The following is a 68116-nucleotide window of genomic DNA, read 5'->3' as shown; positions in this document are numbered from 1 at the left end:
CCCCCCCTCCCCTCCCCCTCCCCCCATCTCCCTCCATGCCCTCCTCGATCCTTGCGGACAGTGGCCCTTAGACGCTTCTCTCTTCCTCTCCGGAGGCTGTGGGAAAGCTCTGCTGTGGGTAGAACCGAGCCCCCCGGCCCATTTACATGTTGAACTCCTAACCCCCAGGACCTCAGAATGTGATCTGATTTGGAAATAGGGTCATTACAGATAGAATTAGTTAAGCTGAGATACAGTCAGACCGGGGGGAGGGTGGGCCCCTAATCCAGTGTGGCTGCCGTCCTTATAAAAGGGGGAATTTTAAACACAGACGCGCACAGGGAGAAAGCCTTGTGAAGATGAAGGCGGAGCCTGGGGTGACGCCTCCCCAAGCCGCGGAACAGCCCAGATGGCCAGCAAACCACCCGCAGCTGGGGGAATGGGCAACCCAACCCACTGACACCTGTGAGCCAATAAGCTCCTGTCGTTTAACCTCCACCCTCCCCTCACCCCACCGCCATCTGCGGCATTTGTTATGGCGCCTAGGAAACTGATAGATAGTCCCACTCACATCGGGGCAGAGGAAGAAAGCTCACGTGTCCTCTAGCCCTTTAGGTTGAGGGGTCTAGGTTGAGCTGGTGTGTTTTCCAGGATTCTCTGATTTCCTTATAAATACACATGGTTCTAACTTTGCAAGCTCCCTATTCCATTATTGTTTTAGAGCAGAGAACACAGATACACTATTAATAATCATTATCAAAAGTATGAGCAAATCCCTATTCCAGGATGCCAGGGACTCACAGAGCATATTAAAACGCCGCAGCCCTTATTTTCTGGGACACTGAGTCCAAGGCCAGCATGTTGATAGTACGGTGCCGTTTATTTTAATTTGCTAACCCATGCAAGGAATTATTGAGCACCTACTCTGCGTAGTGTGCTGTGAGATGGTTAGTCATAGCCTTGAAAACCAGCAAAGAGAACGGCGTAAAAGGAAGCTTGACGTACTGTTTTATTTCAGGACCTGCCTGTCTCCCAGGGGGCCCTGGGTAAAGGGCCAGGTGCACGCACAGTGACTAAGCATCGGAGGCGAGAGGTGGCAGAGCCTGCCAGCCATCCCTCTTCCCCACTCCTGGCGCACTCCTCCCACAGCCCTGTGGCTGCGGCCACCTCAGGACACTGCAGGTGGCCCACCTCCGCTGGCTAATGCTGATAAGTCAGGCTGCTCTCCTGCAGCTCGGAAGCCAAAAGAAGAAAAACGCATCTTCTGGCTAAAAGGACGCCCCTCCCTAGGCCCTGTGCCAGCGACAGCGTTCTGGCAGAGCGTGGCCCTGACTGCCACACGCCGGCGAGCACGGCCACCGGGAGTCGGGGACTTCTCGCCACTCCCTCGTCCAAAAGGCAGCTGCTCCAGCAAACCCCGAGTTAAGGCAGGTGGTGGCTGTGCGCCAGCTGGCAGCCCTTATAAGGCAACAGGCAGACGCCACTGCCGCTGCTGTGCCCTCGAGGCCTTCCATTCAAATACGCAGCTTTCCAGGCATCCTCCCGGCCCCTCCCACCGACCTGCAGGCGGCCCCGTGCGCACCTGTGTCCTTGACCGAGGGCGAGGGCGACCGGCCGCCTGGTCAACTCTCTCCCTGCGTCCTCGGCAAGGCCTCGGTTCTCCTGTCCTTTTGGTGAGGACCACCACCTGTGGGATTTTCACTTATCTCTGTGAAGTGAAAAGAAAAAAAAAAAAAGTAAAGCAAGGCGTATTTAAAAGGAAAGCCAAAAGCTTAAGCTCCTCTTGGGAAAGCAGTCTCCTCCTGGGACTGGCTTTGCTGTGCAAAGAAAAGCAAAGGCAAGAACAGGAGCTCCAGGCTGCAGCCGCCCCCTGACGGGCAGGTGGCCGGCTGGGCAGGGCCAGGCCCCCTCTTCACGGGCACCTGGTGACTCTATTAGTCAGGGCCCGAGGGGCGAGCGGGGCAGTGTGGCCACTGTCGCCGCCGCGGGCCCCCGACGCCGGGCTGGAGCCAGCCTCAGGCAGACCGTGGGGTTTCGTTGGACTGACGCGCTGCCTTTCTGAAATGGAGATAATTCCACTTTGCACTTCTGCATCTCTAGAGGCTTAATTAATTGACAGCGATTAAATGCTTTGAAATCAAAAACTGCTAGAACAGATAGCACGTCTCATGAAGAGAGGTCACGGCTCCGGCCTTCCTGCTGAGATGCCGGAATCATAATTCAATACCAGTCACTAGTTCTAGTGTGTGGCCTCGATATTTCTGTCTCTGTGCGCTGCAGGCAGTGGACTGAAAGGGCCTTATACTGCCTGCTCTTTGTCGGATGGATGGACCGTCGTATTCCTCCGTGTTCCCGCTCTAGCTGCCGAGCCCCTGCCCATGCTGGTTCCTGGGCCCGCAGAGCCCTTCCCCACTCTCACACGTCCCTCCCCTTCTCTTGTGGTCTCTCGGGCCCGCCCCTCCAGCCTCAGAGGACACATCTCCCTGGGAAGCCCGCCTGGGCCCCCTGGGCACGCCCGCCACCCCCCTGAGCTGGGCTCTCCCCTCTGGGCTCCCTGTCTCTCACGATCCTGCCTTTGTCCCCTTTTGCTGCTTCTGCAGACGGAGCAGGAACTGTGGCTTGGCTGTCCCTGACAGCTGGCACGGTATTGGCATGTGGTAGGTTCTCAGGGACTCTCTGGTGACTGGAGAACTGAAAAGTGCTGGCGGCGTGACTGATATCAAGAGGTTAATCAAGGAGGGAATAAGCCCCTTTCGTTATTTCATGAGTCTTCAGGGAAACCAAAGCCCACACAGATTTCGGGGAATCCACTTCCAGGTTCTCAACTTCCTGAAACGGATCCATCCATTTCATGATGTATGGAAGTCAAATCGTTATGCTGGACACCTTAAACTTATACAGTGCTGGGTGTCCATTATATCTCAATAAAACTGGAGGGGAAAAAAAAAGAAAACCTTCCTGTCACTCATCCTGAATCGCTCTGGAGTGTCAACATCTCTAGGACACCAAGAAAGGGACAATGCCAGAATGCACTATTCCTGAGGACACCCTGAGGGCGAGGCAAGGAGATCTCTAGACGCTTTGACGGGAGCAGTTCACCTGTACAAGGAACCCAGGCAGCGCCCCATCCCTCTGCCTGCATCCGTCTCCGTATCCCTCTGCCTGCATCCGTCTCTGCCCACCGGCTGCCTCTCTCCAGCTGAGGCCAAGATTCAAACGCAGAACTGAGGTGGTCATCATGGGGACTGATACATCTTCTACCAAATGATGTCTGATTTCGCTGATTGATGTGAGAGCAAAGACTGGCTTTGTCATTTTGGTTTCATGAATTGGATGAACTAAAATCTGCTGCTCCAAGATTTTAATACAATATGTGTTTAAAGCAGGTAGACAATAAAAAATACGCAGGAAAATAAATCTTTTAAAATGATTTAAACATATAATTAAAAATTTGAGCTGTTTACCTAAAAATGTGTGAAGAGATACACACTGTTTCAAAATTGTTTTAGGGGCTAACAGGCAAAGAAGCAAAAAGGTAGGGGCCACTACAGGCGATTCACAGGCGAGGGGCACAAGAGGACAGGAGGACCCCAGACTCCAGAGGCGGGAAAACCCTAGAATCCAGAGGAGGGTGGACCTCCAGCCTCCAGAGATGGAAGGACCTCAGACTTAGGAAAGAGAAGAGAGAAGTAAAACGCAGGGCAGAATCCACATCCTTGTCTTTTTCAGCATCTAATAGTGACTCATGGCCTCCCACATTCTAGAAGCTTCCTCCATCTTCAAGACAAGCTGAAGAGCATCTTCTCTCCTGAACTCCCACCTCCCTTTGATAAGGACTCGATTCCGTCAGGTGCTCCTGGATGACGCAGGGTAATCTCCCCATCTCAAGATCCTTAACGTAGCTATATCTGTCAAGTTCATTTTGCCGTGTAAGCTAACATATTCACAGCCTCTGAGGATGAGAACGCGGACATTTGGGGGGGACCACCATTCAGCCTAATACGTGGGGCGTGTTGTATATGTCGAGTGCCGGGCGAAAAGAAACAAAACAGGCTCAGGGTGCTGTGGCCGGATGGGAGTGGGTTTGCTCTTTATATGGGGGAGTCAGGGACACCCTCACAGTAAGGTGACTTTTGAGCACAGACTTTACCTGCCTCGGTATTCCTGTGGCGGTCCTGGCAAAAATATTCATCTTCCAAGAACGAGTTCAAGCTCCCCTCCGGTGGAAAACCTGGTGCCGTCCACCGCCTCCCCTGATGAGCTGGTGTGGCCAAGCGAGTTTCCACACGTCCCACTGGGGTAATGCTTGGCATCCTATGCAATCTTTGCTTTTTTCTTCTTTTTTTGCTTATGAAGGGCTTTCCTTATCGGCTTATGCGCTTCTTGAGGGCAGGGACAATGTATTGTGACACCCTCAACCCTGCCCAGCACAGTGCCAGGCACCGATGTCCAGCCAATACTTGCTAACTGGGCTTGGAATCAAACATGAAATCAAATTCTCCTCTCCTGCATAGTAGTTATACGACAATAGGTGAGCTATTAAATCTCCCCACGACTCTTTTCTCATTTGTGAACGAGATGATGATAATAATAATGTCACCTGCATTCTGGGATTAATTCGGGAATCCAAGGAGGACAAAAGTATGTAAAACTTCTAGCAACTGGCTTATGGGTTTCTATTTTTTTAAATTAATTAATTAACTTTTATGTTTGGCTGTGTTGGGTCCTCGTTGCTGCGTGCAGGCTTTTCTCTAGTTGCGGCGAGCGGGGCCTACTCTTCGTTGCGGTGCACGGGCTTCTCACTGCGGTGGCTTCTCTTGTTGCGGAGCACAGGCTCTAGGTGCGCAGGCTTCAGTAGTTGTGTCACGTGGGCTCAGTAGTTGTGGCTCGAGGGCTGTAGAGCGCAGGCTCAGTAGTTGTGGTGCACGGGCTTAGTTGCTCTGCGGCATGTGGGATCTTCATGGACCAGGGCTTGGACCCGTGTCCCCTGCATTGGCAGGCGGACTCTCAACCACTGCGCCACCAGGGAAGCCCTGTTTCTATTAAATTATATAAAGTTGTGTTCTGATATTGGGGGTGAAGGGCAGTTAATAGAAAAGTAAATGTTGAAAACTTGTCACTAGTAACAAACTTAGGCTGAGGACCTGAGCTGGGTGCCTACTAAGGTGCAGAGACCACCCACCCGGGCTGAGGTTTCTAGCCTGGGACCAGCAGGAACCTTGCTTGTTTCACTCCTGTTGCATCTCCCCTGGGGCCTAGAACATATATGTTTAGCTCAGCAAAGGTGTGTTGAGCACCTTCTGTGTGCCAGGACCTGTGCTGGGTGCCAGGGGTACACAGTGACCAGAGAGACCCATTTTTTAGCCTCACAGAGGCAACGTGAACTAAATAGAGGAGAAGTGCCCAGACTCTGAGGCCGGTGAGACTCGCAGGGCTGTGCTTTGGGCGGTGTGGGGACATCCGCATTTCCGGCTGTGGTGTAATTTTGAGAGAAGACGGTTCTTTCTTAAGATACCCCTGATTTTCCACGCAGACTTCTGTTGACAGCAACACAGGTTTACAACTGTGAAATTCGCTAATGCACAATTCCGCTCTGATGCATTGTAAGGCATTTTATGACATCCGTGTAACTCTGTTAAAGAATATGCTTACAACTGGGAGGAAAGAACAACAGCCCAGGAGCAGAGCAGTGTGGGCTCTCAGGAAATTTCCATCTTCTCGCTTAGAGCTGTTAACCATCATGCTTGGTGTTTCCCTGACTCTAAGATGCTGTTTCTGAGAAAAATGTGAGTTTCCTGGGGAAATGCCCTCTGTCGGCTCTGAGATGGATGTTGACAGGACGTCAGCTTTCTCTGCCCTCCCAGCAAGATAGGAGGCCTGAGCTTCCGTCCCCTGGAGAAGGTGACAGAGGGAAAGCCTTGTGCTTGCTTGTGTTCGCAGGTCGTCACGTCATTGGCACTCGTTTCGCGGCTGGCGAAAGGCCGCTGAGCGCTCCCTGCCCTTCACCACAGAGGTGACTGCAGTCTCCAAGTCCAGGTACCGGTCAAGTGGCCACGGCAACGAACGTGGACACCAGGGGCGCACGGACAGATGCGAGCACCGGGACGTCCCTGGTCCCGCCCAGAAGGTGCTGGGGGCAACCTCCCTGCCACCTGCCCGACGCTCCTAAGCTCAGATTTGCCCCTCACTTGCCAACCTCTGGCCTCTTACGCGCAGTGTCTGCTTTTCCTGGGAGCAGCATCTTTTCTCCGGGTCGCTGCTTAGATTTTTCTTCCTTCCCGTGTGTCCTGGACACTGGCACGGGTTCAAGAATGATGGGAAAGGGTGACATGGCCATGGGGTTTGTGAGGCCCGATCTGGCCTATTTCGAAATGTAAATTTGGTTTTAAGTCATAAAAGAGCTATAAAAACCTTACACTAAATAAGGAAACCTATCCCACTCCGGGGCCTAATCCCAGCCTCGCTCTACCCGGCTCGGCTCCCTCATTATACTTGTTTAATACAGTGTGGTTTCCATTCAGCCTTCTCTTCCTGTTTTTACACTTATTCTTGCTTCACTGACTTCATTATCAGCAGAATTTTGCAACGTTTTTTTAACACAGCCATAAATACTATTCAATTCAACAAATGCATACAAATGGTTTCCATTAGAATTTTAATCTACTCTCAAAATGAAAGAAAAGCTTAATATAAATCTTTTTAAATTACCAGAACATAAATGCAGACAGGGACAGCTCCACCTAGACTATGCACAAGGGGTCACATCCCGCTGTCCTCGCTCATAAATTAATTGAGGTCTCTCGCCACCATCACCGAACAGTGCATCCTGGAAAGATCATATCTGTCAAGATTTCAGATTGGTTCCCTCAGACTTTGTAAAAGTCACAGCGTACAATACCTTCATTATGCCCATGAGGATGGCTGTCTCCCCAACTGGAAAGAAATAGGTGTTTTTGTTCTGTTGGACCAAGATTTACAGAAAGCAATTTTCCTCCATGCAGGAGATATGACAAACCTGCTGGAAAACGATGTCATTTCCCAACATCTTTCATTTCACCACCTTCTTTACGGCGAGATGTAGATTCTGTCCCCTGTGCAAAGGGCTGCAGTGACATTTAATGGCTGAGTGATGAAGTTACCGCTGAGTGGCGGGGCTGAGGGGCGCCTCCAGGAGGGGGTCTGCAAATGTCTCAGCAACTGCCAGCCGAGGGAGCGGAAACACGAGCCCCTGCAGCCCCTGGAGCGACTTGAACTTGAGAACTCACATGAGTCCTGACAGCCTTTGGCCAACAGCTGAACTTGCCTCTGTTTCCCTCCCGTTGGCTGAGCCCAGGAGCACAGCACACCTGCTCCGTCCTTGAGCAATGGCCACGTCACTCTCAGAGGACGACTGAAGGGCGGAGAGTGGGCTTAGGTTGTTGTGTTTTTTTTTTCTTTTTTCCATTTCCTCATGTCATAACCTAATGCTGTTCTAGCAGAGCTTCTGCATATTAAATTGCCTTTTAGCAACTGGAGAGGGGGTGATGTGATCTGTGGAGAAAAGGCCCCTCATGTAAATGTATGATGGGCTGACACTCTCCCCGGAGGAGAAAGGGCAAGACGAGCCCGGAGACCAGAGGTCAGCAAACCCCGGGAAACGTCAGTCTTTACAGCCACTTCTCTCTCCCAGAGTCGAGAGCCACTGTGCAGGGCCCCTCGCCTGCAGCAGCCCTGTCCCAGGCCTGTCACCGCCTGTTCTCTGGGCCGCGGTGGGCGACAAGGCTGAGGGAGTCTAGGGAGGGGCATACGGAAGGGCTTTGGGCTCTGAGGGCTTCTCTGAGGTTTGGGTACCAGACAGAGAGTGAAGACAAAATTAAATCTCTCCCCTGCCAAGGAGGTGCGCCTGGGCCTCGGGCAGCCAGCCGTGCTTCCCTGCTGGGCAGCCTCTTAGCTGCTCCCGCCAGGCAGGGCCGGTCCGGGCCGCTGGACAGCCTAGTGGGGCATCGTGTTTCTGGGCTAGTGAGGAGTTTGCAAATCTGTCTACAATGATGATCTCTGGCCACGTAAAGTGCTGTACCGCGTGGTGCTGGCTGTTGAAGTGCTTATCTCTTGATTCGTGGCCCGTCTGCTTTCCATTAGCAGTAATCCCAAGCCTGCAAAACTCCAGTTACTAAGTGATAATAGAAATTCGGCTCTGCCTCGAATTCTCGGGAGCACGGGGTCCAGAGCAAGCCCTGCTCCCTGCACAGTCGTGTTACAATTGTATGTATGCCAACGAGGGCGGGGTGAGAGGCCCAGGGGCTAAGGGGCACTCACGGTGGGGGGCAGTCTGCACTGCGGGCTCCTAGGGAACGGGGCAAGGCAGGGCCGTCCTCCTGAGACAGCCCGAGACCCTCGGGCAGAGAAAACAAGGCATAACCAGGAAGCTGAGCGTGTGCTTCCTTGGATCCTTGAGTTGAGAGCAAGGATGGCTGGGGACCGAGGGACTGTAGAGAGGGACAGAGCAGGGGGCGGGGCTAAGTCAGGAGCGCAGCTCAGAAGATCCCCCAGAATGATGAGAAAATTCACGATGTGGCCCCTGTGACCACTCCAGGGGTGGGGCAGCTGTTTTGGTTTTATTTCTCATTGTGGTAAAGCCCGAGTACCGTAAAACTGACCATCTTAATCAGGTCTAAGTGCACAGTTCAGTGGTGTGAAGTGCATCCTCCAGAGTTTTTTCGTCTTGCAAAACTGAGACTCTGTATCCATTAAACGGCCTCCCCATCGCCACTGCCCTGGGCTCCTGCTAAGCACCCTGCGACTTTCTGTCTCTATGTATTTTTAACTACCGGGGGTAGCTTGTATAAGTGCAATCATGCAGTATTTGCCTTTTTGTTACTGGACTACTTCACTTAGCATAATATCCTCAAGGTTCATCCGTGTTGCAGCAGGTGTCAGGATTTCCTTCCTTTTTAAGGCTGGATAATATTCCATTGCAATGAGACGCCACAGCTTGTTTATCCACCCATCCATCAATGGACTCCTGGGCTGCTTCCACCTCTTGGCTACCGTGACCAGTGCTGCCGTGCACGTGTCTGTGGGCGGTGTTTCGTGAAGGGGTCATTTCTGACACGATAGCAGCACTGGGGCCGGTCCACCTACCCCGTAACCCCATCCGGCTCCTCCTGAAAGGACTGACCACTCTCTATTCTCCTAAGAAGCTGTACCCTCTCCTCAGTGCTGTCCTTGACTTATTTCTCCCCGGGGCTCCTATCCCTTTAAATGTCTCCACTTTTGCCTATTTCAGGCCTTCAAGAATAACTATTTTTTTCTCCATTTTATCCTCAACCTTCAAACTCCTCACTACCCTTAGTCTGTTTCACTATGGAGCCCCTCTGCTGAATTTCACCCAGCACTAGCCTTTCTAGTTCCAATTTTTTTCTTCCAATTTTGCTTGACTCCAAGATCCTCTTTTAAATATACTAGAAAGGGAAACTCATCTAACTTGTCTCTATTTCACACCTAGGTAGAAAGAGATCCCAGCAGACAAAAAGACCATAGAACGTGAAGGAGATCCTGATACCTAACTGTGGTGATTTTTGTTCCTTTGTTTGGATATCTGTACACCTATCCGCCTCAGAAAACTCATAATTCATTAGCATCATCGTCGTGCAAACGCTTCTCTCATCCGAGTACGTCCATCCTTATGGTATAAAAAGTAGCAAAGGAAACAGGGTGCATGTGCCCTTTCTCTCTGGCCCTTTTGTACTTTTCTGAGTGGTTTCTCACTCAAATTGTTCATTGTGACCTGGCCACTTTTTTTTAGGTTTTCTTTCTTCCAGTTTTGAGATATAATTGACATACAGCACTGTGTAAGTGTAAGGTGTACAGCAGAATTTTGTGACTTACACACAACATGAAATGATGCCCACAGTACGTTTAGTGAACATCCATCATCTCCTAGAGATACAACATTAAACAAAAAGAAAAGAATGTTTTTCCTTGTGATGAGAACGCAGGATTTTCTCTCTTAGCAACTTTCGTGCGCAGTGCACAGCAGCGGTATTAATTCTATTTATCTTATTGTACCATATCATATACATCCCTAGTATTTATTTATCTTATAGCTGGAAGTTTAGATTTTTTTAAATGTCAGATCTTATTTTTAAGAAGTTTTTTTTTTTGGCTGCACTGCACAGCATGTGGGATCTTAGTTCCCCGACCAGGGATGGAACCTGTGTCCCCTGCAGTGGAAGCACGGAGTCTCAACCACTGGACCGCCAGGGAAGCCACTAAAGCAGTTTTAGATGTGCAGAAAAATTGAGAGAGAAGTACAGAGAGTTCCCATATTACCCCTCAATTCTCTCCCCCTAGAAGCCATGCACACAAATTCTCCTGTTATTAATATCCTGCATTAGCGCGGCACGTTTGTCACGACCGATAATCTAATGTTGATATGTGATTATGAACTAAGGCCTATAGTTTGCACTTGGGTTCACTCTTTATGCTGTACATTCTGTGCGTTTGACAGAAGTATCCAGCTTTATCATTAAGAGTAGTTCCACTGCCCTAAAAGTCCACGTGTTCATCCCTCCCTCCCGCCTCACCCCTGGGCACCAGATATTTAAAATCACACTTTGCACCAATTTTCGTGAGATTTTCTACTGAGAGTCTCTGTTTGCCTCACACGTCCTTGTTTAAATCCCAAGAGAGGGAGGGGGTGTCAGTAGGACGGAGTGAACTCTGGTTTTCCTGCTGAGGTTTCTGCGTGAGACGCCGTACACCAGGCGATGGGAGCCCTGAGCCAACTTGGGAATCCTTTCTTCTGTGTCATTGGGAAAAATTGTTATTGGAAAAGAAGAAGCGAGGTGGGGTTATGTATTCTTCTGACACACCGTTCCAGGAGGATGTAATGCAAGTAAATGTTCAAGGGAAAAATGACTGTATTTAATGCATCAAGTGGTCAGACTTATTTTTTTCTCCATATATGGTTCTCAGTTGTAATAAGCTCTTCCCGGCGCCTTCCCGAGACTGTGTCGAGTCCACGTCCTCCTGGCTTCCTACCCCTGAGCAGAGTTTCTTGACATCCTGGAGGAAGGACGGGTCCTTAAGACGGGGACTCGGGAGCTTGAGCCCCTGGCTCGTCCCGGTGACTGAGGTCGGGTCCCAGTTCTGGCGAGGAGGTCACTGCCCGACAGCCCAGCCCCTTGAGGACAGGGGGCCTGCCTGCCGTGCTCCGGCGGTTCCCCTCTCGCGGTCCTGCCCGGGGGACTGGGGCTCTGTCACCTGCTGACAGTCTCTCCCTGCTGCTCACTTAGACCCCCGCTCCTGGCGCCCCTCCCTGGCTCCTCTGAGCCTCCCACGGTCCCCACCGTGGGCTTGTCCCCTCACTTGCTCACTGCCTCTTGGAAAACCTGTGGCCTTCCCTCCCTCCCATCACCGCCTGCCCCAATTACTGTGCAACTGTGAGTCCGCACTGTGTCTCCAAAGCTGTGGCTGGCCTGTCCCCCCAGCACCTGCCGCACCCCAGCAAAGGATCTGAGTCCAGGGTCTGGAACTGGGCAGTCTGCCTCCGCTGCAGCTGGCCTGCCCACGATCAGCCCTACCCCAAGATAGGAAAGCTTCCAAGGATCACGCTGTGGCAGGACTGTAGGGGCGTCATTCACAGAGAACCAGAGGATGGGGCTTCCAGGAGTGACACAACACGACCCCTGCCAGGCTGGGGTAACAGTAACTGGAGGCTGAGGCCACGGGGGAGCAGGTAGTCAGGGTTGGCGTCTCTGAAGAGCAAGGCTTGAGCTGCGTTCAGCGATGGGAAGGGCTGGGGGAGGAAGCTCCCACCCAGGAAGGAAGAATAGCAAACGCGGCAGCCTTGGCCTGGGAAGGAATGTCCAAGAGACAAAACAGAGGCCACAGCAAGGTCAGAGCACCAGGAACAGGGGGTTCGGAGGGAGGCTGGGAACCCAGCGGCGCGTGGGGTCCGCAGAGTCCCGCGTGCCTGCCTTAGCTCAGTGTGACTCGGCCCGGGATCCTGGCGAGGCCTCGGAGTCGGGAAGCCTGCATTTTCATCCCGGTTCTAGCTCTGAGGCTGCAGAAGCCCGGGTAAGTGGACAGTTCAAGAACAGAAGACTGTCAGCTCTGACGTTCTTCAGCAACCGCTGTGCGAGGCTGCGCACCACGGCCGCAGATTCACACGGAGCTCCAAGGCTCCAAGCGCACGGGCACCACGCGGGCATTCCAGGAGCCTTCCCTGCAGGGCCGCTGCCGCCCCCGCCGGAGTGGAAGCCTGCCGACCGCAGCCCAGGGACACTAACAACTCACTCGGCCGGCGAGCAACGGCACGGCCGTGTGCAAGAGAGGACAGGCAGGAGGAGGGAGCCGTCACAGGCAGGGCGCCCGCCCCCCCACAGTGAGGCTCTGAAGAGCCCTGGCTGAGCGAGTCTGAACTGAAGCATCATCCCCGCCCCGCGGAGGGACCGCACGAAAGCACGTGGGAAAAGCATCGGCCCGCGGGGACCCGGGCTGCCTGCGCCGGGCCCGGCCGACCTCCCAGCCGGGCCAAAGCGCAGCCAGCGCCCGCGCGCGCCACGTTCACGGGCGCCACCCTCAGGGGCTGAGGCAGCCGATCCGCTACTCGCTCAGACTGGGCTCCCCAGGCAGCAGGGCGGGGGCGGGGGCCGGGCTCTCGGGACCTGCGCGGGCTCCGGGTCCCGCGTCCAGGCTGCAGAGCCCGGAGCTCTGGGCCCCGGCCCGGGCCGCCACCTCCGCGTCCCGCCCAGCCGGCCCTCTACAGCCCGACGGTCGGTGATGGGCAAGGAGCCCCTCGCTGAATCGCATCCGAGCCGCGCACCTGTCGCCCCGGGAGAACGCGCCGCGACGCTTTGAAAGCCAGCCGGGCGCTGTTGCTGTTTGGGGGCAGGCACGTGTCACGGTGCTGCTCTGTACCTCCTGCCCTTTGGAGCCGTCCCTCCCGGGTGGCTGCTTGATCAAGACGTGCCGTGAAGACGGACGTTCACACCCGGCAGCAAAGCGCTGGATTTACCGACAGGTGCGCTTTGGCCGGGCACGTTTCTGAAGCCAGTTTGCACCGTCCTCCCACTTGTCCTGGGTGTGACGTGGGTCACAGGCTGCGGTCAGCCTGTCTCGGTGAGCGTCACCGGGGATGCAGCAGGAAAGGGACAGGACAGGCTGCAGCGGGCTTCGCCCTCCTTAGCTTGTGGTGTTTGCGAGCTGCGTGAACACTCCGCTGTCCTCGCGCGCAGCCCGGCTTCGCTCTGGGAAGTCAGAGCTGCTGGCGGACGTACCGCAATCAGCTTATCCTCCGCTCCATTTCTGGCTCGCAAAACACATCAAGGTCACAAAACAGGCAGAGAGCATATGCTCGCAGTATGGAGTTCCTCCTAAACAATACTTTCCCGATTCATTTTATTAAGAAAATTAAATCGTTGATCCATTGCAACTCTCATTAATAGATCTTAATGGTGCTTATTATAAGAATGCTAATTAATCATCGGGTTTTTAAAAAATTCACCAGCCAATGGCTAACAAATTAAATGTAAGTAATTAAGTCTGATATTCCTAGAGAGGGATCGCCGGGGGTGGTGCATTAGAGACCCTGTTCTTATTTTGTTTGGTTTTAAACGAAAGGAGCCCTTGCTGGCTGCTGGCTCGCGCCTCCCTGGCCCCCTTCCAGAAGGCAGCGGGCATCTGCGAAGGCAGCTGACCCGGCGGGGCGGCGATTTGGAGGGTGGCCGGGCTGCCTGGGCTTCGGGGCCGAGTCCGTGACCTCGGCCTCATTAGTCGTGGCTCTAACCAGCCGCGCTAATCAGTGCCGACCTGTGTTGTCCAAGTGGTGATGCCCTGTCGCTTATCACCTCTTCGAGGGCTGCCGCGGGTAATTAAAATCTCTAACTCTACCAAGAAGAGGGCCAATCAGCCTCGTGGGGGTTAGACAGAAACACCACTGTTCCCACTCAATGAAAAGGAAGCAAGGAACAAGCAGGCCCCAGAAAGCAGTCCCAGTCTTCATTAGAACTCAGGGCATCAAGGAAGAAGAAATGCTAAAGGTCAAGCTTTTAAGATAAAAGTAGAGTTTCGGTAAACTTGTCTGGCGCCATGAGTTCGACAGCTTCCCAATACTTAAAGGATCTTTCGAATGAGATCAGTTGTGATATTTATAAAAGTGATTTTTGGATACTGTACCATGAGAGGAGTCAACATGTGGAAGATCTACATAACTCAGTGAACCAGGATTTTCTAAATGACCAAGGCATGTTATAACAGCACGCACAGGTAAAACACCAATTCAAAGTACAAGATAGACCAGTGGGTTTCCATGTAAGTTAACAGGAAATGTTCATTTCTGATGTGGTTTCATACTTTACATAGCAGCTGTGCTTTAAGAAACTATCACTTATCAACTTCTGGTGTGGTATCAAAAAAGAGTGTTTACAATTTTCTGAAATGGCTATTAAAATACTCCTCCCTTTTCTAACTACCTATCTGCATGTGGCCTGATTTCCTTCATATACTTCCACCAAAATAACATATCACAACACATAAACAGCACTCTAGAAATGACAATCCAACTGTTTCCTATTAAGCCAGACATTTAAAAGAGTTGCAGAAATGTAAGACCATGCTACTCTTTTCACAAAATATGTTCTGTTGTTCTGGAAAGTAGTTATTTTCACAAAAGTATGTTATTTATGTTAACATGTAAAGAGTTTATTATTTTAAATCAATTACAATATTTTTCAAACTTCTGTTTTAATTTCTAATGCGGTTAAATATCAATTGCAATAACCCACATGAACAAAAGTGGTAAAGGGGCCCTGAGACCAAAAAGTTTGAAAATTGTTGCATCTAAGGAATCTTAGCATAAGGCAGCTGGGAAAAGGGGCTCTCTGAGGAATCAGTGCCACTGTGGAAATGTTCTAGATTAAAGAGGCTAAACAGACATGACAATTAAATGTAATATCAAACCCTAGACTGGATCCTGTACTGAAAATGTTACAAAGAAAGTTATCGGGTCAATTGACAAAACTGGAATATGAATGGTAGGTTAAAGTATTGTAATAATATTAACTTTACTGAAGTCTATAAGTATACTGTGGTTATATATGAAAATAGCCCTATTCTTGAGAAACACACACAGTATTTAGGGGCCAAAGGCTATGATGTAACTTACCTTCAAATGTTGTGTGAGTGTATGTGTGTGTGTGTGTGTGTGTGTTTCTCTTTTATAGCTCTGTCCAAATAAGAAACTAAGATTTTCTACACAAGAGTTTGAAAGTCAATACAAAAGTTCACAAAATTCCTGTGAAGGAGGTATCACTTTTCAACTCAATTAATACTTTAACACCTAGTATGTGAACAGCAGTTGAGTAGAAATTACATAATTAGACCATTATGCAATTTCTCAAGTAAGGCCCAAATCATTAGTAGCATCTGCTACTAACCTCCTTCTCCCTTGCAGACTCCACTACAGAACTTGGAATGCAAGCACCCTGACAGCCTCCCTTGCAGCTAAGGGGACAACTGACCCACTTGTGGCCAATGAGACATAAGGGAATATTAGCTGGGAGCTTCTGGGAAAGCTTCTGCTTTCCTGATAAAAAGGACAGGCAAGAGGGGAGAAGTCTCTTGCTTGCCCCACCTCCCATCTCCCCCTTCTTGCACTTAAGGGGACACTTGGAGCTTGACAAAACAAGCTTTAAGACATAATGCTAAAGAAAGCCAAGTTAAAATAAAGAAAAAAGCCTAGATCTTTGCCGATATCATCGAGTAGCTGAACTAACTCCAGCAAATGCAGTTATTACGTAAGAAAAATGTATTTTTTGTTTAAGCCACTGAGAGTCAGGTGTCTGTTACTTATAGCTGCATATATTACTGATGACTACTTCTTCAAGAAAAACAGGGGAAAGGCAGGAGAATTAACACAAAAGGCTGCATGCCATGCATCACTGTGCAGGGGAAGCAATTTAATAACAAAATGCCCATCTAAAACCTGGACCAAATGGCATTTTTTAACAATACCAAAGATGTAACAATTTTCATTAACAGAAGTTAAAATAAAGCATCCCTGCAACAGTAAGCAGTCTATAGTGATTTAAGACCTGTAAAGGTCAAGCCATCCTCTAATCAGAAGGGTTTAAATGGAAACATCATCTCTAGGGTCTTGGCAAGTGTGTATATTATTGCCAACCTTCTAATCCAAAACCATATATAAGCATGCTTTAACTGAAACACAGAAGCTAAAAATAAGACATTTAAATAATAATCTCCCTTCTCTCTCAAAGATAAATGTGCCCGTTAACCCTGGATGCTAACAGGAAGACTTCTTTCTCTTGCATTCTGTTTGACCATATTTCTTCAGGCTGTTCAGGAGGAAATCGGGAAAAAATGATCTAGGAAGTTGGCTCCTGATCAGCCGCTTCACTGAATTAAAGTGCAATCAGGTCCATAACTTTCAAATGGAAATATTAAACACATCTGTGTAAGGTACGATGCAAAGATGTGGGCGGAATGGAAGGCAGTGGGCATAAAGACACACGAGACACATGCTCTCATGGACTTAATCATCCTGTTAGAGCAGGAAGAGATCATTGTGAAAAGTTAAGTGAAATGTCTCAATAACAGTTCTAGACAGTAGGAGAGTTGTCATAAAACTGTGCACGATTCACTGCCGAAAAGATGGTTGCTGACAATAACTGCTGTAGGATTTCAGAGAAGAAATAGATCAGTTCCAGCTGAGGAAGGCCTCAGAGAAGGCAGAGAAGGCAGGATCCCAGCTCAGTCTTGAAAGAGACATAGAAAGCTGTGCGCGAGCAAAGGAAGCACATTACGAGCCTCTCAGAAAGGCTGGTTTACACACACACAAATGCAAGGAATGTTCCAGAATGTTTGGGTGACTGGTGTAGGGAAGGAGGCAGTCAGGGACCCACGTGGATGATGCCAGGTTGTAGAGGAACATTAGACGTTCAAAAGAAAATGGCAGGGTCTTCCCTGGTGGCGCAGTGGTTGGGAGTCCGCCTGCCGATGCAGGGGACACGGGTTCGTGCCCCGGTCCGGGAAGATCCCACATGCCGCAGAACGGCTGGGCCCGTGAGCCATGGCCGCTGAGCCTGCGCGTCCGGAGCCTGTGCTCCGCAACGGGAGAGGCCACAACAGTGAGAGGCCCGCTTACTGCAAAAAGCAAACAAACAAACAAAAAGAAAATGGCAGCCGAAAGGTGGAAACAATCCAAGAGTCCATCAACAGACACATGGAGAAACAAAATGTGGCGTACAATGGAGTATTATTCGGCTTTCAAAAGGAAGGAAGTTCTGACACGTGCTGCAACATGGACAAACACCGGACACTGTGCTAGGTGAAATCAGCCAGAGTCACAAAGAAACAATTCTGTATGATTCCACTATGGGAGGTAGCTGGATTAGTCAAATTCAGAGACAGAAAGTGGAATGCTGGTTGCCGGGGGCTGGCCAGAGAGGGGAATGGGGAGTTACTGTTTGACAGGCACAGAGTTTCAGTTTTGTAAGTGAAAAGACTTCTGGAGCTGGATGGTGGCGATGGGGGCACGAAAAATGTCAATGTAGTTATCACTCAACGGTATATTTGAAAATGGTTAAGATGGTAAATTTTGCTATGTATATTTTACATTTAAAAAATGTATTTAAAAACAGAGAAAGACTAGCTGCTGGCAGCTGAAGATATGGACCGGACTTGAAGAGGGAGCGCAGGGCTGGAAGGAAGAGATCTACTTGGCAGTTGGCCTCCGAAAATAAGGGCAGCATCATTTTCAGGCTCCAGGCCTGTGAGATCCGTGGGCTTCACCAAGCAACTCTGCTACTGAGTGATGAGCAGGTGGTGTACAGAACTCTTCCCCAATTTTCTTTGGAAATACTGAGCTCAATTTAATTTAGTGAAACACCTTTAAAATCTTTTAAAATAAGTGACCTTGGAAATGGAGTAAGAGCCAGGCATCTGCGCACACCCACTTCTGACCCCTGCCCTCTCCCCACTGGCCTCACTCAGTGGCTATGGACACTGCAGACAACTCAATCCCGGGGAAAATAAACTGCAGGCCGCGTCAGCAGGCCCTGGCAGGTGGAGAGTGTTGTTTAGCCTGAGACTGGCAAAGCTGGGCTTCATCTAACAATTCTGTGTCTTCCGACTCTAAACGAGGGAGCATTGGAGAACCCACTTTATACTTGGTGAGGCACTCAATAACCATTTGGAGATTCGTACAGCCTGATGCTGCCCTTATTTTTGGAGGCCAATTGCCAAGTAGACCTCTTCCTTCCAGCCCTGCGCTCCCTCTTCAAGTCCGGTCCATATCTTCAGCTGCCAGCAGCTAGTCTTTCTGTTTTTAAATACAGTTTTTGAAGTAATGGCTTTTGAATTTAATGGCTTTCGACCTCTGCAACAGTCCTGAAAAATCGGTCTAGCTCTACGTCTTTCCAGAATTCTTGGGCACCTCTCATCTAAATGGGACAAGCCTTTCCCTCTAAATGTGATCCCGATTCCAAAAAGTCCTGGGCCCAGGGTTATGCTGCTGTTTCTGCCGATGCTAATCCCCCACCACCATGGTTCCCTGGCAGGAGGTAAGTGGGCAGAGCACAGGCTCTCCCACAGGGGAGAGCCGGCTCCTTCCACGGAGCTTAAGGCAGCCCTCCCGACTGATGACTTGTGGAATCTACCATGTTCAGAGTAGCCTCACTTTAAAAAACAAAACCAAGTGAACTCTGCGTGTGAAAACTTCTCACCCGTGTCACTCACAGGAAAACTTCCTGCCCTGCACTCTCGGGCTCTCCTGCAACAGTCGATTCGCCAACCTAAATATTTTCAATCCTCAAGTGGATGTAGACGTCGGAAGATCAAAACTTAGGCCTGGAATAGAGGAAGTTTAGATCACTGGTTGTAGAGGCCTAAATTGTTATTCAAGCTCTTCTCAATTTTTCTTTTTATGCTTGTTCCCTTATTTTGCTTCATTTTTAATTTAGGAGGAAATGGCCAATATCTTAGATCACTTCCACTGCTGTATCTTGTTGGGCTTCAGAAGTCTTTAAGGATGGATTCTTTGAAAAAGAAGAAAAAGCATAAAATGTGCCAGGGAAATGGAATTCCTATCATTTCCCTCAGAAATTTTGCCTTTTAAATGGAGTTCTCCCACCAACGGTTCAGTGAAAGATGGTTTCCTTATTGTCATTTATTACCCATGACAGGCAGCAACACTGCCTCAGATACAACCGCCATTCACCACAATTATCTAACAGAGTCTGCAAGGCAAAAGAAGGCTCAAACCACCTTTCTTCTGGAATACTGTTCCCAAAGGCAACAGTTCAAAGCAAACCTCTATTGACTGGAACATTGATATCTACAGAGTTCTCTGGCCAGAAGATTCCACTCCTCCTATAGTGATATGGGAAACTAACACGTAATTACGTACACTCCAGTCACCAGGAAGTCAAGTTCAGCAACATGGTCTATACGTGGAAGCTTTATATACCCACACTGGGGGGACGAGCACCACGTACACAGCCCCCCGGACCGTCAAAAGACGTGCTTCCTGCTTAGCAAGGATCCCCCCATTCACCTCCTCCCAGTAAGGAAAAGAAAAACAATTTTTTTCACTAAAACTCAATGTAACAAAAAGGGACAAAATATAAGACAGTATCAAAGTTAAATAGATTAGATGCACTGTAGTCAACCCTTGGTGGACTGGAGGACTGGTTCCAGGACCCCCGTGGATACCCAAACCCGCCGATGCTCAAGTACCTTAAATGAAATGGCGTAGTATTTGCATATAACCTACGGATATCCTCCTGTACAGTTTAAATCATCTCCATATTACTTATAATACCTAATACAATGTGAATGCTATGTAAATAGTTGTACACAATATAAACACCATGTACAGGCAGACCTTGGAGATGCTGCCGGCTCGGTTCCAGACCACTGCGATAAAGCAAGTATCACAATAAATCAAGTCACACACATTTGTTGGTTTCCAAGTGCGCACAGAAGTTACGTTTACGGTAGTGCATTAAGTGCGTAACAGCAGTATGTCTAAAAAATGCACATACCTTAATCAGAAAATACTTTATTGCTAAAAAATGCTAACCATCATCAGAACCTTCAGGGAGTCGTATAATCTTTTTGCAACGGTAAAACCTCAAAGATCGCTGATCACCATAATAAACGTTAGTAAAGAAAAAGTTTAAAATATTGTGAGAATTATCAAAATGTGACGCAGAGACATGAAGTGTGCAGATGCTGCTGAAAAAATGGCGCTGAGAGACTTGCTTCAAGAAGGGCTGCAACCGACCTCCAATACGTAAAACACGCAGTATCTGTCTGTGAGGTGCACGGCAAACCCGAGTTTTGCTTTTTGGAACTTTCTGGAACTTTTTTCTGAACATTTTCGATGTGAGGTTGGTTGAATCCGCAGATGCAGAAATCCGTAAACACAGAGGGCTGACTGTACAGGGCACTAGCCCCTAGACATATTTACAAATGTGACATAAACAATGACACACTCCTTGCTAGAAGGGCTCACAACTCATTCACAGCAACACAAAAGTCTAACATATTTTCTATCTTTAGGTATCTTTACTGATTTCTTGCTTCTATATACCTTTTGTTTTTGTTTTATGCATTTTACAGCAGAGGGCAGGGGGTTTGGAGGAGATAAGAGAGAAAAACTTTGAGGCGAGAAAAGGAGATTTAGAGAAAGAATACGGTAGGAAAGCAGCAGATAAGCCAGCACTGGAGACTGGAGGATTATGGGAGGGAGGAGGCCTGGGACCTACTGGGTGGTGGAGATGACCTGTCAGATCAGATGGCCACACCTGAGACAGGAGCAGGGCACTATGGAGAGAGGGAAGAGAGCCTTCCCGGACATCTCCAATCTGGTCCATAGAGACGCATCACCCTTCAGCCCTGGGGAAGGCACATGGCATCCGTGCCTCAAACTGTTCTCTGAGCATTAAAACATGTGCAAGTGTGCTTCACAGACAACACAGAAATGACATGCCCCAGAATATGGAATCCAAAACCTCAGAGACAAAATAAAAACTCATAAAGATGTAAGAGCACTTTAAAACGGTCATGATCTTTAGAATAAAGAAACCATTTTCTCAACGAAGGTACTGAGCACATTTAATAAAAATGAAATGAGATTAAAGACAAGGTGCACTGCTACCCATCCCCCAAATCGAAGTGATTAGGAAGGTGAGATGTGTGTCAATGAAGGCAGGGCACCAGGAGTGCAAGTGAGCTCCTGTCACCAAGAGATCTGGACGGAACTGACACCCCCTCACGTTCATTTCACTTACAGGACGGGAGACAGCAGCCCTGGGAATGAACCGTGCTGGCACGTGCAGCAGCGGTGCGGGGCTCCGCCCCCGGGCAGGGTGTGGACCTGGGGGCGACGCAGGGCGACGGGCTGCCTTCCCCGGGCACGACTCATTACTCAAATAAACTAATGTAAGAGCTCTGTGTCACCCACAAAGCCAGAATAAGAAGCACGAACAACAGAAGTCCCCACCATGCAGAGGCACACCGCAGCACCGCCCTGTGGGAGGCAGGACAGCAGAGCGGGGAAAGAACGCCCGCTCAGTTGCGCTCATCATCTGCCGGGACGAAGGCGCACCCCGTCCAGGACTTTTGGGCGGGTGGCTGGGCGGCTGGGGGCCCCCTCAACTCTCAAAAGCAAACACTTAAATGCTACTGTCTTGCGGCTCCTTTCCTTCCCCCAAGGGCATTACATGTGCTGCTTCATTCGGGCCCGATGTTCAGATCAGCGTGTCTGCTCATCCCGGCAGGCACACAGCCACAGTTATTTGTCCTCCCAGCACACGTGGCGTTGAAGAGCGGCTGTGAAACGCAGTGGACGACGCACGGCTGACGCCCTTCTGCGCAGCCACCAGTGTCCCAGCGAACCAGGAGACAGGAGGGGAGATGCCCGCTCCAGCCCCGTGCGCACCCACAGCTCCTTTATTTTACACCCTGAATCGACAGTTTCAACACATGCAGATTCCACGTGACAGGAGCGCGAGTCAGGAAGATTTGAGCTTTTACATTCTTCACATGTCGACTTTTGCCGTCCCGGCTATTAAAAAGTTATGTGTAACTTTAAGATGAAAGGCATTAGCAGCTTCTTAGAAGAGGATAATCCGATCTTCTGGAGACTTAATGAGATGTAAGTCACTGGAGCTTCTGACTCGGTCTGCTGTTAATTGAATCAAAGTCAATGACAATCTGGCTGCACTTTGGTGTGAATTTCCTAAAGGTAAGAAACAAAACACAAAGAGATATTATCTAGTGAGTAGTTAGAGCCATTTGTTTACTTTGGCTTAACCTACATTTTCTGCGGGGAGGAAAAAAAATTCCCGGTATTCGCTTGATATTTTGTCTCTATAGGAGCCAATTACAGTGCACCATACCGAGAGAAGCACGGACCGGAAAAGACTAAGACAAAAAAAGATGCATGGGGCGGCTTGGTTTGTGTGTTCGTCAGCTAGCTGAGTTCATGAATTATCGGGAAGTCAGAGGATTTCTAACAAGTTAGCTGCATGACATGACATCCAATGACTAGTTTCCCCACCAGATTTATCTTATTGTCTAGGAAATGTTTGCAGCCAACTTGGAATTGCTCTAAAGCAAAAAAAAGAGCACATTTTCTTTTGCTCTCAATACAAAACAACCAGCTCTAGTGGAGTCATTTTTAAAACCATGTTCTATAAATGCAGAAGTAAAATAAACCCATGATATTTTTTACGCATTAATATACCTTCTCAAGCAGGTGAAAAGAACATACATGGAGACTAAACATATTCCTTAAAAAAAATCAGTATACAGTAAATATCTAATTATTATGTAAATAAATTGTGTCTCAGAAGGCACAATAGTGCAAGAGATTCATTACGTATAACCTATATCCCTAATGAGTAACCCAAAAGGTTAGGTACGTTACCAATTACAAGGACCCCAACTGCTGACACAAAGACTATAAAGGAACTTCTTCAAAAGTTTTCAGTCTAAAAGAAGTTTCTACCAGAAACCAAAGGTGGTTGAACTGACTTGTGAGTAACACATACCTCCCAATCTGCGCCTACCAAAGGCAAAGCATATAAATATCAATGACTTGAAATCTCGATTCAAACCATGACTGTAAAGAGAATTCCCAGTGTTCCAACCTGGCAGGTTATTTTCACCTTAAATATTTTATGCCAGAGTTGTTACATCTGCAAAAAGATTTAATGTTAATATTATAAAACTTGTGAATTTTAAAATTTCTCACTATCAGAATAATTAGTTCAAGCCCTGGAAATCTACTAAAAGTAAAGTGTAATCATTACAGATTGTCTTCAGTTACTTCTGTCACTGCCCATAAAAATCTACCCTTAGAATAATCTTTAGAGCCTTAGCCCATCATATTTAAAAAGATGCTTCCTATATCCAGACAAAACTCTAATCCAAAAAAGATACATGCACCCCTATATTCACAGCAGCACTATTCACAATAGCCAAGACATGGAAACAACCTGAACGTCCATCGACAGATGAATGGATAAGAAAGATGTTGTGTGTGTGTGTGTGTGTGTGTGTGCGTGTGCGTGTGTGTGTACACACACACACAATGGAATATTACTCAACCATGAAAAAGAATGAAATAACGCCATTTGCAGCAACATGGATGCAACGAGAGATTATCAAACGAAGTGAAGTAAGTCAGAAAGAGAAAGACAAATACCATATGATATCACTTATATGTGTAACCTAGAATATGATACAAATGAACCTATCTAGGAAACAGAAACAGACTCGTGGACATAGAGAACAGACTTGTGGTTGCCAAGGGGGAGGGGTTGGGGGAGGGATGGAGTGTGAGGTTGGGGTCAGCAGATGTGAGCTTTTATATACAGGATGCATAAACAACAAGGTCCTACTGTAGAGCACAGGGAACTATATTCAGTATCCTGTGATAAACCATAATGGAAAAGAATGTATACATATATATAACTGAATCACTTTGCCGTACGGCAGAAATTAGCACAACATTGTAAATCAACTATACTTCAATTAAGAAATAAATTTTTAAAATAAATAACATAAATAAAAAGATGCTTCCAAGTGTGGAGGTCAGGCATCCCACATAGAAATTAAACATCAGACAAGGTCAAGTGTGTTTTCTTCATCAGGCCTTACAGCGCCTTCTCCTCCACACGCCTCCCACTCACCTGAAGGAAACCCCGGCCATTTCCAACATGAGCCTCGCGGCTCTTGTCTCATTGCTGTCGTGGTATTTATCAGACATGAAAATAACTTCTTTTATCCCTTAAAAGGCAACAATGAAAGAAACCTCATTATGTGCACATAGAGATACAACAAGAGGCATGCGGACGGAAGCCCTGGAGGAGTCTGATTCATCAACTTTCCTGAGGGTGCGAGCACACAATGTCCAGTGACTGAAATATGTATCTGCTGCTCTCAAATACAGCAGCACGTGGATTCTACTTAATCTGCCCTCCAGTCTTTATGGATTTTTTTTAAATAAATGCAAAGTGAAAACATGTCAAATAGTCAAGCCTTGACCCGATTAACAAATTTTCTTTACTGCAGGCAATCAAATATTCTTTATTCGCAAGGCAACGACTCCTAACTCAAGAGGCTAACGGGGGTGGTGGAGAACACGGGCAGAATCAGAGATGAGGACCACCGTGCTGCCAGGAATGGCTCTGCAGACCAGTTCAAGCCAGCCTGACAGAGGGCAGATCTGTTTCCTACCCCTGTCTCACCAGGCAGTTCTAACTTGAGGGCCAAGAATCTGGAGGGCACTTGACAATCACTCGCTCCTCCACAAGCCTCAGAAGGGACCACAGGGGCTTCCCTGGTGGCGCAGTGGTTGAGAGTCCACCTGCCGATGCAGGGGACACGGGTTCGTGCCCCGGTCTGGGAAGATCCCACATGCCGCGGAGCGGCTGGGCCCGTGAGCCATGGCTGCTGAGCCTGCGTGTCCGGAGCCTGTGCTCTGCAACGGGAGAGGCCACAACAGTGAGAGGCCCGCGTACCGCCAAAAAAAAAAAAAAAAAAAAAGGGACCACAGGAGGCTCCTCTTCCCATGCACCTGCCGCCGCCGCTGTGCTAAGGATGGCGAGGAAAACTCGCGAAGGGTCGTACACCCCCAGGGAGGGAGACCACGAGACTCCTTAACTGAGATCTTTGATCCTGATTCCACCAGACCGCTTCTGCTCAGAGATCCAGGGCTCGGGATACACAGCCCCGTTAAAGCACACATCTGGCTAACGTGGTAAGTCTTTAAATCTCAAGCCGAGAGCTTTATGGAGATAAAGTGTAGATGAATCTTAGATGCGACAGTTTGAAAAAGGTGAAATATTCCGAACACAATGGTGCAGATTTATGGTAACAGTAATGTAAGAAAAACTTCACGTTGTACCATTTGAGTCTTATGACATTTATATGCAAAGAGATGTTTAGGTCCTCATATATCTACCATATATTAGATACAAATTAAAATTTCATTTACAGACTCCCAGCTGACCTTGTTTCTGACAGAAGTTCACTTCTCTCCCTCCCCCCTAATCTATGCACAATATGTCAGAGAACAGTAAATTGACAGTAAGTACATGCAATGCTGGTGGTGTTTTTTAGCAGCTTGCAGTTTGGGAAGTTGCAAACTAAATTAAAAACATGCTAAGAATCACAGAGGATGCAATTAGTCTTAGAATACCTGGCACCATTCAAAAACAAAACACAGGAAATATCTTGCAAAGCTGATAGTGCAGTTAATTTAGATCTAAACAATAGCGATTTAAGATCAAACACATCTGCAGTGAGCAGGCAGCAATGCAAATGTGACAAATGGGAACGGCCCGGGTCCTACCTGCCTGGATGATGAGCTTAGCACATTCATTACACGGGAACAAGGCGACATACATGGTACAGCCTTTCACATCTGCTGAGTTTTTGTTCATAATGGCATTCAGCTCGGCGTGGCACACTGTGGGTTTGAAGGAGAAAGAAAGAAAAACTTAGATTGCAAGCTCATGAAGAATTCGCTAAGAGTGTTGAGGCATTCCGTTTGCCCCTATGAAATAACACAGATAACAGGCTCAATTTTTAAAAAACTGATTAGAGATGGAAAGTACTGAGAAATGCAGGCCACGTGGTCTGACAGGTTGGTGATGAGCAGCGTGGACCGCAGCAGCCCTGGGTCTGTTAGCACCTACAGCAGCCAGGAGGGGCCAAGGTCAATTGTCCCCATCCACCCCAAGCAGAGTGATGGCTCACCGCTCCCCAAGACCCACAAGGCGGGGACGGAACCACCAGCATAAAACGGCTCACTTGTGTGCTGGTAACGCACACGCAGGGATGTTCGCCAGGGCCACTAGCGGGCAAAGGGCAACTCTGAGAGCAAGACAATCAGGAAGTGAAGCTGAGCATTTCTGTCCCCAGGGATCTGCTGCACCTCATGGCCCTCAGCCCACACACACCAAAGAAAAATGCCATCGAATAACCAGCGGTTTGTCTTCCCTACGAAAACCATCCATCCACTTAATGGCCGTGGAAAGTCAAGTTCTTGCCAGACTGGTCAGTGATCCCCAAATGGTGATCCAAGGTCATCCCCAGCCTTGCCTGGGTTCAAGGTTGGGGAGGCTCCCTCCTCTCCTGTCCCGCACCTGCTGACGCCCACCCATCTTCCCAGGCTGCCAGGCTAGGTGTTCCACCACCCAACCCACAGGTGCTCCTTTGAGGGGGCTCGTGGTATTTGCCTCTCGGATCTACTCCAGAACCCCCGACCTGCTTTGTGAGCTGCTGTGTTGACTTCTAATATCATTACTTACTTTTCTGGGTGCGTTCTCTAAAACTGTTCTCCTTGTGGTGGTGATTCGCAGACTTGTCTGCCTGGTGGAACCCCCCAAGGAGGAAACCGCCAAGTCTGTGTCCCCCACCTGGAGACCGTGATGGTCTGGGGTGTGGCCTAGGCTTTGGAATTTTTCAGAGATTCTCCCTCATGATTCTAAGCTGCAGACACGTTTAGAAAACACTGCCGTGTAGAACCCTCTCATATCTGCAGGGGACCTAACACACTCGAGGCACACGAGTGCCAGATAAATGTTTACTGAATGAATTGCCATCTGGCCCTGGTCCAAATCATACAAAACTTCTAATTATAAACATGGGGGCCTTCGAAGGTCTCCCCCTCTGTCTCCAACTTATCACCCTCCTACCCTGAGCACCTTCGTCCAGGAGCACTGAGGCTGTAAAGCAAAGAACCTTGCCCACCACCTAGTTCTACAAGATAAGTCATCAGCCGCGGCACCGCTGACCTACCGTGTGCCCTGAAAGGAATTCAGGGCAAAGAACGGGAGGACGCACTCTGTGCTTTGGGAAAACAGGCACGACAGGCCCTTAGTTAGATACACATTTCAGGAAAAATTAGGGATCAATTCCAAGAAAATCTTTTTATGAACCCAGATTCTTGCATCTTCCCATACTTAGGAAAGCACTAAATTCATCAACTGAGATCTCTCTTCCTTGTGACCGGTTATACTGTATGCTGACCGCACAAGCCCCTTAGCCGAGACCGTATATATATGGACCTCCCTCGCTACGTCTTCAGAGCTGTCTCTCAGAGGGTCTCTGAGAGGCTGTCTCCTGGCTCTGGTCCTCAGCAAGACCCTGGATAAAACTCAACTCCCGGCTCTTAGATTCTGCGTCTTTCTTTTAGTCGACAAGGCCTTAAAAGAAGAGTGGCCTAAACTCATGGCTCTTGCACACTTTAGCTCGAATGTCCTCGCTCAGTCAATAAACTTTACTGGGGGCCCACTCTGGCTCAGACAGGATACAGACCCTGGTCCACCGTCCTCCCCAGGCCTCCCGTCTTCAGGGGACGTTGCAAGTGTCCCTGTGAGTCCTGCAGCAGCTCTGCAATCCTGCAGGCAGAAAGCCGAGCTGCAGCCTTCTCAGGAGATCCTGGCGAGTGCTCACCTTAGCCTACGAACACCATGATTTAGTTGTGTGTAGAAATGAACAGTCTCTGGCATTGTTAAGAAAATCTAAAGGGAAAAAAACCAGCCGTGCTTAATCACATCACAGCCCATCAGAGAACAATCCTCACTGGCTGCAGAGGGACCCGAGCCTGGCTCCTTGAGACCTTGTCCCGTAAACCCCAAGGGGTGGGGGGACCCTCAGGGCTGTCAGGGCACTGGCCTCGGAGGGGCCCCCCGGCCCCATTTCCTTCCCTGGTGACCGAGATGTTCCCAAGCTGGTATCAACACTGCTCAGTGTAAAAACAATTAGAGGAACTTGTTGCTTTTATTTCCCCCTTGAGGACACAACCCAGGCTTCTAGGTTCTGTGTAGCTCCCTGAGCCTAATGCTATGCCGTGAACATACGGGTGTTAAATATTTACTGAGTGAATAAAGGAGGAAATTCAGATTCCAATTCTTGATGGCAACGTGGGGAAATACAGAAAGTCCTCTTGAATTCAAATATCAAAAATATGCTTTCCCACCTGATAACTATTTTTTGATGGTGCTGGTATTAATATTCAGGACCAGAGTTTCTGAATCCGTTAGGAAACTCTATGACATCGTCCTCTTATGAATCTCTAAAAATTGTCACATTGACTACAAGTGTCTTCCTCTAATTCATCCGAGGCAGCCTGGGGCAAAATATACTATGTCTGGTCTGGATTCATTAACGAAAACTATCAGATGAAACAGGTTCTCGCGTGCAGCATCCGACGCCCCTGTGTAAAGGGTGGTTTATAGAAATAACACGCTGGACTATAAACAGACTTCCTTCCTCTTAACCACAAGATCACAGGACGGAAAACACAAAGCTTCTTGTTAGAGAAACAAGAGGTCTCCCGGGCATTTAGAGCAGCTGAGTGCCAGGCGCGCGTGAGGCTCTGTAAAGGGAACAGGTCACAACCCACAATCCCACACGTTCAAAAGCAGACAATGACAAGAGCGAAACTCAGGCGTCCCCTCCACACCTCGCTGCCCTCGTTCACCACCGCACACCCCAAACTCAGACGTGGTGAACACCCCCCCCCCCAGCCACCGGGCACCTGCTTCCCGAGCCTGCACCTGAGGGTCGAGGGGAGGAACCCCTGGCCCGCGAAGCCCCTGACACTGAGCCGGGCCCCTCCCACCTCGTGACCCCCTGTGCTGTGAGTCCAGATCCTCAAGTCTGAAAGGCTGTGCGTTTCTGGCCTGGCTGGCCTCTCGGCACCACGGCCTGCAGTCTCTGCGGCCCTGACCCTCCAAGACCGCCCTGTGTTTCTCTCTGGGGCTGATCCGCCCAGGCGGCACCAGGCAGACAGGCCTCGGGCCCCAGACTGTCCTCTGGGCAGACCAACGTGACTGACGACTGTCCATTCGGCTTGTTTAACGTGGGCCAGTCAGGGCGGAGGCTGGGGATTCATTCACCTGGCCTGGCATCTCCACTGGTCACTTAACAGGTAACCGCCTGGAGGAGGCCGTTCCAGGCCCAAGGAGCACCCAGCAGCAGGGCCTGCCTGCGACGGGCTTGCTCCAGGCCCAAGGAGCGCCCAGCAGCAGGGCCTGCCTGCAACGGGCTTGCTCTGGGGCCCTGGCTGGCCTGACCGCAAGGCCGAGCGTCCTTCCCTGTATTCGCGTCCTCTCAGGCAAGTCTGGAAAAACAGCTTTGCTACGGGAGTCAGCCCAGGGTTCAAGGCCCAGTCTTGCCACTTAAAGCTGTGCTCTTTGGTTTGCAGGAGTAACAGTGGCTCCAACTAACTAAATAAAAGCAGTTTGTACAATCCCAAGGGAATCCGGTTTTTAGCTTTTCCCCATGTGTCCAGTTTCCTCCCCTCAACCTCTAGAACAGCTGACCTTCTCCAAGGCAGGCTGTCGCAACAAAACATGAGGCTTCTCTTCTGTTGCCGCCAAGGGCTGGGTCCTGCTCTCGGCAGCCCTCACCAGGCGTCTCCTGTGGTGCAGGCTCCCGCGGCCCCATTTCTTCTTCTTTATACACATACACTTAGCCCCCATTCTGAAGACGCTGCCTTTTCAGCACTTTGCGTCTCTTTTCTTCTTCCTTTCGAGATGAAACTGTCTTATCTACAACTGCTACTCTATTTTTAAAATAATCACCTCTTGGCGTTATGATGCACATAGAACCTCTAGTTTTCTGTAAAACAAGGCTTTCTCAGCTGTACATCCTGAAATCAGTTTAGTGAGTTATAAACAGCATTTTTTCCTCCTTTTTAAGGAAACAGGTGGAAAGAGAAGGCGAGAGATCAGAATGCATCCCACGTGGCAAGGTTAAGGAGGTTCCTGAAAACTGTTTCGGGTGTAAACTATGTTTGCTGCGTCGCCGTGTAAAAAGCTTAAGAAATACCAGTCTGTGGAAACCTGTTGGCCTCTGTAACGTGCTACTACACGCATACAACCAACTACTATAAACACACAAACAAAAAACTAAGCCCTAATTTATAGCCTCTGCCGATCTCTGTGGTGGAAATACTCCTGCAGGGCTAATTCCAAGCCCCCAACGTGTGGTGCGTAGCTGGGGAGAGACGTGATGTGTCGGATCTGCTCCGTGAGCCCACAGGAGGCCATCCCCACACCCTGCCGGGCGGCCTCATAGTTACCTAAACGCAGTCCTTTTCTGGCTGCAGTCTCTGGGCTCCCTGCTCTGCTGGCCCTTGATGCGTGACCACCCCACACCCCCGCTCTAACCCGCTCAGCATCACCAGACCACCTCTCTGTGGGTCCCTGTGCTGCTCTCACATTTCTGGGCGTTTCCCAAGGCTCAAGCCTGCTCTTTCGTTTTCCTCCCATAGTCGTGGACTTTAAGGATTCATCCATCCGTAGATTCTGAGAGAACAGATCTACTTGTAAAACCCTGAAATCTACATTTCTAACCCCAATTTTTCCCACCTTCTCTGCAGGCCTCTTCTCTGGGTGGGCTGAGTCTTCAACTTTTCTCACTATGATAGAAACACTCCGTAGATATCTGATGGCACTAAATTAAAGAATACATTTATCTTTTTTGAGTGCTAGCGTTTTTATGATGTGGCTTCGGAAGAGCTGCAGCAAGAACTACAAATAGGGCTGAGTACGAAAACCAACCAAGGAGGATGGCTCTGCTACTGACCTTGAGATAAGCCTAGTTTCTACATTCAGAGCAGGAATCAGGACCAAGTATTCCAAAGATACACAGTGTCTAGAAAGTATTCAAAGGAAGCTAAATTGTTATATACACACAAGAAGACAAATTTTCCATTTACCTAGAATTACTCGTCCGTGGCTGAGCAATAAGCCAAAGAAATCTCCAAATACTACATCGTATCCGTTAAGCACAAAGTGACACAGGAAGCTTCAACGATTCTCCATTGTTTAAAAGGAAAAGAATCAAATGCTGAAAATAGCAGATTAACGCGTATGAAGGTCTTGATTGTTTCAGGTAACTATAAGACAACTCACACGCTTTGGTCTTTTTTTTTTTTTCTTTCGTATTACTAACTGTCAGAATTCAGAACTGCATTAACCTTGGCCCGCTGAGAAGAGACTGCATAATTAGAAAACTGTATTTTTCAAATTCCCTCTTACTAGGGCTTGATTAATCCTTACTGTCTCATGTAGGCGTTTCTCTAGAAGCTTGACAGATTAACAGGATATATTCCACCCTTGGTTAGATTTAAGAGATTCAACATTTCATAGATTCAACTTTCATCTCGTTTCATGTAAGGCTAATACGACATCTATTTCAGACAGCAGCATTGTTAAGGTTACTTAAATAGGTTTAAAAAAAACACCTCAGAATAAGGCTAAACAATTGCTAACTGCTGCACAAATAATTTAATAGCGTGATTTACCCCAAACTGATCGTCATGTGGCTACCAGGACATGATGGGAGATACTGGGGCCTGATAAAACTTGGGGTCAGGAAAACTATGTTTCTATTCCAGTTAGAGAAAGCCTCCAGGTAGTTTAAAATTCCTCATTTTTAGTAGTGCAGGATTTTTACTTGAAGAAAATGACTTCCTGGGGCCTGAGGACTATTCCACCAAGGCTGGCCTGGAAAGTGGGGCAGGCTGGTGACACAGCCGGGTTAGGAGCAGGAAAGAGGTCCAGACACAGAGCACCTGTGGAACTTAGCCCGACCTGCCCTGCCTTCTGCCAACACGCTCCAGGCTGGTCTGTACAAGCGTGCTCGGCGTCCCTGGGGACTGCCCCCGTGCCCTTGACTGATGGCTGTGACGGTTCTCGGGGCCAGGCGGCCACCAGCGTTCTGAGCACGGACACTTCAACTTGCTGCCAAGAGGGAGGGCCCAGACTCGAGAGCCAAGAAGGGTGCGCTCAGGGCCGTGAAAAGGTGGGACGCTCCAGCCTGCAATTAATAACTGACACAAAACGGGGTACCCGAGTTCAAGGTTGACCTGTGCATTTAAAAAAATAACGCAACGTTAATTTTTACAAGATACTCCACTTCTGATGACAAAGCTCTTGGTCATTACTTCTTGAAATCAGGGTCCAAGTGTTTTGACTTCCGGCGTCATACAGGGATCAGAGTGGCTGAATCGGACCCGTCTCTCTCAGAGCACGGGTGCCCCCCTGCTCTGGGTGCCCCTCAGGTGCCCGATGGAGGCTTCCGCTGAGGGGTGGGACGTGCACCCACTCCTCTAACAGTTCCATTTAGGGAAGCGCTTCCCTGCTTCAGGAGTTGGGACGGAATTGCAACTACTTATTTCTTAATTATTGAAAGATGTCCTGACGGCCTCATCTATCACCACCAGCCTGCAAAGGACCCATCCTTCAAGTCAAGAACTAAACAAGAGAATAGCCTCCAGATTTAACCCTTCCCCAACCTCCCACCCCCAGCACCCCACAAAGGTCGCAAAGTGTTCAGTGTCACGGCTACCCCCAATCCAAAGCCAGAATCTGGCCCCAAACAACGTCACCCCTCTGCCTCACCTCCGCTCCATGAAGTTTCCATGTTGGTAAGGCAGTGACTGGACTCGCTATCGAGTTGTCAAAGGATCTGAGGCTACGGTGGGTAGGGGAGAGGGAGAACCGGCTCAGGAAGGGACAACTACATTACTTCTCCGAGACAAACCCAGCGGCACAGGTCTGGTGGACCCCGCCCGTGCTTCTCAGCCTCTGCCCCAGAGCCCCCGCCACGGTCTTCCTCTCTGACAGCTGCTAATGCCCCAAAGCCCACTTCCCTCCCACGGCTTCTCACACAGAGCTCTGCCCATCCCCGTCCCCCCTTACCCCCGCCGGAGGAGCATCCCTTGGCGCCGGGCTGCAGCAGGGAGGGAAAGTGGTTTCCAACTGTAGACGCCTCCCAGATGCGTGTCGTTCTAAGTCTTGGTTGCCGGCAGAGCGCCTACAGGCCTGGGCGCTGGCACTGCAGGAGCTGGCAGGTCCCCCCTGCAGAGCCCATGCCCCGCCAGGCAGGAGACGCCCAAGCACGGACAAACCAGAGCCAGGGCTGCAGGCACCGCAGAAGAAAGGCCACGGAAGGCGGGAAGTGTGGCAAAAACCCAGGAAACAAGGGCTCAAATGCACCGTTTGTAGACAGAGGGGAGCTGAATCCGCAGGCAATACTGTTCCTGCAGAAAAATGTATCTGGATTACAGATGGCTTTCAGAACCAAGGGGGCTAAAACCTGGCATCTGCCGGCACCGGGGCACCAGGGTTCAAGCCCAGCCTCATCAACGATGAACAGGAACACGAGTACCTTCCCTTCCTAGCTCGCAAGGTTACAATGCCGAGCACGGCAGAAAATCGCTTTGTGAACTAGAGAGAATTCTGCCGGTTAAGCCACTGTTACCAAGTCAGAACTGCACGTGTTTTCTGAGAACAGTGGCGTCCAATCCAGCTGGGTCTTGCTATGATGAAGACCTGTGGGAGCCAGGAGCAGGGCCCTCCTAAGCAGAGGCGACAGGTGACAGCACTTGGGCCTCACCTGGCCACACCCCAAACAGTGGGAACCCCTCTGCTAAGAACTGGATACGACTGCCCCGCCAACCCCATCCCCTGAACAGTTAGTGGCTTTTCTGTTCAGAAGATAAAGCAACTGCGCCCTCCTAGCTTCTGGCATTGAGGGGCGCATAGTTCAGTGGAGAGTCGTCCCTTATTACAGTCTAAGGTTGTAAGTGAAAATAAAAAGGAGTAGTGATAATGCAGAGGATCCCAGCCCTGCCCCTGGAAAACATCTGGAGTCTGTTCTGTTCCCACCTGTGCCCAGAGAGGAGGTCTCTGCTGGAAGAAAAGGACAGCAGAAGGGAATTCTGGCCAGATCTGGGATCTGAAGAGGACGAGCTCCCTCAAAAGGCAGTCGGCAGGGACATACATACACTACCAAATGTAAAATAGACAGCTAGTGGGAAGCAGCCACATGGCACAGGGAGACCAGCTCCGTGCTCTGTGACCACCTAGAGGGGTGGGATAGGGAGGGTGGGAGACGCGAGAGGGAAGAGAGATGGGGATATATGTATACGTACAGCTGATTCATTTTGTTATAAAGCAGAAACTAACACACCATTGTAAAGCAATTATACTCTAATAAGGATGTTAAAAAAATAAAATAAAAATAATGTAAAAAAAATTCAAAAAGGCAGTTAAATCCTCCAGGCTCTGCATGAAGCCTCAGGCTCAGCTGCCTGTGGCCCAGGCCACTCCTGGAACAAGGCTTTGGGCTGGTCCAGAGACGCCCCAGAGCCCCGCTTCCTCCTGCATGTACCCCAGCCGTCTCCTCAGACTCTGCCCCTGCCCCCAGCTGCTAGTGTGAATGACCCTTTGCATCCGGTGAAGCCTCAGCCTCCTGGCCTATGAACCTGAAAGAAAAAGACCTCCTTCACTCTGTATGACAGACTCTAGGTCCATCCACCTCACTACAAATAGCTCAATTTCGTTTCTTCTTATGGCTGAGTACTATTCCATTGTATATATGTGCCACATCTTCTTTATCCATCCGTCTATGGACACTTAGGTTGCTTCCATGTCCGGGCTACTGTAAATAGAGCTGCAATGAACACTGTGGTACATGACTCTTTTTGAATGATGGTTTTCTCAGGGTATATGCCCAGTAGTGGGATTGCTGGGTCGTATGGTAGTTCTATACTCCAATAAAGATGTTAAAAAATTAAATTAAATTAAAGTTTAAAAAAAATAAAAATTGTGATCTTTGTACACACACAAAGACCTGCCTCTGAGACCCGCCACCAGGACTAAAATCTGTGATGAGCACAGCACCGAAGATGGACTTGGTAAATGTCGGTGTCGCCTGACCTCTCCTCCCGGGCTGCTCGGCTGGGCAGACAGGAGGACAGGCGTTTTTCCTCCCTCCCTCCCTGCCCCCTTCTCCTCACTGCCTCTTGCTAAGGCTGCTGGCAGCAACTCAGGGCACCCAGGGGATCCACTTAGCCCCAGTGGTAGTGCTTAGGGCTAAAGAGACTCCTGGCTGCGGTGCTTCCATTATTGACGATAAAGCCCCCAGAACTCTAATTACTTTGCTTCCCTGTGTGCTAAGGACACACAACCAGGTCAGAAGGAGGAGGGAGTGGAGACAGTGTGAGCTGAGCCCACCTCCCTTTCCACTGTCCACGCGCGATACATACATTGCTTGACGTCTAATACGTCCTGAGGAAGCACAGATAGCAGCAGAACACTCACCATGCTGGACAGCGTTGTGACGGAAAGACCCACTGCCAAGCTTCAAAGCTTCCCTCTCGCGTTAACGGCTTTTAAAGGTGAACCGGGACTGACCGAAGGGCACTGGAACAGCAGTCAGGACCTGTGTTCTAATCGATCCCAGCTCTGCAAGGCACACCTCGGGTGACGCGCGGATCCCGGTCTGGGGTGGAGAAGACGGGGCTTACCGGATCTAACTCAGGACTCCCAGGAGAGACCACACTTGCGACCCTGCCCTACGTTTCCAGGGCGGCCCAGCTCCCTGCCCCACACAGCCACCTCTCGTCTGCCTCCGTCCCCTTTCAGCTCCTGACCGCCCTCATCCTCCACTGGAATGCTGCAGTGGATCATGTCTCCACCTGTGACTCCATGACCCGAAGGTGGCAGGTTGGCTGTCACCCGCCCCTCTGCCCTCGCCTGGCGTCCTCCCCTCACTGCTGATCCATGAGCTTGGGGGCCAGCCCCCTCACATCCTCAGCCATCTCCCCCTTCTGGACCATCCTCAGCTGCAGGCAAACGCGTGCTGTAACGACAAACACACACGGACCCTCCCCTCGGACAGACGGCGCACACCTCTGCCTCGGCCCCTCCCTGCTGGCTGCCTCTACCATTCTGCTCTCTTCCCAGACATCTCAAAACCGGATCTGCATCTGCCCTGCCCATTTCCTCGCCTTCCGCTCTTCCTTCAGCTGCTCCAGTTTGCCTTCCAGCGGGCCCGCCCCACGGAGCTGCCCTCTGCACTGCCAGCACGACTTGCGCGGTGCTAAACCCCACAGGCATATTCCCACCTTCCCGGACCTCTCGGCAGCCTCTGGCGTGGCCTCCCGCCTTCTGGAAGCGCTGCCCTGTGTGCTTCCTGATACCACAGCCCTTCTCTACGGGCCCTTCCACTCCCCCAGCCGCCGCTCAGGGATCTGGCCAGGGCCCGGCCTCTGCACCCTCTCCCTGCATCACCTCGCCTACACCCGTGATGCCACCCAGTGCTGGCACACCACGCTGACTCGGCTGTCCGCTCGCACACCCAACCCGCCGACCTCACACCCTCCCTGGGAGCTCTTACACACACCTTCAACCCCAGAGGCCCAGATCTCCCCCCCTCCCCTCCCCCAACCCTAGGCGCTCAACCAGAACCTTTGCAAGGAGCGGCTCTCCCTCCCCAACCCTGCACCACCAGCCCTCATGATGCTGCCTCCCAAGCACCCCTCTCCCCACCTCCTCCCCGCTGCCCTCTCGCCCGGCCTCCTGCAGCTGCCCCCGGCTGAACAACCCACTTCCCACACCCCCAAACTCCTGACCCTGCGGGCCCCCAGCCTTGCCGTGTTACTCCGGCCTTCACCCGCCAGGCTTGGGCCAGACGGTCTCCTTGCTGCACAGTGATCTAGAGCCTTCCTCCTCCAGGGCCTTCACCCAAGCATCTCTCTCTGTGGAACGCGGTTCTCATCCCCAAACACCCATTACGCCATCTTTACCTGACGGGGGCCAATCAAATCCTTCAGATCTCTGTGTAACAGTCACTTCCTCAGAAAGAAACATTCAATACCATCTGTTTATCCCATTCATGTCTACCTGCTCCACCATCAGTCTGCAAGCTCCTTGAACACAGAGAACATGTACATTATTTACTGCTGTAGAGCGCCGGCACAGAATACATAAAATAGATGCCCTGTAAGTATCTGCTGAGTAAATGAACAACTACAGGTGAACATGCTCGGAAAAATGTCATGTATTATAAAATATAGCTACAATTTTTAAAAAGCAAGACGCCTTAAGAACTCACCAACAGACAACTCAACCTGATATGAGTAGATGACTCATTTGTACTTATTTCAATTTCTAACTCAAGTTAGAAGTTATAACTCACTCGCAGAAGGAAAAAGGACATGAGGAATTCTGCTTCCCTTTTCCACCTAAACTCAAAATTAATGGCATTTTGAACAAAGTCTTTTAATTGTAGAATTTAAAAATTCATGCTCACTTATCATATTCAATATTTTAAATTTACTATGGCATCTATCACTTGAAAGCACACAGATGAAATTTACACCTCCATGCACTGGCTAGGACCTGCGCGTCAGACGGCACGAGCAGAGAGAAGACGGGCACATTCCAACCACCCTGCTTTCACCAATATTCTCCATTTATCAAGGGATTTCCTGAAGCCAGGCCAGTATCCATGTTTCAATAAACATCACCACATGGACAGATTCACAAAAGGATTTCTCAAGTCCTTTCTTTCTATGTGGTCTTAGCATAGCCTCCTGTCTCCAAAGAGTTCTAGGTGTCTCTCCTCTCTTCATACATATTTTCTTGTATTTACACACGGGGTCCTTTTCTTCACTGCTGTCCTCCAACCTTTTTTCATCCATGTTTGTGGGGTAACCTACACTCTGTGTACCATCTCCATCGGTTTATATTCATCTCAGAACTGGAGCAGATCTGAATCACTAGAAGGAGTTGCGGGGGAACAAAGCCCGTTTCTCTCTATTAATTTGTCCACACGCACAGATGCACAGTCCCTCTGTGTCGCTGCCATCAGCAGCTGTTTACTGCAGCTTTCACCCCAGGATGCTTCCCGAACACCCTTAAAACCCCTTAAGCAGAGAAACAGCACCCTAATCAAATAAAATCAAAGCTATATTGTTTAATTTTTCCCGAAAACTCTAGAACTGGAGGAGTCCTCAGTGATCGTTTATTTCAAAAAGATACTGAGAAGTGAATGTCAAGTCGTGTATCTGACAACCCCACAATCCCTGGGTTTATGTACATACACCACCCCCGGAGCCCCGGCTCTGGACAGTCAGTCTAGGATTCTCTCACTTGAACCTGATAATTGTCATTTTAAGCACTGTGGAGCTTTTCTTAGCCAACATGCATATTAAAGGTTTGTATGGTACCACGCAAATATAAAACAAAAGTCCTAAGAAGTAAAAGTAATAAACAATATAAATAGTTGCAAAAATCTCTGGGAACCAGATTTTATTGCCTATTTCTGGGAGCAAACTATATACATATATATATATTCTACTTTAATACCAGTATTAACAAAGCTTATGAAAGATAGAGTCTTGATGAAAAAACTCAAAACAAACCTTAATAATTCAGGCCAATTTCAGAATAGATCAATCAAAACCCACATAACTGACAGAACAGACCAACAGAATAGAGACTCCAAGGTTCAAGGAGTGTCAGGTGCTCCCTGGAACCACGATGATGGCAACCCTGAGTTTCTAAGCAAAGGCTTACCAACATAGAGAATTAAAGAAGTTATATTTATCATTCAGATAATTAATGAGCTCACATACTTAATACAACCTAAAATAGGCTGAGTGTGGCCCTGAAATTCTGTTGACGCTATTAATCTCTCAATAAACCTTTTATTTAGAGAGATTGTACAAAGACAAACTTCAGCCCCCTTCCTGGTCATCAATTTGGAAATCACTAACCTTGAATGATTTTTAAGTTTTATTATAAACGTCCATGAAGTAAACTGACTTTTTATAGACAAAGACCGATATGTGTATTTTCATGGGTAGGTTTGATCCTATAGATAAGCATTTGAGCTTTTCCTACATCTGCTCTTCAGGACAGGTAGTTACAATACATTGTTACTATACATCCCTTGTAGACATTCATGGTGAAACAGTAATCTCTAGCTCTTAGAAAATAACTAGCCCTGAATTTATAGATTAAAATGTATAGATAAAAATCAAATAAATGAACAAAATCATGATTTATTCTTTTCTGAAGGCTGTTTATGAACACTTATACCTGAATGTGAAATACACTTATGTTAAGCTGGGGGGAGCCTCATTCATAAGCCGTTGTGTTTCCCTGTTTGTCTAAAACACCGCACGGTGAAACCCGAGTTTGCCCCTCTTTTCCTAAAAACAATATACTTTATTTTTTTACTGTAAACTTGCTCCAAGGTTTTCCATGGATTACACTAGTTATTTTGTACAAAAGTCCCTAATTAGGCCCACTGTCAGGCCACAAGTACTGGATGGCTAGGCAGGGTCGCCACCAGTGAAATTAGAATTCTGCAGGAAAAGAAACAGCAAGTCATCAAATCCATGGATCTGCCTAACAAAACCAGAGGGCATTCAATTTCAACCGGCTGAGGGAATAAATTTGGTCTTAATTACTAAGAAGCTCTTACGTTGTGAGTAAGTTGCAGCTTAAGAAGGATCAGCCTCCTAACTTCTTGATAAATTAGTTTCTCAAGACTAACCTTTTGGATGCCAAAGAAATACATCACATGCGTGGCAGTCGGGAAAATGTCAGTGTTCAAAGGGGTAAAAGGTAAACGGCTAAGTAATCACTAAAACGACATCTACGCATGCTTAACAACATGCTAAATCTGAAAAATAAAGACTACATTTAAATAGAAAATTTAAAGAAGCACTGCCACACGCTGGCAAAACTGTTTCAAGCCGCCACGCTGAACTCTTGCCTTAATTAATTTCCAGCATTTTCCTTCCCAGCATTATACTTTTTTTTTTTTTTGACCACGCTGCACGGCATGTGGGATTTCTTAGTCCCCCCGACCAGGGATCGAACCCGCGGCCCCTGCAGTGGAAGCGCAGATTCTTAACCAGTGAGAGTTTTCCTGCATAAATATGAACTGACTCTGGAAAAAGTCTCATGCCTCCATGTCTGCCTGATGCATCAGAGTGCGGGGCTACCCCCATCTTGGGACATCAAGACTATGGTCCCCTCCACGAGTGCGATGCAACAGCCAAAGCAATCCTGGCTTCTTGATTGACTGGGATGGAAGAGGAGGCCAAGCAAAGAGGCCTGCTTCCCCACAAATCCCTTCCTCAATGGGAACCAGCACGGCAGGAAAATGCATTCAAGTTTGATGGGCGTGGGAGCTCTGTTAAAAACGTGAAGTTTAACAATGGCTCCCAAGGAAGAAAGAAGTTGATTCTATGCCAGCACTCTGGTCTGTAAACCATGTCATCAAAATTGGTTATGAAAACCTGAGGAAAGAGTGATCTCTGAATTACCACAAGTGTTTCGCCTCCATTTTATAAAATTGGTATTTTGATTAAAGGTGCTTCACTGATGAATCGCACGAAGAGAAAGGAACTGAAAGTGTCAGCTGAGCGCTTCGCTCTGGGGTTAGCAACCACCCCTCATAAAAATTGAAGTCTTCCAAAGTTTTTTACAAGGTAAATTAGATATATCTGCTCCTTTCCAGTTTTTTTTTTTCATTGTCATTCATGTGAAAAGGTGTCACTATAATAACGCTGGCTTCTTCCTGCCACTTACTGTTACTGACATCATACTATCTTTTGGATTTCTCAGGAAAAAGATGAGATAAAAGGCAGTTTCCTTGGCAGGGGGAATTTTCATTTTCCATATTAATACCACATTATAATCAAATCGTTTCAATGAAGTTTTGATCCTAAGCCTGGAAGAACAAAAACACCCTTTAAAAATGCCTCTCTAGAGACACAGCCCAGAAAAAACACCATCTCCCTACTCTGTTACACGTGTTCTGTGTTTACCTCCCCTTCCACAGAGTGTCAATCAAGACTAATGACTTCCAAACTTACAGAATTAATAAGGAGAATTAAGCTATATATGTTAACCAGTAAACTTAAACTTACACAGCTCCCAAGCTCCCCTTGGGAGAAATGTGAAGGGAAGCCAGGGGCAAACGGCTTCCTGCTTCATCCTAGGCGCAGGGCACCACCACCTGAGCTCTCGACCTCTGGGGGGTCATTTCATCGAAACCTCTGTTTGTTCAAGTGCATAGCGAGAAGAAAATGGGTGGCTCACTGTGCTGCCATGTACCCGCTTCAGAAAAGCCGAATTCCTGTGCCCCACCGCCCCCGCAAGGAAGCACAGAGCGCTGGCCTCGGCATTGGAAGATGTCACCCTGCCTGTGTGGCACTGTATTAGTTACTTAACGTTTCTGGGCCTTCAGGTTCCCATCCATGAATGAAGTGGGTAGCTTAGACCCCGTGGGCACAAACCCCAAGGTACCACTGAGGTTCTGCCAGGGCTACAGGGACGGTCCACAGACTGGCAAACATATGTCTAGCACTTACATACACTTTTTTCCAAACATCAGGAAAGTTCAGATTAATGCAAAGTTGTTACTGATATCAAATAGCTTTTTGTCATCATGGATCTTCTTACTCAAAAGATACTAATAAAAGGTATGATCTCACTTTTGTGTGGAATCTAAAAAACAAAAACAAGCTCACAGATACACAGACCAGATGGGTGGTTGCCAGAGGGGGTAGGTGGGTGGGAGGTACAAGCTTCCAGTTATAAAATGAAGTCCTGTGATGTTCAGCATGGTGACTGTAGTTAATAATATAGTACTGCACACTTGAAGGCTGCTAAGAGAGTAGGTCTTGCAAATCTTCATGGTAAGAAAAAAAACTTTGTAAACATATCAAATACTGATACATACGAACCATCATGTCCTATACCTGTAACTAATGTAACTTTGTATGTCAATTACACCTCAGTTGTTTAAAAAAGATACTACTAGTTTAACTAGCATTATATAGGGGTCTTGGAAGGTTTTTTTGACATTTAAAAGAGGGTCCCCATATACTCAGAAGAATTAGGAAGCCAGTGGTCTGGAATCTAGATAACCTCTAAAGCTCTACAGGGATGGACACAGAGTCATCCCTGAGACAGCAGCCCAGCCGCCGTTAACGCTCACCCAAGTCCACACATTATCACTTATTTTTTTTGACTTCTTTTTTTTTTTTTTTTTCGGTATGCGGGCCTCTCACTCAGGCTCCGGACGCGCAGGCTCAGCGGCCATGGCTCACGGGCCCAGCCGCTCCACGGCATGTGGAATCTTCCCGGACCGGGGTATGAACCCGTGTCCCCTGCATCGGCAGGCGGACTCTCAACCAGTGCGCCACCAGGGAAGCCCCATCACTTATTTCTTTTAATTAATTTTCTTTAAGTCTTAAAACAGAAAAAAAGAATTTGCATTTAGTCAATTAGCAGCGAACATTTCTATTACATCCAAGGCTACCTAAACATTTACTTCTCTGTGACCCAAAATCCCTTCAAAAGACCAGACTGAGTGGATACTTCACAGCCAGTCATAGTTATTCAGACTTAAAGCCCATCTCTACATGTATTATGATGGCAGTGATACTAAATGCCTTTTAAAAACCACTCAGTACGTTCTCCGACTTTCACGGCACATCAAATTATAGGCTTACTCTCGTGAAAGAAAACTGTCTACATTCTAACACAGCTACATGTAAAATGAGTAATTGATAAGTAAGGCGCAAAGAGCTTTGAAAACCTAGAGGTATCACATGGATAGTAAAAAATAATGCACACAGACAACCAGTGCCCTGAAACTCAGCAACCATTCAACAGAAAACAACCAGTGGAGCTGGACAAATGCCGGTGTGGGTTTTTTTTTTTTTTTTAATTCCTTCTGGAAAGGAGCTCTGAAAGGTACTCTCCAACTTGGACAAAAGGCAAGTGTCTCAGAACAAACACAATTAGCTACTGGAGACGTTCTGCAAGTGGGAAGTCGGGGGATGGTAAATATGCTGCAAAGCCTTGGGCTTCTAGGTCACTGCCAGAAATGTGCCTGGGGCTCATGGTGATTGAAGGAGGCACAGGTCCTACGGGAGAGCCGCCCTGTAACCAGTGAGGACCCCTCTACGCCGTGCAGACCACTGGCATCGATTTGCCACCAGCCTCAGCGTCACAGACTGACACCTCCCAGGAACTCCTCTACAGGGAAGCTCAGCGCCGGGACCCACAGCCCACTGTCCTGATTCAGTGAATACGGGCTGCGGTCCTTACACACATCACCGTGGACCTTGAATTCAGCAACCCTTTCATCTTTATATGGGACCTTGAACTGTCCTGTGAAAAAGCACCTTTGCGTGTGCCTACAATGAACGAATCATTTCCCTTCTTTCTCGTCATTGAAAGCACACAGAACCAAAAGCAGGGTGACCACGAGTTTCTCAGATACACTGGCGCATCTTTCCCGCGCTCCACTCGGCTATAAAGCTGAGGCTGAGAGGGCAGTTTTACCCTCTTTTCCCCGGGATCCGACTCTTCCTTCTCTGCCAAGGGGGCGAGTTAAATGGACTAACCCGACGATGAAATCCCCTTAATCACGGAACTGTTCTAGTCCCTGAGAACCCTGAGTGCTTTGTAGCTCTCCCCAGTCTCATTCTTCAATTCCTTCTCCACCTCCAGGCACTTTTTTTTCTTTTTCTTTCAAAAACGAAGCAGTTGCCCTGAAGCAGCTTAGAAAGAAATTTATGGGGCTTATTTAACATGATTAAGGCCCAGGGACATTAGTAAAAATATATAACTTAGGCTACATGTAGACTTGGAGCTCTTCGTGAGAAAAACTCCAGAGGAAAACCTAGCAGGGAAGAGCCAATGAAACAGAAAGGGCTCACACGACACCGGACCCTTATTTCCTGAGGGCATAGCTTTCCCATTCGGATGGCCTGCATCTACGGTACTTCCAGCAGAGGCAGTCTGTTCATTTCCAGACATAAATTCAGGTCCAAACGTTAAGAAAATTCAGCAACCAGCATATGCAGCCCAATGCGCCTCTTTACAGCATTAGTTGCATATTCTCCAGGGAGTTAAAGGAAAAGGGAGGCTTGGCTGGTCACTCCCAGATAATCTCTGAAGCGAGTCCCCCTGGGGCTCAGATAGCCAACAGATTATAACAAGCATCCTCTCCTAATTTAAAGATGAAAACCAGAGTTGGCCAGGCCAAAGGTCTCGCGTGCGCATCTGGCTCGCGGTCTGGCCAGCGGCCACGCTGGGAATGCGGCGCCCGGGGAAACAGGAGCAAGCGACTGCATCATCCCTCTCCGGGTGTCCAGCTCACAGCTTGTGTCCTGCTTCCCAGAGACGAGCTTGAGCCAGATTTCCTCAGTAGAGGAAATGCACGCTGCTTCTCATCAGAGCAAAGCCCTGGCCAGTACTTGGTTACCTGGCCCCGCTCCCAAGTAGCCAAGAAACAAATGGCAGGGCCACCTCCCCCGGGGGCTGTGGCACTCTGCAGGGAAGCCCACCACCAGTGAAACACGCAAGGCCCATGACAGAGCCCTGGCCCCAGGGCCAGGCTGTGTGACCACTACCACGCCTCCACTTCTTGGCTCCCTTTGGCACTTAGGGGAAACTGGGGTACTTCAATAGGAATTTTTTTCTTTCCAGCTGTCGGTAACAACTGAAAAGGAAGATGAGGCTTTCTGACCATCTACCGTATTTAAGCACTCACCGAGGCTATGACACAAGCAGAATGGAACACACAACATGCCCTACCGTAAGGGTATTTGGTATCCAGTATACTCTCCGCTGTCCTCCTCCAAGGCAAGAGGTCATCGCTGCATCCATTTGGCATTCCATTGTACCCAATGCCCACAATCTTGTTTTCTGCATTCACGATGCAGGCTCCGACCTACAGGAAGACATGCCCAAAGGCTTGGTGACTTCGGGTGGCTGGTCTGCCAGTGGAGAGGCAGTAAGGGAGACCAGAGGCCTGCAGAGCTCCAAGATGGGCACGCTACTTCTGGAGGGGCTAAGAGCTCTGTCTCCTTGGGGTACGAGAGGCACTGAACGATGGCATATGACAATTTACTCTCTCACAGGAAGAGGTAAGCAGGCAGGAATGCAGCACAAAAGACAGCAGATTTCCTCTGCTTTTTGTAAGTTGGCAGGTGTCCACTGAGCCTCTTCCTCTTGTAATTTGCTCACTTGCAGGTACCTCCGTGTCTGTGAGTGTCCAAACATTCTCCTGTAAAACTCACTTACCGGGCCTCCCTGGTGGCGCAGTGGTTGAGAGTCCGCCTGCCGATGCAGGGGACACGGGTTTGTGCCCCAGTCCGGGAAGATCCCACATGCCGTGGAGCGGCTGGGCCCGTGAGCCATGGCCGCTGAGCCTGCGCGTCCGGAGCCTGTGCTCCGCAACGGGAGAGGCCACAACAGTGAGAGGCCCGCGTACCGCAAAAAAAAAAAACAAAAAAAAACAACTCACTTACCTGGGAGTTTGGATCTTTGCTCCTCTGTGCCGATAAGAAGGCCACTGCCATGAAATACTCAGGCCATTCCAAATAGTCATCACGTTTTTTACAGGGAAATTCACTCATGCTGGGTCTGGAAGAAAAACACAACAAAATAGCAGTGAGCAAACACATGTTGGTCAATCTGCTTTCCAGTTCAACCCAAAGCACATTTCAACTTTGGATCGCCAAACTCAGACAATTTCAATTTACATTTATCAATCAGAAATCACAGCACATGAACCCCAGACGGTCTCTGGTCTTCAGAAAAAAAAAAAAATAAGAAATGAAGTTACTATTTCGGAAGTTTGGATTCGGCTTGTATGGCTGCGCATCCCCAGATATTACACCTATTTACTGCTTTCTCATAGGATTTTTTTGCCGGTTACTACACATGCCTGCCCTACATATCACTGGCATCCTTTACCTCTCTCCCTTATCACATGGAGCCAGCAAAAGAGGGCAAGGGAGAGGAGAACAACTATTGATCATCTAATATAGTTCAGACACCGAAGGTTATACACATTATCTCACTGAAGCCTCGTTCTGAGCTAAAGGTAACTAACATCCCTCTTAGAGACAGGCTCAGAGAATATAAGCAACTCTCCCTAAACCACACCGGATTATTCTCCATGCCAGTTGGATTCCATTTGGAGCTGTCCCAACTGTGATAGTCATGTGTGCCTTCCCTTTCGCTTAGTTTCCCCAGGTGGGACAGACGTTATCCACTGTGAGTACTGAACCAAAAGAGGAGAAACGATGAAGACTGCCAAGTGTCGTGAGTAAGGCAAGATTTCGGTAACACTGCGCTCTACTCCCGGGCAGGCACAAGCGGTCTCTCCTACAGGAAGAGAGCCCTGAAGGGACCTAAAGCTTCCAGTAAGCGGGTGGGGGGATCCTTTCAAGGGAGAGGAACCAAGGGCAAGGAAGGAGGGCAACGCAGAAACCCGGTGGCTCTCAGGGAAAAGTCTGATTTTTAATGTCAAGGGCTGAGGATGGGGAGGCTTTCCCAACAGCTGGGCTTCGGGACCTCGCTGTGAAGCTGACGCGACCGTGCAGCACGTCGGTGCCTGCTGGGAACCTGGTTACCCACTAGGTACGCTTCCCCGATCCTAAGGGTCCTGTAAACCCTCTTAACGCGAAGCGACGCTGGACGGAACTGGTTTACCACGCGGTTTAAGGGGCAGCATCCAAAACCGCTGCTGGGGGCCCGGAGGGGTGCTGGCTAGGCAGGAGGCCAGGCGAGGAAGGAGAGCGGAGGGAAGGGAACTTACTACCGGCTTAGGATTAGCGCTCGCTGGTGCCCTGCAGCCCCGCTGCAGAACGGACCCAGGGAGACACGGCTGGTCACCGGCCCGGCCGCAAGCCACGCTCCTCCCGCCCCTCGAGGCCAACCCCGGGACGCAGCCACCGGCCCCGCCGCCCACGTGGCAGCTCCTCTCGGAAGCCCCGGAGGCCGCCGCGCGCCCCGCCAGGTTGACCAAGCGCCGCCGGCCCCGCGCCGCTTCCCCGGCAGCACGTTGGACAGGGAGGGGGCGTCCCCGCGGTCGCCCGCTGCCCCGGCCGCCCCTCCGCTCCCCGCCCGCGACCTGCAGGCCGGCGCCCGTCCCCGCCGCCGCCGCCGCCACTGTCCCGCCGTCCCGCCCGGGAAGGAAGTCGGCAGAGGAGGCGGGGCCGCCGCGTGGCCGGAAGGTGGCGGGTCTCCACGCCCAGGTCGCCAGCGCTTCCTCGTCCCGGCCGGCCGGCGACCTTCCGGGGTGGCGCACGAGCGGCCGCGCCCGGGCCGCCCGCCCCCTGTGCCGTAGCGGCGCTTGGGTTTCGCCCTTGGCTTCCATCTGGCGCCCGCGAACGAGCGCCGAGGCCGCTGGGCCGGCACCTGCACGGTCGCCCCGCCACCCCGGGTCCTCGGACGGCACGGCTGGTGGCCGCGCCCAGGCCTCCGACTTCTTCGAAACCGCTGCAGTTTCAGATCTCGGGATCTGAGGGTCGTTTCAGCGGTTGCTGGCGAGGGTTTGGGGTTTTTCCTCCTCACTTTTTTCGGGGCAGGACTGAGGGGAAGCGGTTTGGGCCCCTGGAGCGGGCCTGCGACGTCGCCGGAGCAGCTTCACCGTTCCTCGCGGGAGGGGTTTGTTGGCAGGCAGCGAACCGGGTCGGGCGGGGAGGCGCTGCCCTCAAGGCACAAATGCCTCGAAGCTGCATTTGCATAAGCGCTGGGCTTGGCCGGCTTCGTTTCCTACGCCAGGCGTGGGGAAGAGCCTGAGACGCGTGCTGAACGGAAGCCTGCTCCCCCTTCCCAGCCCCACCACTGTGCACACGCCTTCCTGGTGCTCCCCGTAACGCTTGCAGGCTATACAATTGTGCATATTTTGTTAACGATTGTTAGAAAGATCCGAGAAACTGGGTGCAGGTCAATAGGGAAGACCTGGGATGACATTTCTGAAGGCAGCTGCTCCAAGGAACGAAATCTGATTTTCTTGAACTTTCTTATTCTCTTCAGACGTCTAGCCCCGCAGTCGCTGGAACATTGGTTACACGGCAGAGAATGAGGAATGGACCCCTTTCTGTTTCACACGTGGGGCTTGAGGATACTGTGAGGACTCCATAAATAATGGCTACTGTAGCAATCCTGAGTTCCGATCAGCACATTCCAGATCTGAGCCTCGAATCCAAACAAAAGCTTGTTAACTGTATTCCTTTAGCCTAACAGAGGAAGAATGATCAGGATAAACAGTTGGTTCTATCTAATTTCTCACTACAGCAGGCACATCATTCTTCATCTCCATGGTCCATACTGTAGATTCAATAATTAAATTATGTACTGCCTTCAGTGGATGCCGGGAAAGCAAAGCGGAAAAATTCTTCATCATTAACTATAGATGTTTTCTTTTCTTTTCTTTTCTTTTTTTTTTGCCTTGATAAGACTCAGGCTGGAAAGAGCTACATAGATTAAGATGGTGATTTTTATGTCAAGTTAACTTGACTTGGCTGTCTCGTTGCCACTAAAGTTTATTATATGCTGAGCCCCTGGTTCCCCTCCCCCTCCCAAATCCACTGCTGGGTCCGGGTCACACTCATGTATAATCTTTGAGCCTTCATAGATCTGTTTCTCTTCTTACCAACCTCCAACCTATACGTCACCAGTTGCTGCTGGTGCTTCAAGCACAACATCGTTAAGCTTTCTTCCTTCCTCTGCTCTGTAAAGACTGTCATACATAATTTAGTTACTTCTCATCATTCTCCACTTTGGTCAACTCACACACTCCCCTCTGCCATAAATTCAGGATCCTGCTTGCTGCAAACACATTACCCTGAATGTTCCTGCATTTCACTGAAAGTCTCTCATCTTATTAGATGACATCATTCATAATACAGGAAACCCCCCTGATTCATGGTCTCACAACTTGAGGTTTCAATTGTTCTACCCCCACAGCGAACCCGGGCAGCCCAGGAGGGGAAAAAATGCCTTCCTCGGTTTATCTGGCTCCTTAACACCCCGTAACTCCGAGTGTAACTGGGGGTGTTAAAGCTTTCCTGTTAATACCTGTATTCTGGTTTATAGTTAAAGGTCTTTCTCCACCCACCACAGATACAGAAGCTTGCTGTGTTTTCAGCCACATCAGTCGTGAGCAGAGGGGACTTCACAGGGGGTGAAGACGATCAGCTGTGCGAAGGATTTACTGCCACAGGCTTCGGCTCGGCGCCTCTACTTACCAGCCTGCAGGTTATCTGCGTCGGGTCTGTAGCACAACCTGGAATATATTCAGTACCTTGAAGGTGGCAGATCCAGGTCAAAAAGACAGAAGTCAAAGTAAGAGCCTTCTAGGGTGACCTCACATGGGGCTTTGATGGTATTCATAGATGTCTGCTCTATCAAGATACCACTCACCACCTCTCCCGTCACCTCTGTTACCCAGGAAAGGATGTGATTTGCAACCCAGAAACAGAGGCAGGAAGTCTGGAAAGCCACCAATCTGTGGGTATCTAATTTGTCATGTGAAAAAGGGCACAGGCCTCGGGGTCTAACCAGATCTTGATCTCCAGGTCCACTTCTTACTACCCAAATGACCTTCAGAGTCTTTTGTTTCCTCATCTGTAAAATCAACAACATTCACGCATTCGATCGTTTTTTATTAATTCTCTATGCGCTACGTGCTGTGAATCCCAGCGACGAAGAAGATAAACCCGTGTTCTTGCCCTCCTAGAGCTTAGCACCACTGCTGCCCCGCCCCAAATAAATGCTGAATCAAAGAGCCTCATTGCTGGCTTAGTTGACGCAATAAATGCTGTCATGAGATAACTCGCCTGTCGGAATATCTTTGTTCTTAGTCCCGTGATTGTCAAGACCAAAACCTTCTTTCCATAGCTCAACAGCTGCCCTTAGAGGCAAAGGATCACTTTCACTTTTTTATTTTTATTTCACTTTCACTTTTTAAAAAAGAAATCTTTGTTTATGTTTCCATGCAGCAGTCCCAACTAGACTGTTTAAACCTTAAGTAAGGGGATGAGTGGACCAGAAAAGAAGTCAATGTAAATTCTAGAAAAAAAAAAATATGGTCTTGTCAATAGATACATTTTTATACGTGTATTAGAGCAAGGAGTCAGTTATTCATGTTTAATGAAAGTCAGACAGACTGCACACTGACAGAACGTTCCTATCCCCGAAACGTCAGGATCTGGGTTATGAGCTGAGGCCCCCAATTATCTTCAAAATGATAACGAAGATCAGTGAGGAAGTGTTAACTCGGCGTGTCCGCAGAGCTGGCGATGGTATATCAATAAATGCTGCTGACTAAATAAAAGAATTAATAGGCAATAATTGCTTTACGCCCAATTTTTTGGAGCATCCCACGTGTCAAGAGAAGGCTTCCTCTGTAAACTCTATTATACCTCTCTATCTGCTTCCTTTTTCTCCTTGCACTTGATGGACCTGGAAAGACATTTGATGAGTAAGACACTGGAGATGGTTGGGTCGGGAGCCGAGGGTGAGCTAAGCTGTTTTCAAGACATGCGGTATCTCAGTCCTTGGATTTGAGTCTTGGCCTGAAGTAACCAACCATCTCCAGGACCAGAACGGAAGGCAGCTGGGAGGCGTCTGCAGTATGTCAGTTCTCCCCATGATTTGCTTTTCCGCTACAGGGCTGAACTTGCAGCCTCTTTCATACATAACTGGTTGAAGCTGATGGAAATTACATGTCTTATCACTTCTTAAAAGAAAAAAAATTATAAAATGTAGATCTAAAAGAAATGGGCAATTTTCTTGTACCACTTTATATCTCTGTGTAAGTTACCACATGCCAATCATTCTTACTTTTTAAAATTCAAATTTGTCAAGCAGCATGTAGGCTTTCAGTGTTGTACAAGAAAAGATAATGCTTCGTGTGGAACAGTCACTTATGTTAGTTCTGCAAACGTGCCTACCAAAAGAGAATTTAGCAGATTGCTGGTTTTGTAGAAATATTAACGATCTCATTAAATTACCCTCTCTACTCTGGGGTCACCATGGAAAGGTAATGAACAAGGTATTACGGTTCTGGATGGAGAATTCTTTATTGACATCAAAGTCCCCACTCATTTTGTAGTGTGTATTTTCACTGATGTAACAAGGTGAGCGCCCAAGAACCACTGTAAATGAAAGCCCCTGTGTAAACCGTATTGGGAAGTCAATGGCTATCATAATCTGCTTGACATGTTGTACCTTCCGTCAGCTCACTGGAGCGCTCACTGCGGGTAAACGTCTAAAATGAGAAAGCAAGAATCAAATGGGTATTTTAGTACGGGTGCTCACTGCGTATGTGTATATTGAGGGTAACATCTGTGGTCTTGCTATGACAACAGCAATCAATGCCGTGAGGTGAAAAGTCAGCGTCTACAGGCACAAACAAACCAAATACGGAAGGAAGCCTATCCTATTTGAGTAACTACTGTCACTGTTCACAGTAAGGAATTCTAAGCTTTGATGCAGGAGGTGATGGAGAACAACATGGCAGTGACAAGGTCAGAGTCTTCAAAAGCCCCTTTTGGACCAACCTCTGTCTGCTGCAGTGTTTGACTGACAACCGGAGATGGTGCCACGTGTCAGCCACAGAGCTAGTAATGCTGTCTTCGAATTAGCCCTGGACTGAGTTAAATATCAACGAAAAGGAGTGGAAGGTTACCTGTGAAAGCATCCTTATGAGAACGGGAGAGATTTAGTAGTTTGGTGGTTCCCGTAGCCACTATCCTGCAAGAAAAATCAATACCTATGCAGTGTTAGAATCACACCAAGGGGTCCTGGAGCTGAGCCATGTCACTGAAGAACAAACTCGGATTCATTAGAGCAGCAAGTCAGGATGTAGTGGCGGGTGAAGCACAAATACAACCTGGCCTCTTTTGTCCGAAACCCAAGAAGATGCTCTTCTTTCAGGATCCAAGTATATTTTAAAAGCACAGAATTTACAGAGCTGGAAGTGACCTTAGCAATCACTGAGTCCAGCCCCTTCTTTTTACAGATGAGGAAATAGAGGCCCAGAAAGATGAGTTGGCTTTGCTCCCATTCACATAGCTGATCTGGTGAGATCCCCTCCAGGTACCACACTGCCCATCCCGAGTCTTAGAGTCAATCACAACTGTTCATTCGGAGCCTCTGTGGAAGGCCCTCTGCTGAGCCTTCCAGGAGCATAAAGAAAGCTGAATCAGCTTCCTCCAGTTCTGTGCCAGAGAGAAAACTACCTAACAGTTTGACTCAATAGTTAAGTCGCGGTGTAAGATGACAATAAAAGAGCTGTCCAGGGGAATTCCCCGGTGCTCCAGTGGTTAAGACTCTGCGCTCCCAATGCAGGGGGGCATGGCTTCGATTCCTGGTCAGGGAAACTAGGATCCTGCATGCCACACGGCGCGGCCAAAAAAAAACCCAAAAAACAAAAAAACAAAAAAACCAATCAATTTAAAAGAGCTGTTCAACGTAGAACATGATTTGTTGTGTGTGTCTTCTACCGAAAACGAGTCCTTTCTGCCCACCCAGGAGGTAGCTTATAGACACAGGGATCCCCTGCTCCCTTTGTCACTGCTGCCATTAAGTGCAATATTCTGTTTATAACCCAGTTTCTGTTTTGGAAGAAGTGCAAGATATACAAGATGCAAAGAACAAAAGCCTGCACAGACATACAGGATCATACGCATTTCAACCTTGAGCATTAGAAGTTGCTCTAACCGTAGCCCTTCATAACCTGGGGAAAAGATCCCATCTGAAGAAATCGGATTGTGTTTCTAGAGCTGTGCTTAAGCTCACACAAGGAGGAGTGCATGCCCTCTTTTTGTATTCACTGAATATTAAATGTTACTATGTCCTTGACATAATCAGAGCCCCCTGAGAACCATGGAGTTTTGGGCAAATAAATATATAACGCACACATATGGGGTCTTTCTGCTTTGTACTTTTAACTCAACGCGTGTTGAAATCCCAGGGATAACATTACCTTTCAGATAGAGATCGACTATCTTTGCACTCACACAAAAAGCATCACATGAAATCAATCAATCAATCAATCAATCAATCAAGAGTGTGCAGGGAGTCCACCCTCTCGGACTGGAGAAGATGCCTGGATCTGGCTTAGAGACGGATAGCTAAAAACTAAGTCTGGCTGCTGGGAACCGATAATATCTCCACAGTAATGCATAGACCCCCATGTAAACTCCTTATCTTTGCCTTCCATTCCTTTATGTTTTCGTATTCATGGCTCCCTGTGAAACCCAGAGGAGTCCCTTTCTTGAAAGTCTTTGTTAATAGCCTATTCACTCCCTCGCTATACTCATGTCACATATCGCAAATGCTACGTGTTGGCAGAAGGTGAGATAGCGAGTTTACATTGTAGAGTGTAATTTCCTTACGGAGCAATCCGTTTGTTTGTAGCGCCTCTGCCCTGTTCCAGCCAGATCCTGTAGCCAGGCTCTGGGGCAGAGGAAAGAGCTTCATTCTCTAAAGATGGTGACAAATGCTGCTAGTGATTTAGTGGCACATTAAGCTGGTTATTATTAGACAGAGCTGACATTTCACATGCAGGCATATCCTTTACTTGAAAGTCAAGTGTCATTCAAAAGAGGGAGAAATTATTTAGGATTTCTGAAAACATCAAAGAAATCCCCTGCAAACCATCCTCATAAATGCCTCAATCAGTTCAGGAATCAGGGCCAGAACTGATGCCTTTGATTTCTCTTTGATGCAAACAATAATACAGAATGGAATAGCTTTGGGAAATGCTCATAAGCAGTGGTTGGGAAAGTGGATTCTTCTATATTCACAGCCAGACCCCAGTGCCGATGGGCTGAAGCCCAGTTGATGGTGGGTATTATTCATTCACAGTGCACACCACAAAGAACTCCCCCCCTTGCTTCATCCAAACAGAATTGCATCCTCCTGCTGTATATACAGAGATTGCAGCAGTAACTGAGATGCTTGAAGAGTTTTTCACTGCATATGCCTTTAGAGGTACACATTTGGCTCAGCAGAAGCTAAACATTTTTAAGAGCACAGTAAGAAATAGACCAGAAAACATCAAAGCTTTATAGCTTTTTGGAAAACTTGATGGTCTTGCTGGTACAGCTCCCTATGATATGGTTCAGTTGTAATAACAATGGAAAGTGTATCAGTGCAAACTGCTGATGAAACGTCAGAAAATGTAGCCAAGGGTCTTTTAAACACACTTAAGAACTGTTCTTTTGAACTGTGCCTCTTAGCCTCAGAAAACCTCTTCAAGATTTTAAACAGGGCTTTGGATGAACTGCAGAGTGAGAAGCTGAAATTATCTCGTGCACTGGAATCAATACCAAGCGATATTTTCTCTTTGAGAGAAATTCAATCTGGCAGAAAAGAGAAGGAGCCATGAGGAAACGGACCCTGGCTAAAATGCTTGCCTTAGAAACACGCTGCGAAGCCGCCCAAATGAGGCGATGCCACCACAGGCAGGAAACCAGAGTGACGGAATAAGATGTGATCTGGGCTTCAGAATACTTCATTATCACTACCACAGGTCACTAAGCTTCACAAAATGCATCCATCAGCCTTGCTAGCCATTTGCAAGCCGCCGCTGGTAGCTAGATGGCGCAGTGACTGACCGCACAGTCCCATGATCCTGGGGAGAGCAGGGTTCAAACGGAGGCCTGGGTGCCCAGACCCACGTTTGCTAGTCTCAAAGTGCTCTCTAGCGGCCAGAGGAACATAAAATTATCTGATGCTTGGAAGCACGTCGGGGGATGATTCAGAATTAGATGTCTCGGAAAGGCAAGGTAGAGATGCTGTCTAGAGCAATTGGCATCTCCTGGATCCGTGGGAATGTTTTATGAGCAAATTTGCCTTTGCCAATGAAAGCGTTCAGGTTTAAATGAATCCTTGTGCATTTGTAGGAGGTTCATTAGTGAAAGTTATATCTAAACAGAGTACAGAGGACATTTAGCTTTGCCATCTATCTGTCCGTGCGAATGCTCTGAGCTGTGCTTCAGAGCATCTTAAGCAGAAGTCACTGTTCAGGGAATGTGATAAGGTTAGGCATTAGGCTTGGCTGAAGGGCATCATTTCTCAACTACCTGTGTATTCCAAGCACAGCCCCATATTTTATCTCAAGTATTCATTTAATCCTCACGAAAAAGCCTCTGATGGAGGAATCATTATCTGGATTTTTTTTTTCCAAATAAGGCAGAGGTTGACAAACTTTTCCCATAAAGGCCAGAGAGTAAATATTTTAGGCTTTGAGGGCCATCCAGCCTCTGTCACATCTCTGTATTCACTCCACTCTGCAGTTACACTGTGAACGTAGTCAAGGACAATAGGTGAACAAATGGGAGTGGCTGTATCCCAATAAAACTTTACTTACAGACACTGAAAAGTGGAATTCATGTCATTTTCACATGTCTCAAGATATTCTTCTTTTGGTTTTGTTTCAGCCATTTCAAAATGTAAGAACCATTCTTATCTCACGGGCCATACAAAAATAGGTGACCAAGCCGCACAGAAACAGTGGCTGTACTGGCCACCAGCCAGAGTTTGCTGAGTCCTGTGATAAGAAAACTGAATCTCAGTCCACAAGTCTGAGAGCGGTGGCATCAGCAGTCAAGCCAGCCTGACTGTGGTCCAGGCTGAGTTAGGTGTCGTGGGTCACGCCTCCATTTCTAGAACATCAGTCCTCCTCTCCCTCCTGCCATCAGCACCAGAGTAAATTTGGTGTTTGCTTCTTAAGAAAGAGAAAATTCAAAAGAGAACTTCTCCAGGAAGAGCCAAGACAAAGACAGAGAAAAGAAGAAGAAAAGCATTGAAGGTAGCCACTTAAGCATTAAGAAATATGCACAGGGACTTCCTTGGTGGCAGTGGTTAAGAATCCACCTGCCAATTCAGGGGACACGGGTTTGATTCCTGGTCCGGGAAGATCCCACATGCCATGGAGCAATTAAGCCTGTGCACTTCAACTACTGAGCCTGCGCTCTAGAGTCCGGAGCCACAACTACTGAGCCAGCGAGCCACAACTACTGAAGCCCGCGCGCCTAGAGCCCATGCTCCACAACAAGAGAAGCCAACACAATGAGAAGCCTGCACACCACAACGAAGAGTAGCCCCCGCTCGCCGCAACTAGAGAAAGCCCGCGTGCAGCAACGAAGACCTAACGCAGCCAAAATAATAAATAAATAAAGTAAATAAATTGAAAAAAAAAGAAAAGAAATATGCACAGCGCCCTTCCTGGAAGACCACCATATAAGACGTTATTTGGAAGTTTCCAAATCAGATGGAAGGCACAGTTCCTGAATTCAAAAGACTTGGTATCATATAAGGAACACATTAGAAAATCATGGCAACACACATTTTAAAACTTGGGTGTGTCTATCCAATCACCTTTAGTGGGAGGGAAATACACATAACAATAGGTGCTTCTAGGAGACAGACCTCCAGGGAGCCCAGGTTTCCTGCTTCCAAAAGTGTCAGGCATTAAGTAGTCTGAACAATTTCAAGCCACAAAACCCAGGTACGAAAAAGAGAAAAGTAAATTTTCTTACCTTTCTAGAATTTAGATTAACTTTTACTTTGCGCTTTAATGCTGTCTAGCAAAAGAAATGTAGACTTGGTCTTTTCAGGTTTAAAATCATACTGAAAATAACTAAGTAAAAGCCAATCACATGTATGAGCACAAAGGTAGAGAAACGGATTAATGGAACAGAAAGAGAATCTATAAACAAGCTTACTTGTGAATGGAAACTTTATAAATTACCAAGTTAGCAACTGCAGAGCAGTGGGGAAAAAAATAAATAGTGCTGGATTAGTTGAAGGTCCGTATGGACAAAATTTAACTTGACCACTACCAAACATGTCCACGGAAATTAATTCCAGGTGGACTGCTTTTCCAAACGTGAGACGTAAACAATGAACCCTGTAGATCAGTGCTGTCCAACAGAAGTCTCTATGGTGGTAGAACGTTCTATAATTCTGCACGGTCCAATACATTAGCCACTAGTTTCACGTGGTTATTGAGCACTTGAAATGTGGCTACTGCAACTGAGAAACTGTATTTTAAATTAAATTTAATTTTAGTTAATTTAAACTTAAATAGTCATATATGGCCAGTGGCTACTATTGTATTAGCACAGATCTAGAAGATAATTCAAGATAATACTTTCATGGCCATGTGGTAGGAAAAAATTTCTTAAATCAGACATCGAAGAGTACTTAATGAAAATTCAGAACTTCTGGGACATTATGCTAAGTGAAATAAGTCACAGTCACAAAAGGACAAATACTTTACAATTCCACTCATATGAAGTATCTAAAGTGGTCAAAACCATAAAAACAGACAGTAGACACGTGGTTGCCAAAGGCTGGGGACATAGGGCAGGGGAAATTATTGTTTAATGGGTACAGAGTTTCAGTTTTACAACATGAGAAGATTCTAGAAATCTGTGGCACAGCAGATTACAACTGTTCAACTGTACTGCACACTTAAAATAGTTAAGATAGTAAATTTTATGTTATGTGTTTTTTACTAAAATTAAAAAATTGGTAACTTCTGTTCTTCATTAAAAGAGTGGAAAAGGTAAGTTACAGCTAAGAAAAAAGCACACTATATAACTGATAGAAGATTTACATTTGGTATATACAAAGAATTCCTACAGGGCTTCCCTGGTGGCGCAGTGGTTGAGAGTCCGCCTGCCGATGCAGGGGACGTGGGTTCGTGCCCCGGTCTGGGAAGATCCCACATGCCGCGGAGCGGCTGGGCCCGTGAGCCATGGCCGCTGAGCCTGCGCGTCTGGAGCCTGTGCTCCGCAACGGGAGAGGCCACAACAGTGAGAGGCCCGCGTACCGCAACAAACAAACAAACAAACAGACAAACAAAAAAAAGAATTCCTACAAATCAATAAGAAAAAGATAGTCCAATAGGAAAACGTACAAGGGACTTTTTGAACAGACATTTCACAGAAGAGGGCATAGAAATAGCTGATAGATATACGTAAGACGAGCTCAATGCCATTGGTCTTCAGGGAAATGAAAATTAAAACTATAATGACATACCATCATCCTCATGCCAGATTGGCTAAAACTTAAAAGTTTGACAACATCAAGAGTTGACTGGAATGCGTAGGAACTGGCAGCTCTCATACACTGGCCGGTGGGAGTGTCCATTGGTAGAACCACTTTGGACAACTGTTTGGCCTTATCTACAACTGAATATATGCAACCCTATGGCCCAGCAATTACATTTCTAGGCATATACTGTAGAAAATATACACATGTGCACCAAGAAACATATCTAAGAATATTTATTTTCATTATGATTCATAATAGTAAAAAAAAGGAAACATCCCAAATGCCCATCAACAATAAAATGGTAAATTGCAGTATATTCATACAACCGGATATTATGCAGCAATAAAAAAACTGAACTACTGCCACACATAACATGGATGAATCTCACAAACATATTGAGCTAAAGAAACTTTGCGAGTTATTTAGCTGCTGTCTTCCACCTGCAAGCCCAGCCTTCCAGTCTGTGCTTTGCAGTGCTGAGGCTGGGACTCTGTGAAGCAAATTCCTGCTTTGCTAGCTGCCTCCCTGAGAGGTTCTGCCAATAGGGGACACTAGGGACTGCAAGGCTGGAAGAGGAAAATGGACCTGCTCCTTCCTGTAGCATCAATTATTTCTTATTTTCGGTTTTTCCTTCTTCACAGAAAAAACATCATTACATCCCCTCAGAGGTCTGAGCTTCAGCTCCACAGAACCCCCCAAAGTTGGTCTCCTCAATTTTAATAATTCCAGCGTCTCCCCTTTTGCATCCTGAGGTTGCTACTTCCTGATTCGACTCTAGTGTCTCTTTTTGCCTTCTCGGTTCTCCAATACACAGTTAGCAATTCATTATATTCAATTAAATTGTCTCTGTTAAAGGGACTGGTGTGGCTCTTCTGTAACCTGATGCTACCAAACATAAAATAATACTGTATGATTGCATTTGTATAAAGTCCAGAAACAGGTAAAATATTGGCACCTTTAGAGAAAAGGGAGAGGAATCATCATTGGGAGGATGGGGTGAGGGTGGGGACTGAGGCTCCTGGGAAGCTGAAAACATTCTGTCTGCTAACCTGGAAGGTGATTACACAAGTGTGTTCCCATGTGAGAATTCACTGAGCTGTTCATTTACGCCGTTTGCTTTTCTGTATGCAGTTTTTACTTCAATAACATTTTTTTCAAATGAAACTCTTTTATGCATAAGAAAAGACACGCCGGAAATGGAAAAGGCACTTTTTCTCCTAGTGTAGACTACTGGCCAGCATCGGGATTACCCGAAGTCATCATTTAAAATGCAAATGACAGGATGCCTCCCTCAGAGGTTCTAAGTCAGTGGGTCAGGACCTGAAGCATTATGGGCTCTCAAGGAGTATCTTACACAAGCCAAAGTTTGGAATCACTGATATTAACTGACGCGAGTCTCTTCCAGGTAGCTCTGATTCATTATCCTCCCACTGTACTTCTATGAAACCAAGCATTGGCTTTGTTTATCTCCAAATTCCTGTTGACTAGGAATTTCTTGTGTATTTATTTTAATAAGGTTCTGGTGTAAAGAAACCTCTCATGATGTTGAAACGTGACTAATAATCTGTATCTCCTACTGAAGAAAAGACTAGCGGTTTGGAAATCCTTAAGAGATTTAGGTGTAAGATTGACCCAAGTGATGGACACTTTGAGAATCTTCTGGTAGCCTTGAAGCATCTCTGGAAAGGTGCAAAAACATAGTTTGAACACAGTTTTGGGGAGTTCTCAGTCACCCATCCATAAATCTCCCAGAGATCCATGGGTTCTCGATTAAGGACCTCTGGCTGTGGAGACTCAAAGCCCACGCTCGGTATGAATTTCATTTCAGAAGCATGTAAGACACTGGAGGTTTCTGGGAGAGGGTCTTATGCTCCAAGTATTTGCTGATCTGTTTTGAATGCCTCAGAGTGAGAAGCTCAACAAGGGTCAAATTGTGGTTCTATTCCTAACAACTATGGGAACCTGTTCCCATTTCTCAATTTCTTTTCCAAGTTCCTCACTTGCAAAACGGCCTTAACGCTTGCCCTGCTTTCTTCACAGGGCTCTTGTAAGGCTCGGATAAGATGTGACAGTCTGTGCATAGAAAAGCACAAGGCACCGTATATGGTTATTGAACACCCACAAAATGGCCTGACATGGGTTATATGTGCAAACATCTGTCAAATATTTATACAAATTCAAGGCGCTATCCGTAGACCACGCACCAGGGGAGTAAAGCTTGCCTCTGGATGTGACGATACAAGAAATAGGTGAAGCCAAGAAATATGGAACAACTGAGATGTTTTTAAAAGAGAAAAAAAGGAAAAAAATAACTCACAGGGGAAAATCAAAGACCCAAGGGTCAACACAGCATACTTATGCAGGAATCACGGTCATGAGGGCATCTGAGCTCTCCAAAGGGGCTCCCCAGGCGCCCCCGTAGAAATACTGGTCCTGGGGCCCTGGACCTCTTTTGGCTCCATCCTGTGGCCAGTAGCTGCTCTTCCAATAATCACAGTCCTCTCTTTATGTTTTCTACTCCTACCGCCTGGAAACGTACTTCAGTTAAATTAACTTCAGTTAATGTAATTGATCTCAACTTAGCTGTTGTAGCGTCATTTTGTAATCTATCACTACAGATGACATTTTCACTACTCTAGATTATTATAGACCATCGTCTACAGAACATGAAAAACCCAGTCCAACTTCCTGCCTCTTGGAGACACAGCCTTTATCATTAGGCACAAATCCTTTCCATCAATGTTTCCGTCAAAAGACCGATCAAAGGAAGGGTGAGAAAGGGTCACGATCTACATTCCTCCCTCTAATTTGGCAACAGCGTTTGGCTGGCAGGCAGCAATTTTCAATATTTTTGTTGTATTGCTCTTGGCCAGGTTCTACCTTCCATTATTTTTGATACTCTCAAGGCTATGATTTTAATATTAAGAAAAAGCTTCGTTTGAAAAAAGTTGGAATAATTTTTCTTTTAGTATGGGAAAGTATTATATGAATATAACCAAAGTTAATTGCTTCACGCGTGGAGTAGAAGATGAAGCAAACAGATCTCACACAGCTTCAAAAGAATTTGAATTACTTTTTTGAATTCAGACCTGTATCATCAACTGAGATAATAACTGAAAATCTACCAGGATTTTTCTCCGACAATAACAAATATTGTATGGAATTCATTAGTATGTGAGTCATCAAACAGAGGATTATACCTGGGGAAAATAATAAGTTTAGTGATCACATGAAAGCCAGTACAACATATGCTAAGTCATATTTTTAGTATCAAGGCTTGAAGCCAGAGAGAATATTAATAGATATGTGTGTACTTTTATTTATCATAAACTGATATCCAGTGACATAATCACTAGGCTCACCAAAGCTTCCTATCTCCAGAAGAGAGTAAGCGTTCTAGCTGTAACTCAAAATAATACGATTGACTGTTGTGGAGTCTGTCTCATTACTTTATAATCAAATTGCATGTCCTCTTGAGATGGTTGATCTTTTTCTTTCATTTGTCTTACTTAAAAAAATATGACGTATTAGTTGTCACTGCACAAGTTTTATTTAACTTGTGCTTTTCAGAATCTTGAAGAATATTCTGTCCAACCAGAGCCACCCTTCTCGGTTAACCTCACTTTCTAGAAATTATAAAACTAGCAATGCAATTGGCATACTCTGGAAATGTCTTAAACGTTTGGAAACACCAACATCTTCATCATTATCATCATCATTGCCACTAAGATTTACTGAGCATTCACGTGTATTACATCAGTTAATTACCGTAACAACTCGGGAGAAATAAAATTATACCCATTTCACAGATTAGAAAACTGAGATTACAGAAGTTAAGTAACTCTTCCAGAGTCACACAGGTAGTAAGTGGTGAAGCCAGGAGTCAAACCCAGGCATTTTGTTTGACTCTGGAGCCTGCCACTGTGCTATGCTGTCCTAGTTTCTACATTGTGCTCTCATCAAAAAGGGATGGACATAGAGTTCATAAATACTATGGAATACTAAACAACCAGACAGAATCCTACATTTGAAAAAACACTTAATAGTTGGGAGATTTTCATAATATCTTAAAGAAGAAAGAGAAAAATTTCTTGAGTACTTACCGTATGCCAGGCATTGTGGTAAGCTGCTATATATACAATTATTCCTTTTAATCCTCATAGTTACTGATAACATAATTCGTTCTACTATTCTCTCCATTTTTAAATTGTGGAAACTGAGTCAGAGATTTAAGAATCTTGGCCAAGATCACACAGCTAGTAAATGGCGGAGCCAGCAAGCATTTGAACTTAGTTTTCCTTTCTTCGAATTTATTCTCCAGGTCAGACTCCACGACCTACCCTTTAATCACCTCGTCTCTCTCTCCCTCCATCACACTTGGCCGAACAGACCCAGATTCCCATCAGCTCCAAGTCTGCACCCAGCAGTTGAACTCTGCCAGATTCACACAACTGGGCAAACTGGCTTCACTTTATACTTCACGATCCCACACCCCAGATGGGCTGTCATTACAACCCAGCAAGCCAGTGCTTGTTTGCCAATAAGATTATTATTGTTGTCTCCAAGGGAAGCATTTTTCTCTCAAACCTTCTGCCCTTCCTAGTGGCTTCCTCACATCCTCCATATACTTTACCTTCTACTTGGTTGAGAAAATAGGACCTCTGCACCACCTGATTTCCAAACTTCTCTGCACTTGTGCCATTGTCCATGTTTCCCTTCCTTTGGCAACTGAGCAAACAGCTTCCTTTCCTATCAAGGGCAATGCTTCATGTGTTTTCTGGAACTCATCCCTTCTCAAGGAATTTGCTCCTTAGTTTTCCCTTATTTCATTTTCAATTTTCCCTTAGCTCATTTCCTAAAAAAACCCAGAATCTTCCATCTTTTAACATCTCAGCATATTCTAGGCAAGGCCAAGTTAGGGTGAATAATAGGACCACTTTTTATTGGAATCAGCTAGTGTCAGGGCTAGTCTGCTAGGCTCAGACCAGACTTACCCGCGTCTGTTACAGCCTGACCACATGACCTTTGCTCCCGGAGCGCTGTCCTTGTTTGTCTTCCAAGAGAACAGGAATGGCGTGTGCATCACCTCTTCTAGAAACCAGGTGCTCTGGCTGGATATGATGTGTTCTTGCTGAGGTAGGGTGTCCTGGTGTGGGAAACACCATGGTGATGCAGTGATCTCTTATAAGAGGTTTATATTCTAAACCACTTGGAATAATTCCTGGGGCTCCAGCCTCACAAAGCTGACCCCGCTAGAGGCCAATTGTCACATAGATGTTCATGAGACAGGTGAGAGACAGGATAAAGACTGTTGTCCAGGTAACAATGGGAGACTGTGAGTACTGACCATGCACTTGGGCTTTGGCTGTACACTCTCAGTATGCCGGCACATAACGACTGTCGTCCTTCAACCTTTCATTTATTTCTGGGCAATAAACTAAACGTACTGTCTGGACAGTCACTTCCCTGGAGAGGGTTTATTCCAGTAAATTATGTAGATCTTTAGGCTCCAAGCCTCTTTAAGAGTTCCAGGAATCTCTGCCAATCTCTCTGCCCTCCCACTTACCATTACAGATGGTGAAGTCCCTAGACCCAGAAATCTGTTACCCTAGTTTCATCTGACACATTGCCAGTCTGACTGTCCATGGATAGACTGATATGAAGGAGACAGGGGAAGAGTTTCAGAAAAGTGAGATTGATCAGAGTCAAATACGCCAGGCTATCGATCTTAGCAAGAGAGAGAGAGTGGTCTTTCTTATAGACGCTCCAATCAGAGGGATTTGAGAAACCTAATTCTTACAGAGGACTAGCGGTCTTCCCAAGATCCTCCTAGGATAACTCAATTCTCCATGCCCTTGACCATACAGGAAAGTCTGGTAGGATGAACTCCAACAGGAAGGCAGAGGTGCAGAAAAAGAGAGAGAGAGAGTCAAAGGGAAGAAGCTCTCCTAGACATAGAGCTCGGCTAACTCTGAATGAGATGATAGGAACCAATGAGAAAGGAAGGAAATAATTCACCTGTCCTTTGAAACTGTTGTCCTCAAAGTGTGGTCCATACACCAGTGCCTGTCCTTGAACTATTTGTTAAGTTTATGTGGCAAGTACAGAAACAATGGTTTAGAAACTTCAAAAGCAATTTGACAGAGTAATTTTCTGTCTGTTGAAAGTTGGGACTTGTATTTTGTATGTCTTTATTTTTTTCTAGAAATTCATTTTTATCCTATTTTACAAAACTATAGATCTGGTAGGGGTTGTGGGGGGCAATTCTGTTTTTTTTTTTTTTTTTTTGCGGTATGCAGGCGTCTCACTGTTGTGGCCTCTCCCGTTGCGGAGCACAGGCTCCGGACGCGCAGGCTCAGCGGCCATGGCTCCCTCCGTGGCATGTGGGATCTTCCCAGACCAGGACACGAACCCGTGTCCCCTGCATCGGCAGGCGGTCTCTCAACCACTGCACCACCAGGGGAGCCCAGCAATTCTGTTTCGTTTTGGTTTTTTTTCAGAAATTATTTGAGAAGCACTGCTTTAGATTCATGTTTGTAGTTAACTCATGGTAAGAGCATCTTCCTTTCGGTGATAAATACACCACTACCTGCCCTCCTGTCCTGGCAGGCTTTACCTGAGAGCCATCCGCATGCCTCAGGCCAGAAAAGGAACAGAGTCTTTGGCGAAGGAGAGGATGAAGATAATAGAAGAAAAAGAAAAGAATGTTATTTATTATCTATTTATGATTTACATTCTACCTTATTTTCTTAAAGAATTGGAAAGACAGCAAATGGGATATGTTTGGGAATAAACTACCTCCTGGGCAGGAAAAGGGATTTAGAGCCAGGAAGTAAGGTATCTCTTCCTTTAAGTTAAAAGAGGGATATAAGAGGGTAAATGAGCTGAGAAAAGAGGAAGCAAGCACAACCGTTTCTATTTGTTTGCTAGGGTTGCCATGGCAATTACCACAGACATGGTGGCTTAAACAACAGGAATTTATGTTCTCATGGTTCTGGAGGCTGGAAGTTTAAGGTGAAGGTGGCGGCAGGGTTGGCTTCTGGTGAGGCCTCTCTCCTCGGCTTGCAGGTGGCCACCTTCTTGCTGCACCCTCACACGGCCTTTCCTCTGTGTCCTCGCATCCTTGGTGTCTCTTCTTCTTCTTAGAAGGGTACCAGTCATATCCTTAGGGCCCCACCCTTATGACCTCACCTTCACTACTTCCTTAAAAGCCCTACCTCTGAATACAGTCACCTTGGGGATTAAGCTTCATCATCTGTATTTTTGGGGAAAACAATTCAGTCCATGACAGGACCAGGCCTTGACCGCTACTCAGAGAGCTGTCCTCAGTGTAGGCTACAGGGCAGCAGCAGGACGTACGGCAAGCTTGTGTAGAGAGGGAGAAGGACACATTCCTGGCCTGCAGTTGTACCATATGCATTTCTTCACCATTCATTCTTGGCCATCCGGTAATTCACTTCACTCCCTTGCTCCCCTGCCATGTCACTGATAACTCAGAATCTGTAGAGTGTGGATTCTTTCTTAACTTTGGTTCCAAAGGTCATCAAAATGAAATCAAAATTAATTGAAATTGACAAGGCAGGACATTGTATAGGGAAAACTCTTAAAAGTATGGCTAAAGACCAAGTAGCTGAGGTCTATAACTTGCTCATAAAGTAAGTTTAAAAGGTCATCATAATGGAATATTACTCAGCCATAAACAAGAATGAAATAATGCCATTTGCAAGTCCACATGGATGGACATAGAGATTATCATATTAAGTGAAGTAAGTCAGACAGAGAAAAACAAATATCATATGATATTACTTATATGTGGAATCTAAAAAAATGGTACAAATGAGCTTATTTATGAAACAGAAATAGACCCACAGACAGAAAACAAATTTATGGTTACTAAAGGGGAGAGGATGGGGGAGGAATAAGTTAGGAGTTTGGGATTAACAGATACACACTACTATGTATAAAATAGATTAACAAGAAGGACCTACTGTACCGCACGGGGATCTATAGTCAACATCTTGTAATAACCTATAATAGAAAAAAATCTGAAAAAGAATATATATATATATATATATATATATATATATACATGTGTACATATATATATTCCATAAATATATTCCATGTACATATACATTCCATATATATATTCTTAATCATGTTGATGTATACTAGGAACTAACATAACACTGTAAATCAACTATAAATAAATAAATAAGTAAAGGCAGGCGATTGTAGCAGATGGTGTCTGTGCCCTGGCCATCGCCTCAGCCTTGACAATGTGAAGCACAAGCACCCAAAGGCCTCAGGGCTTTCTCCAGTCCCAGAGCCAGCTCTGCCTGCAGCAGGGGAAGGTGGAAATTCCAGAGAATTAAGCAACTCAGCCCCACCCCAGTGGCCCCCAGCTGGGGACTGAGAAAGTATTCTGTTCCGCACTGACTCCCAGTGGGATTAAGCTCGCAACCACAGCGATGAGTAGCTTGATGCTCTTCCCCACACAGGCTGCTTTCCTGCCCTGTCTCACTCTTCCCCTCTCCTACCTGTGTAGGAGCTTCCAAATAATGACTTGCTTTTCACCTTGTCTTGTTTTTTTCCCACCCTCACAGATTACTTATTAATTACTTATTAATAACAAAAGAAATTTGGCAGACCCCACCCTAAGTGAACAAACTTAGCATCGCCAATAATGGGACAAACTGATTCAATTGGGAGTACTCCACATCACTTACGAAATATTCTCGACAAAAATCTTCAAGCTCAATTGAATCATACGAAACAATCACACTATTACAGGTTGAATTGTGTTTTCCTCAAAATTCATATGTTGAGGCCCTAACTCCCAGTACCTCACAATGTGACCTTATTTGGAAATAAGGTCTTTGCAGATATAATTAGTTAGGTCAAAATAAGGTCATACTGGAGTAGGGTGGACCTTAAATCCAACAAGTGGTGTCTTCATAAGATCACCATGTGAAGACACAAAGGCAGAGATTGGAGTTATGTTATCCAAGGCCAAGGAACACCAAGAGCCACCAGAAGCTGGCAGAAGAAAGAAAGGATTCTCCTCTAGAGCCTTTGGAGGGAGTGTGGCCCTGTCAACTCCTTGATCTTGGACTTCTAGCCTCCAGAACTGTGAATCAACAAATTTCTGTTGTTTCAAGCCACCTGGTTTGTGGCACTTTGTTACAGTAGCCCTAGTAAACTGTTAACACACAAATTCAGATTGTAGGATAGTCTACAAGACAACTAGTTTGATTCTTTAAACATATCCATGTCATAAACAGCGCCAACAGAGAAAATAGGTGGGAGATTGTTCTAGGTTGAAGGAGACTAAGGAGACATGATAATTAAATGTAGTGTGTGACTCTTGATTAGATCCTGGCTATTAAAGGGACAACTGGGGAGATCTAAACATGGGTAGATAAGATTATTATACCAGTGTTACACTTCTTGGGTTTGCTAATGCTGCTGTGGTTATACAGGAGATTTCCTCATTCTTAGGAATATGTGTCATGATGTCTACAACTTATTTTCAAATGGTTCAAAGAAAACTATTTTTTAAAAAAATGGTCCTAGATACAGACTGATCAAGCAAATGTGGCTAAACAACTGGTGATTCTAGATGAAAGGTAAATAAATGCACTACTCTTTCAACTTTTCTTTAGTTTTGTAAATTTTCAAGATAATAAGTTGAAGGAACTAGTACATGTTTTGTGGGTGGTTGTTTATGGCAACCACCATAAGCTTTCACAGATATGATGCCTACACTTATTTTCTAACAAATTAACTAGTTGTGACTAGTTGACTTTTGTTGGTTGACTTTTGTTCAAACCACATCTTGTTTAAGTGAGCAGATATATGGGATATAAGAATGCATCCCTGGCGTTCCAGTGGTTGGGACTCCG

At 47.2% G+C, this 68116-nt stretch overlaps 1 protein-coding gene across 8 annotated transcripts; it reads right to left on the bottom strand.

Annotated features, from left to right (window-relative positions):
* Window positions 1-20528: 20528 nt before the first annotated feature.
* Window positions 20529-47875, bottom strand: DCTD (dCMP deaminase). 8 transcript variants are annotated; one of them, XM_027122499.1, is made up of 6 exons: window positions 47550-47680; window positions 45653-45767; window positions 44937-45072; window positions 25847-25963; window positions 24183-24279; window positions 20529-22225 (listed from the first exon to the last, which is right to left on the bottom strand). In XM_027122499.1, exons 2-6 carry the CDS (start codon window positions 45758-45760, stop codon window positions 22147-22149), a joined length of 537 nt encoding a protein of 178 aa, XP_026978300.1. In that variant the 5' UTR covers window positions 45761-45767; window positions 47550-47680; the 3' UTR covers window positions 20529-22146. The 8 variants fall into 8 exon arrangements, with proteins under 8 accessions (XP_026978300.1, XP_026978304.1, XP_026978303.1 ...); XM_027122503.1 differs by lacking the exon at window positions 47550-47680 and adding an exon at window positions 47263-47493; XM_027122502.1 differs by lacking the exon at window positions 47550-47680 and adding an exon at window positions 46951-47243.
* Between the last annotated feature and the right edge of the window lie 20241 nt (window positions 47876-68116).

This window comes from Aethalodelphis obliquidens, unplaced genomic scaffold, assembly GCF_003676395.1.
Source record: "Aethalodelphis obliquidens isolate GAN/ISIS:26980383/991018 unplaced genomic scaffold, ASM367639v1 scaffold25, whole genome shotgun sequence".
Classification (NCBI taxonomy): domain Eukaryota; kingdom Metazoa; phylum Chordata; class Mammalia; order Artiodactyla; family Delphinidae; genus Aethalodelphis; species Aethalodelphis obliquidens.
This window is presented reverse-complemented; position numbering and strand designations above follow the sequence as displayed.

Excerpts from the sequence above, each read along its gene's own strand:
- DCTD (XM_027122497.1), bottom strand. The coding sequence starts at position 45,808 with ATGTGTTTGCTCACTGCTATTTTGTTGTGTTTTTCTTCCAGACCCAGC. Across the intron at positions 24,280-25,846 it reads TAAGCTCATCATCCAGGCAG|GGATAAAAGAAGTTATTTTC; the intron begins GTAGGACCCGGG and ends TTGCCTTTTAAG. Across the intron at positions 22,226-24,182 it reads ATGGCCGGGGTTTCCTTCAG|GAAATTCACACCAAAGTGCA; the intron begins GTGAGTGGGAGG and ends TCTTACCTTTAG.